We start from the raw sequence: 72,089 nt of genomic DNA, 5'->3' as shown, positions 1-72,089 counted from the left end.
TAGTTTTATATCACGATACAGTAATTGTTCTGTAAATTCAATTAAAAAGTGGTTTGAAATAACCATACCACCTTACGGCAGGGCTGCAACAGACGATTATGTTCTCGATTATAAGTTTATTAAAGTCTGCAAAATGTCAGAAAATAGTGAAAAAATGTTTGTCAAAGTCCAAGGTGATGTGTTAAAATGTCTTGCTTTGTCAGTCCAAAAACCATTCTCTTCAGTATGAAATAAAACTGCAGAAAATCTCCATATTTGAGAGGCTGAAAACTGCATTTTCTGACATTTCTGCATGAAAAATTCCTTTAACAGTTAATCGATTATCCAAACAGTTGCCGGTTATTTTGTATAGAACGTCCATACAAACAAAAACAGCTGCCTCACACGAGACCACACTTTAAAACTAATTCTCTCTGCTTTACGGTTCCTGAGAACAATCATTTTTTTACAGGTTTTAAGGTCAACAGGTGCAAACACAAAGCAGCCTGATTTGAGTGAGTTTAGCGTTGAAAACACAGGTTTGTCTTTTAGAGAATGCTACCAAAAGAAGATAAAGACTTGACCTTTCCTGCAGGATTTGCTCTTCTTTCCTTTGAAAAAGCTGACTGTCAAAATAAACGACAGCGTCCAGATGTTCTTCCTCATCGTGAGCTGCATCACAACTCTCTTCCTCCATGTCTGCAAACATCACGTTACCGTGCTGCTTCAAGTGTCACAAGAACATTTGGACTCGGTAAATGCCAAATCTATCAGACTGGTTCGTACAATGATTTGGATCCAAAGAGCATCCAGCTGATTTAAAGTCGTCTTTACGTTCTGTGTCCCAGTCTAAGTGAATACTTTAGCGGTGTACAGTTACAGTTTGATTGGACTTCATTGGGTTTAGGATGTAGCTCCATTTGGAGCGACAGAGGAATGTGGCAGATTGATGGATGGATGTTGTGATATTAGTGATTGAAATTGGCAGATACTAGCTTAAGTAAGAACACTTCATATTTCTTTTACAGAAAGACAAGATGATTGAATTTTGATTAAAATAATACAATGTAATTGATTTCTTTGTTTGCATATATTGTTAAACAGGTGGACAAAATGACCGGGGATGTGATCTGGAAGGGTCAAAAAGCATTTACCACTTCATCTTGACGTTAAACATCCAGTCGTCTTCATTTATCTGTGTGTGTGTGTGTGTGTGTGTGTGTGTGTGTGTGTGTGTGTGTGTGTGTGTGTGTGTGTGTGTGTGTGTGTGTGTGTGTGTGTGTGTGTGTGTGTGCGTGCGTGCGTGCGTGCGTGCGTGCGTGCGTGCGTGCGTGCGTGCGTGCGTGCGTGCGTGCGTGCGTGCGTGCGTGCGTGCGTGCGTGCGTGCGTGCGTGCGTGCGTGCGTGCGTGCGTGCGTGCGTGCGTGCGTGCGTGCGTGCGTGCGTGCGTGCGTGCGTGCGTGCGTGCGTGCGTGCGTGCGTGCGTGCGTGCGTGCGTGTGCGGTCAGCCTCTGTCAGGAGTCTTCTTTAAGGACGAATGGAGGATTCAATCACCTGCTCTCAGGTCATTTGTGCTCCTTGATCGAGTTCCACTGAGCATCTTACCAGACTGACACACTCTACTGGGCTGCTGGAGACACACACACACACACACACACACACACAGTCAGTCAAATAATGACCAGGACATGTAACGGATGGGTAAATTATTTTTTTTCATTATAAAAGTGCTTTTGATGGCCCCCACCCTTAGGCCATGACCTCTCTCTCCCTCTCCCTCAGACACACACTCACACTCACTCACTCACACACACACACACACACACACGTTCCCTCCATTCTATATCTGAGCATTAAGATAGGCAGCCTTCAATTAGCTGGATATGCTTTCAGATAACGACTCATCTCCATCCATAGCAGTCTGAGGGCTGATGAGTACGATAAGTAATATTTGGGAATGAGGGTGTTAAACAGACCACCCATTCAACCATGGGCCCATGCTCTGTGTGTGTGTGTGTGTGTGTGTGTGTGTGTGTGTGTGTGTGTGTGTGTGTGTGTGTGTGTGTGTGCTCACACACAAAGCTGGATTAATGGGATGGGCGAGATCTAAGAGCTGGCAGATTAAATGACTGTGAACTGATTTGATGGTTTCAATCACACACACACACACACACACATAATAGCCAGGCCTGGAGCTGACAGAAATATTCGGTGGGGGCTTATTTTGAACCTGATAATGCGACGTGCATGAGGGGACCACCATGTTTGGTGTGTGTGTGTGTGTGTGTGAGAGAGAGTTCAAATAGCAGACATGCTCACAGTATATCTGCACTCCGCAGCTTTAGAAGAGATACTTCTAAAGAGAGCTTCATTTATCTTCCCCTCCCTTATTTTCCCATGTGGTGTTATGAATGTAAGTAGGCAGACCAGGCATCGGGTGTCTCTCATCTCACAATTTTGGGCCTCCACGATTCCTCGCTCCTCGGATCCTCCCGCTTGTGACCCGGGAAATCAATCCCAGTGCTCCGTCTTGAAGGACATCCCCATTCGGAAAATGCAAAAAAAGTGGCGTGACGCATGGCTGGAATAATCTCCCACCATGGCGGGACTCTACAAATGTAACCGCTGCGTTTGTTTTGAACTTATTTTGGATGATCAAACTTTCTGTCCTTCAGCGTACGTCTCTGTACTCAATCATATGTATATAGTACATGTCACGCTTTATTTGTATAGATACATTTATAGTGCTTTACACAAATATATATATAAAACTCAAATATATTTGTGTTTTAAATAGAAAAAGTGAGATTCAATCATTCTTTTGATTTGATTTAATAATAAATATGTAAGTTGTCATAGAATACAAACAATGGACAGCTGATGCGGCTGTGGCAATGATGTCTCATTTGTTAAATGACTATTGCCTCGACTACTCGCACCTCTACGTGCGAGGGAAGGAATCGAGGAGGCCCAACATCTGTAAACGAGAGAGACGAATGGAAAGACCGCTCCCTTCGACACACTTTCAGCAACTTGTTTCACGTCGTAAAGCGGCAAAGTGCTAAAGCAATCATTATGAATAGCCTGCGTCCTTCTGGGCAAAAGAAAGAGGAAAATGAAACGTGACAATACAAAGTTGAGTTCGGAGGGAACTGTTTGAGGCGTGTGCTTAAAATGGAGCCATCCAGAGAGGGAAAGGGAGTCGGGAAAGGAGCGACGGAGGGAGGAGGAAAGAAGGAGCAGCAGGAAGTGAGGTGAGAAATGGTTGTGATGGCCCGCTGTGCCTCAGCGACTTCTGCTGTTATTAGTCTGCTCTCCTCACCCAGCCACCTCGCCTGCACCCGGGCCACCTGGCGGGTGCATGTGCCCTCATGCGTTTGTCTAATGGGTTTTAGAGCTGGCGATGAGTCCACCGTCTCACCCCTCTCCCCGCCTCCCCCCCTCTCTGGAGACTCTCCGCTTACCTGGAGAAAACAGACTCTTGCCTTGGCCTTTGCTGCAAATCGCCCCTCAAATGAGTTCTTACCGTGATCCCCCTTACGCCGCCTCGGACCGGAGCTCTCTTGAGAGAACGACTTAATGATCCCCGCTCTGACAAACGGAAGCCTAAAGGAAGGAATGGAAATGTGTGCTGCAGGGAATATTTGAAGCCCATATTGTCTATCTATCAGGTGGCCTTCCACCAGAGTGGATTGACCTCCGCAATTTATTAGCTGCGCCGCTGACATCCATCACACGTCAGCCCTCAGGGACACGCACGCAGTAATAATGTCACCGCAGCCCCATATTAAGGCCATCGGACTGTTTGCCCGCTGCTGTGGCTGTTTTATTAAATGACTGGGCGGGGCTTCGGCTTCTTCTGTGGTTTTCTGTACAACATTCTGTCTCCTACTGGGACTATAGAGAGGCAAAACACGCCCCTTCCGACAAATGTCACTGAGATGATGTTGCAAACGTACTCTGGTACGGAACAACATTACAGAGGGAGTGACACGACGACGCCCTCACGCTCGAGATACCAAATATAGTACGAGTGTTGCAGCTCGATCTCACGAGCCGGACTGCGTTATAGCACTTTAGTCCAAACTCATTCACGCTCACACTGATGGTAACAAGCTACCATGCAAGGCACTGGTCTCACTATTGGGAGCCATTGAGGTTCAGCGTCTTGCTCAAGGACACTTCAACTTGTTTGAGGGGTCTGAACCGCCAACCCTGTGATGTACCTGCTGAGCCACACACACACACACACACACACACATTCTATATACTGTATATATATATGAGTCATTTACATAATGGTGACTTGTTTGAAAGCCTAAAAGCCATTACTTTAATAGATAGATGAACCCAGCGATGTTCCAGACTCCACGTCTGGAGCGAGGTGTGGCTGTAAGTGATGGTGTGTGTGTGTGTGTGTGTGTGTGTGTGTGTGTGTGTGTGTGTGTGTTTGCAGCCATCCTGCAGTGTGTTATGACTGGGCCAGGGGAGTCCTCAGAGGTATCGCTGTAAATTAAGACAGCAGCAGAGATGGGAGGGATGGAGGAGAGGAGGAACACTTCCAGGTGTTGCAGAGCGTTTAATCACTCACCTGTGAGACTAATGAGATGAGCCGGCGGACCACACACACACACACACACACACACACCTATATAGTCTCACACGTGCATGCACAGACACTCGTAGACTGGTGGGACTAATTACCCAAACTCCGCCACGGTGAACACAGCACGGCTGGTGAAAGCTCCAACACACGTACAAATACGCGACAGCTTGCCGCTGCCTCCCCAACTCATTACACCGCTCCTCTCCTCTCCTCTTCCCGTCCTGTCGCCGAGGAGGAGGGAAGGGAGACGCAAAAACTAATAAAATATAAGGAGAGCAGAGTGGTAGCTAGTGGGTCAGGAGGCAGCTCTCCTCCATGCAGGCTGTGGCTGCAGGCAGCGCTACAGGTAACAAAGCCATCAGTCACATACACATACGCACCTGTTAGCGTACAGATGGCGAGCCCTTGGGAGGGAGGCAGGCGGCGCGATGAAGAAAGATGAGCCGTCGGACAGAGCAGAGGAGACAAAAGGAGAGGGGAGGAAGGAGATTTTTCATGGGTAGATTGTTAAAAGGAGATGGAGGAAAGTGTGTGTGTGGGGGGGGGGGGCTGCACCTGTTTGTGTAACGCCACGGTAACGAGGGAGTAGGGCTGAGGGAAAGATGGAGGAAGAGAGGGAGGGATTTCCTCACCTGTGTCCTCTGCCTGAAGCACACAGAGTAATCTAGTGAGTCTCTCTAACTTCTCTGTATATCATTATACACACACACACACACACCTGCATCTTTTTTATCCCCCTTTTTTCTTCTTTTTATCTTTTTGTTCAACCTCGCATAATAAATAATCCTGTTCATTACCTGTGCCCTCATCAAAGACTCACATTCTCTGTTCTCCAGTAGATTATAAATGTGTCCTATAATCATAGAATAAAAGCTTTTAGGTTGTCTGTGTGTGTGTCTCTCTGTGTGTGTGTGTGTCTCTCTGTGTGTGTGTCTGTGTGTGTGTGTGTCTGTGTCTCTGTGTGTGTGTCTGTGTCTCTGTGTGTGTGTGTGTGTGTCTCTCTGTGTGTGTGTGTGTGTCTGTGTGTGTGTGTGTGTGTCTCTCTGTGTGTGTGTGTGTCTGTGTGTGTGTGTCTCTGTGTGTGTGTGTGTGTCTGTGTGTGTGTGTCTCTCTGTGTGTGTGTGTGTGTATGTCTGTGTGTGTCTCTGTGTGTCTGTGTGTCTCTCTGTGTGTGTGCGTCTCTGTGTGTGTGTGTCTGTCTGTGTGTGTGTGTGTCTGTCGCTGTGTGTGTGTGTGTGTGTCTCTCTGTGTGTGTCTCTGTGTGTGTGGGTGTGTGTATGTCTGTGTGTGTGTGTGTGCGTCTCTGTGTGTCGCTGTGTGTGTGTGTGTCTGTCGCTGTGTCTGTGTGTGTGTCTCTCTGTGTGTGTCTCTGTGTGTGTGGGTGGGTGTATGTCTGTGTGTGTGTGTGTGCGTCTCTGTGTGTGTGTGTGTCGCTGTGTGTGTGTGTGTCTGTGTGTGTGTGTGTCAACGTGTGTGTGTGTGTGACTGTGTCTGTGTGTGTGTGTGTGTGACTGTGTCTGTGTGTGTGTGTGTGTGTGTGTGTGTCTCTGTGTGTGTGTGTGTGTGTGTGTCTGTGTGTCTCTGTGTGTGTGTGTGTGTGTGTGTGTGCCCCCAGCTACATATCTTAATCTCCCGTCTATTAGCATATTCAGAGTTCTCCTTTAGCTGGCGGAGGCATCTGATAGGCTAATTTCACGGCCCCGCTGGCCTTCATCTTCCTCGGGGGAAGTGAAGAGGAAGATGTGTCTTGGGAATACGATGAGACGAGAAAAGAAGTGCTCCTTTTTTTTGCTCTCACTGTCTCTCTCTCATCTGAATTCTGAATGAGCTAAAGGTGTCGTCTGGAAAATCTAAAGCTTAATTGTGCAAACGTCCTAGTTTTAGATTGAGCTTTTATTTGTGTGATATTAGCTCCTACGTTGGCCAGTTGGTCGACACTATACTTTAGTGATTTTTAATTGGTGAGCGGGTATAAATTTAACAAAAAGATATTTTAGATATTCTTCACAGCAACGCGGTCTAATGGTTTTGTATAGATGAGCCCTTTCAGAGTGCTTGTTGCAGTATAAGATGCATTTCTAATAGCTCGTGTTGTAGTTTACATTTCATTTCAACAAACCAAAGGGATCCTTGAGCGGTTACAGTTCTCTGACATCAATTTTCCTGCTCTTCAGTAATTCTTGTTGTTGCAGGAACTGAACATGACATTTTATGAGACCAGATGTCTCCCATGTTTTACCTCGTAATGTCAGCGAGACCTGGAAACAAAGGGCCGATTTATAGCACCGACGCTGTGTGTTTCTTGAGACAGGAGTACTTCTCCTTGATGTATCCGCTTGAATGTAATCCCGTCTATCTCACGGAGGAAGTTCTTAAAGCCTTGTGTCTTACTCCTGAGGAGCTCAGAGGTCATGTCGAACAAGGAGCATCCGATGGCCTTTAACATTAAACCACACACATGCATTGAGCTTCTGTGTGTTTAGAAGTTGGCAGTGTTGTGTGTACTGTGTGTGTTTGAGAGGAGGAGGAGGAGGAGGAGGAGGAGGAGGAGGACTGGAGCATCAGATTGCCTATTCCAGTCACACACACAGTCTTTCACTCCTCAGCCTGTGACAGCACATTTCCTTCCCTCTTCATGCTGGTTGCCTCTGCTCTACCAGCTCCCTTTCCCCTCCTCCTCCTCCTCCTCCTCCTCCTCCTCCTCCTCCTCCTCCTCCTCCTCCTCCTCCTTTCTCTCAAATTCAAATTAGCTTTATTGGCATGAAGGGATTTCTATATAACAAAACCTACCGCATGGTAATAACAGTGACATTCTTGTTGTTCTTTGTCTCTTTTTAATCCCAGCGGCCTCGTTCACTTTTACCACAACTATCTCTCTCTCTCTCTTCCTCTGTCACTGTCCTCCTTTTTGCGCCCCCCCCCCCCGGCCCTCTCTGCTCTGGTGTATGTATTGGTATCATTAGCAGCTGCTGCACTATGATGGATGGCACTGAGAGGCTGGGCCCTGACGGGGTGGGACTCTGCTTTAGCACACCATCATTACCTGCAACACACACACACACACACACACACACACACACACACACAAGCATGGATGTATCACACCAATGCCGTGTGTGTGTACCTGCACTGAAGTGCATTTACAACAAATGCATGGCTGGAACAAATGACGTCATTCAGATGGCTGCTTAGTTACAGATGGAAAAATGACATCCCTCCTTTTTCTCTCTCTCTCTCTCTCTCCCTCCCTCCCTCCAAGAGGTTCCTTCAAATTGTATTCGCGGAACTACTTTTTAAGGAACTAAAAGGTTCCTGCAGCCCATTGTCTGTGTTTCCGTCTGGGTCTGAAGACCTGTAAAGATTCGTCAAATGAATCCGATGAGACTGTCTGTAAGAAGTGGGCACATTGGTTTGTGGACTTTGGTTTTGAAGCTTCGAGCTTCGGCATTTTGTCGCCGTCTGTTTTGAGGTGAACGGAAGTTATCACATTTTGACTGCAGAGGAGTGACGTAGAGACGCCGTATACAGCTCTGGTAAAGACCTGTCAATCACAGTAGCCCCGCCCTAAAGCATCCCCTGCTTTATGGTCTGTTTGACTCTAAATGGACCATAAGTTACTAAATGAACATCATGCTGTATTGAAGACTTGAAACTAGAGATTGAGACCATAAACTCATGTTTACAATGTTTACTGAGGTAATAAATCAAGAGAGAAGTAGAGTCATTTTCTCATATACAACCAGAGGAGTCGCCCCCTGCTGGACATTAGAGAGAATGCAGCTTTAAAACACTTCAGCATTGGCTTCACTAGTCAGAACTGGAGGTTGCTTGTGGTCACAATCTGCAGCCTGCCCTTCAGTGTGTCCGCCCGTTTCATACAACACACACACACACAGAACTGGAAAAAAGATAAATCTTACATTTGATCAAACTGTGCCGACGTTTGCTGCTGAAGTATTTATAATGCACATTGTGATGCATGAAATGCAGAGGAGGCAAATGTAACTAAGAGCGTCTGTCTCAGTAAATCATCTGCTGAGTGTTTGATGTTTATCAAAGACGCTCTATAACAACGGGGACGCATTACAACTCCGTCAATGGTTCCAGAAGGTACGCACTTCCTGTCTGCTAAGTGGTCGTGGTCGTGGCGTGTTCCACCTCCACAGCTATCAGCCATATTTAGCATTGCTAAAATGAGTTAGCTACGGTGTTCGGTCGCCAGATCTCATGAGAATGTGTTGCTGAGACAGAGAAAGGTCTCCAACAGCGTTCATTTTCTCCTGATTTGTGTGTTTGAAAAATGACACTTCACCGTCAGAATGTTCAAAAGATATGTGGCTCATGAAAAATGGGTCCAATATTTACTTCGGCGGGTATGGAGCGGAAGAATCGGTCATGATCTCCGTTCGCTTCTCGCTTCTTCTCGAGATAATAGACTCAGGAATGAGGCTGGTCTCCTAAAGGGGCGGGGCAGAGGTGAAACAGGAAACGGACTCTCAGCGTCTCCTTTCTGAACCGTTTCTGTGATTCTTTATTTCTGCTGTGAAACCATCAGAGGATAACTTTATTTCTCTCATTCAGAGTTCTGTCTCTCTCTCTTCTACCTCTCAGCTCGCTCGTGCATCTTTTTTTGAAAGCGACAGCAAAAGCCTCACTTTACTTTTAATGTTATCCATCAAAGATAAAACGGTCCTAAATTAATACTAGAGTACTTCATTGTTTTATGAATGTAGTGGTGCACGACTTGTGACAGCAGTGACATTCATCCCCGCAAACCACAATCTTAAAAGTCCCCGTGCTCTCAGAAAGTACCACCTTCCCGACTGTTTGTGGGGTAAATGTCCCCAGAACTTCATTACGAACCCTGGTCCCTGCGGTCGAAACGCAATGAGTTCCTCGAAAGGTTGAAGAGAGCCTTCTCTCTCACTCTCCCTCTTTCTCTTTCAAACACACACACACACACACACACACACACGCTCAGAAACACACACAGCCTTTTTCTGAGTTTTAAGAGGTTTGTATTGACTCGGAGCCCCACAGGGAAGTGAATGCCAATAGCCTCTCTACTCTCTGTGAGAGTTCAGACACACCAGCAGTCCAATAGACCATAGGGTGCTAAAAGGGTCTATTTCAAGAGCTGGCACAAAGTTTCACCTCCAGGAACTTTCACAGACTCCATATGCAGCATGGGAGATTTTCTCACATTGCCAGGGTGTCTGTGTGTGTGTGTTTGCGTCTGTGTGTGTGTGTGTGTGTGTGTGTGTGTGTGTGTGTGTGTGTGTGGCTGAAAATGTTTGCGCAGTGTTCAAAGAGTTTGAAATTCAGAAATGAAAATTATGCAAATTGTGTCCTGAGTCTGACAATCCCGTGGTGATTCACACAGTGTGTCGATGACATCAGAGGGTGCAGTCTTTAGTGTGTGTGTGTGTGTGTGTGTGTGCGTGTCTGCGCGTGTCTGTCTTTGTGAGAAAAAGACTGATGGACACAAGTGGTACAACAAATGGATATAAAGTTCACTGTTAAATATCCAGCTTACTGTGCCACACACTGGTGGTGTGTGTGTGTGTGTGTGTGTGTGTGTGTGTGTGTGTGTGTGTGTGTGTGTGTGTGTGTGTGTGTGTGTGTGTGTGTGTGTGTGTGTGTGTGTGTGTGTGTTCGGGGGCGGATCATGTTGTCAGAGTCCATAAGAAACAACACGGCCTTATTAAACACGGACACTCAGTAAAGATTGATTTCTTTTGGCCGTCCGTGTTTTTAACTGGAGGGTTATGCGACTGTGACAGTGTGCGTGGGCGATTAGACACACGGCCAGGAGGCAGGAGCTGTGACTGACTGATGGTCGCTAGTGGCAGGAGGCTGTGCCGCCGGGGTGGGGGGGGTAGATGTACTCGTACCCTCTCGGGGATTTCTCCCAATGGTTGAAGGAGGGCAGATTTAACCGAGACATTCCCTCTGCGGTCTGACGGGGCTCAGAGGACCGAGGTGGGGAATCTGTTCCTCCCCCTGCAGCGCAGACAGACAGGCAGAGAGACAGGCAGAGAGACAGACAGGCAGGCAGGCAGGCAGGCAGGCAGGCAGGCAGACAGACAGACAGACAGACGGACGGACGGACGGACGGACGGACGGACGGACGGACGGACGGACGGACGGACGGACGGACGGACGGACGGACGGACGGACGGACGGACGGAGTGTGAAGCCATCGATGAAACTCACCCGTTGGCTTCTCCAGATGTGTGTCTTGGTACAAGTCGCTGGCGGCGAGCTGCTCTGCCAGGGCACGCCAGCGGCTCGCAAGTGAAGAAGTTTGGGGGCTGCTGTTGTTGAAGGATTAGCCTAAAGCTTCCTTAGCTTCTCTTAGTCACTGCCTCCTCCGCTCCTCTGCCATCCAGTCCTTCCTCCTCTCTCTCTATAACTTGTCTTTCTTTTCCTACTTTAAATCAAGTGCAGAGTCTGAGCTCTTTCACTCTCAGAAGAACTTCCTTATTGGGACATGAATATACGTTATTATTGAGCTGATGGTTGAGAGAATAATGATGTTTTGTTGAGTCTGAACAGCAATGGATGTACTGACACCTCTCCTGATGTCTATTCCAGATCCAATACCACTGATCTGTTTCTCTCTTTTTGATGGAACATGAAGCCAGACTGTTGTGGCGCTAAAAGTCCAGGCCCAACTGACTGAACTAATGTAACTGATAGGGAAACACTGACTATTTAAGATCACATTGACAAAGACACTGTATTGAATGTGGATCAGTCACATCATGTCTGATACCAGATCCACCAAAAGGTCGGTACGGTTACAGTCTACGGCTCCAGCCTATCGGATCCCTGAATCCCCTCAATGGTGCAGCACAGTGGTGCAGTAAGTGTGACTGTGATGCCTCACAGTTCAAGTTTGAATCCACAGGAACAGTGTTGATCCTTTATTTCACTGTCTTCTTCTTGTGGTGGTTCATTTTAACGCTGAGATCTGTAGCTTCAGCTTCTATCATTATCTTTTTCACTGCTGACTCAGTCCGACATCCCGAATATACCCTTCAAACACACATTGTCGACCCGTCTGTCCGCTTCTCTCCAAAATAGATTGTTCATTTTCCAGGGAATTAGATGGATTTATTCAGGGAGTGCAGTTAGTGACAGGGTGACTTCACGGTAGCCGTGACAGCTTAACGGCGTAGCAGCAGGGGGCGGGGCTTAGCAAAGGGTCAGTTGAGTCTGATTATCATGCGATGTGTGTCCCCTCGTGTGCTTTGGGTTTTCTTCTGAAAGTCAAAAGACATGCAAGTCAACAAGAACACTGGCGCCCTGTTCAAGGTGCACAGGATAAGCGGGGATAGATGATGGACGGATTACAGTTCCAATGTCCCATATGTTTTGCAAACGTGTGTGTAAACATCTGCATTGGCTCCTGGATTATGAAGCGTGTATCCTGCATGTTCTTTATTGCTGTTTATTGTCTGTGACATGATTTGTGTCAGTAGAAAATGAGTCATTTTCTCTGTTTCCTCTTCATCCATCTAACTGTCTCTGTGTGTCTGACTGCATCAGAGGCGCAGTTTGAAAAGCCTGTAGAACGTGTGTGTGTCTGTGTGTGTGTGTGTGTGTGTGTGTTTACGTGCAACAGCATCGTGCGACACCATGATTAAGTGTTTTGAATAATTGATGATTGCATCCCTAATTAAGTCTGTCTCCTGCGTCGGCTCTATTTTTACGCACCAGTATCCTCCTCACTTCTCTTCCACTCCACAGATGGAGCGGATCCATCCCTCCACTTTAGGCCCAGCTGGGGGGGGGGGGGGGGGTCCAGCGGGGATCTAAATCATGTTGAGTGGGCATTTTTAACGGGCTGCAGCTCAGTGGTGATGGTTTGGTTTTCCAGAGCAAATAGCGACCTCTCGCTTTAGAGCTGCTGGGGACACGCTGGTTGCAACCAGCCAAAACCGTAAATGTCAAATACGTTGTTGTGAAGCTGTGAGGGCGAGCATGGCTGCTTTCTCAACTATAATTAAAAAACCTCCAATCCTCTCCTTTATTGTCAACCCCAGTAGACTTAAGTCACTCACTGCTGATGCATCAAATTAAATAAGTAAAGACGCCGTGAAAATAAATAAAAATGGTGTTTATTTGTAACTGAAGCACAGACTGTATCTAAGAAGTGGACGGAGTCGTCGTGACGTCACCCATTGGTTTGTGGACTGATGGTTTAAAGCCTCGAGTTTGGCATTTTGGCCGTTGCCATCTTGGTTTTGGACTGTCACCGTGTTGTTTTTTTTGCAACCAGAAGTGACTCAAGAGGGTGGAGCTAACGCTTGACAAGACATTTGTTAGGTGACCAAAATGTTACAATGAACTGAAAACACAGTGAAACACAGTACTCTGCTTTATGGTCTGTTTTACTCTAAATGGGACTATCCATCCAATTATCTGTAAGCGCTTATCCTGTTCAGGGTCGTGAGGGGGCTGGAGCCAAGGAGGCAGACTACACCCTGGACAGTTTGTGAGGCCATAACAGGGCTGACATGTAGAGACAGACAACCACTCCCAGCTACGGGCAATTTAGAGTCATCAATAAGCTGCATGTCTTTAGACTGTGGGAGGAAGCCGGAGAACCCGGAGAAAACCCACGCTGACACAGGGAGAACATGCAAAACTCCACACAGAAGGGCCGTATACCCGGGGCCCCTCTTCCTGTGAGAAAACAGTGCTAGCCACCACACCACCGTGCAGCTGAATGGACCATAATGTACTAAATGAACATCATGCTGTATTGAAGAAGACTTGAAACTAGAGATTGAGACCATAAACTCATGTTTACAATGTTTACTGAGGTAATAAATCAACAGAGAAGTAGAGTCATTTTCTCATAGACTTCTATACAACCAGAGGAGTCGCCCCCTGCTGGACACTAGAGAGAATGCAGGTTCAAGGCACTAGTCAGACCCGGAGGTTGCCGCCTGGTCTGAAGGGTCAGGGTAAAGCGTGCTCAGAGGGTCTGGTGTGTGTGTTTGTGCTGTACTACTTGCTCCACTTCCACATGTTGCTGAGATTGAGGAACGAGGAATAACTTGCAGCCGGATGTGTGAAGACGTTCTGACACTGATGCATCTCTGGAGACTAACAGCAGAACGGCTGCAGCAGGGCTGAATAAAAGCATGAATTGCTAAATTGTCGGTCGCACCCTAAATTCAATGCCGGGAGTTCAGCAAATTTGTTTCCCGTGTGCTAACGGGGAAGACGAGGATAATCCAGACTGATGTAGCGGAATAGCGGGAGTGAGTGGGATTGAAGGAAACAACGAGGAGATCAGACAGACGGAAAGGTGGAATCAGAGTGTGGGTTTGTTAATACAGGCACATCCACAGTCTGTCAGTCAGCAAAGCCACCGCTTCCACTCTGCATGAAGAAACAAGACAGCCTCATACACATTGTTGAGCACAACCAATTTACATTTGAGCACATTAACAAGGCAGAGGAAACACACACACACACACACACACACACACAGGGAGGAGGAGGAGGAGGTGCAGGGAGAACGAGGTTCGTTTTCATCTATTTCCCCTTAAAACATGAGAAAGGAGGAATTCCCCAAAGAGAGCGCAGCGCTTTGATATCTACAGCCCCGTGTCTGTAAATAGGTTAGGAGAAGACGAGGCGCGCGCTACGGTGTGTGTGCGTGCGTGCAAGTTTTCTTGTGTTTTTTAATTTGCGATCTGCACATGCATGCGAATCTGTCATCTTGCGGGGTTATCCTATTTCTGGCAGGAGACGGTGGGGGGGAAAGTGGTTTTGTGTGTGTGTGTGTGTGTTTACCTTTCTCCCGATGAGGCTCTCTGCTGAAAGGTTTCCTGCTAGTCATCCAGCGAGGCAGGCAGCCATGCGGAGTTACCTGGAGCAGCTCGGAGCCCCGTGTCTCCGCGCTCCCCCTCCTGCAGGGGGCTGCTGTGCTGTGCTGGTGGCCTGGCTGACTGCCTGCTGAACGAGCTGCACTGCTTGTTCTTGTGGGCCTCCAGGCCCGCTGCAATGGCTGGTGCTTCATCCGCTAGACAGCTGCAGTAACGTTGCTTTTATGCGGTACAGATGTAACCACTGTTGAAGGGACTGCTTTGTTATTTCTTGCTTCAACCTCAAGAGGGATTGTCTGAAATCTAGCGCTGCTAATGTGATGTTGTGGGGGGGGGGGGGGGGGGGGGGGTGTAATGGCTGTTTAGATCAGTGTCACAAAGGCCCCTGTTACCCCAGGCCCAGAATAATCACGCTGTAGCTGCACTGTGGTGATGTGAGCTGTGATCATGCAGCATCTGGACAGCGGCCTCTCAGCAGGCGACCGCTGCAGTGACCAGTGATGTCGTGCCAAACAGTGAGGGTCTCCACACTCAATGCAACGTGTGGCGGTGCAACGCGTCATAGATCACAGATCAGCACACACACACAAAGGAGCAAATATAACTTTCAGAGATCCCTGATCACGTTTTTGCTGCTGATACCAATTTCCGATCATTGATGATCCATATTGGCAGATACAGATCGTTTTGTTGATAACACAGATGGTCGACAAGCATCCAGACTATTTCTTTTTGCCACCGTCCCAAACATCATTTCAACCGCTCTGAAGTCTGTGAACCATCAGCAATTCTAAATGTTATCTTTTACTGACGTAGAAGAATGACGATTAATTATCTGTCGATCAACTAATCGATGGTAATAACGTGTCAAATCTTCGGCAAAACATGTTAGAGTTCATGATAAACAGATGACTGATTAATCAGAATAATTAGATAAATGAAATGTGTCTCCAGCTGTCGCTTCACTGTCACTACTGTAATGTGATCCACCAGATGTTTATCAAGTTAACGTGAACCGACTGTGTCGGCTTTGAAGAGAGCTGTCTGACAGCAAGGTGAAGACATTCTGAATATAGCTTCACTTAAACTGAGAGACATTCTGTTAGAGTCTAACATACGTCCACAGCAGAACATCACTTTGCTCCCGTGCTGGTTCTCCTGTCTGTTTCTATCAACTCATCTACTGTAGTAGAACCCTGACTGGAGGAGAACCTACAGAACATCCTGTCTATCCCTTTAACATCGTCCTGCCCTCGTAGATCTTACTGTGACTGTAAAGTGAAGTGCTGAAGTATCCGGGTGTGACAGTGAACTTTAACCCACAGCTCAGGTCTTTTCTTTCTTTGTCATATTACCTCTCTCTCTCTCTCTCTCTCTCTCTCTCTTTCTCTCGCTCTCTCTCTCGCTCTATTTACTCATTGGTTAAAGTTGATCTTTCACCCTTCCTGCCGTTCTTTTCTGTTACGCTCCGTTTCATTCTCCACCGTCCTTCGTCTCTTCTTAAGTTGACTACTGCAGTCGGGTGATTTTTTACATACGACAGATCATAAAACTGGTAGGTCTCAATATTTCATTTAGTAAACTACTGTTTTTTTCACAGAGAGAATGTGCTTTGATTGACGGTTATTATTTTGCTCTCTGGTTCGCTGACATTTCAATGTGCATTTAACCATCTCGGTGCCTGAAGCGAATGAGTGTCTGATTGTGTCTGATAGTTAATGTAGTCCAAAGAAAGGTTGTTCATCTACCGTTCAGACATCTGAACCATGACGCTCTGTAATACGGATAACCTTTCCAATATACCCTAAGTCCTGGTTATTCATCGACCAGCACACAGCTCGCAGGAGGAACTGATAACGTGTCGGGATGCAAAGGTGGCCTTGGTGAGGGAGGGGTGTGGGAGGGAGGGGGGGGGGGGGGGGGGGGCAGAAGACGGACAGAGCACAGGTAGAGTCGAGGTGGCCTCTGTGATTATTCATTATTGAGATGGCAGGAGAGCTGAATGAGTGGAGTCGCTAATCTAACTCTGAGCCTGATGGACAGAACACAATTACCCAGAGAGTGGGAGGTGTGGGAGAGAGAGAGGGGGGGGGGTTCTCTTTCTCTCTTTCTTCCTTTCTTTTTTCGCCTGGCAGACTTTACTGTAGCTGCAGATGATTTCTGGGCATTAAGCTGCTGTTGGCAGCATCCTGTTTATCCAGTCACACACACATCTACACACGCACACACACACACGCACACACACACACACACAGAGCCAGATCGCCCGTTGGCAGCGCCCCATTTACAGACGTCCAATTTACCACTCGCTCCCCTTTTCTCCTCCAGTCTGGTGTTGCTTCAGATTTGAGCCTAAACGCAGACGCGCTGAGACGCGCAGAGCCGCGCTCGCGTTTCGCTTCGCTGCTACTTTTAGCTTGCGCGCCGCTTCCAGGTCCAACCGCCAGTCTGGCGTTCACGAAGGCCTTTGATGGCGCTGCTCTTTCTTTCATCTCGTCTATATATATGTGTGTGTGTGTGTGTGTGTGTGTGTGTGTTTGTGTGTGCGAGGCGGGAATTTGTACAGCTGAAGATAGACACGGACTGTTTTGGGTTTTTTTTGGAAGGAATGAGCTTGTTCTGCCCTTCGGGGACTGTAGCTCAGATGTAGAGCTCTTCCCCCCCCGACACTCCGAGGACACGACCATATGTCTGGAGCCTTCGCAGAGATCTGGAGAGCAGTGCTGCTGCACATTGTTCATCTTCAGCCTCTTCAGTCTCTTTCCTCGCTCGTTCTCACCAGAAGACCGGCAGCTGTTTTGTCCTCGAGGTTTCTTTAGCAGATTAAGTTGTTTTTTTATGTTTCTTTCACGCTGAATCTTTGGCGAACGCAAGATTCAAAGTGGTGCTTTTGTGCGATTCTTTGAGGAGACATCGGTTAGTCGACAAAATCGCAGGTGTTAGTTGACTAAAGCGTGGTTTATACTCGCCGTAGTGAAGCCGGTGCTAAGTGCGCGCGGCGGAAAATGGCGTAATCCCGGCCTGACCTTCATGGGCGAAGAGGTCGCGGCACTCGGTCGTGCACCTCTGATTTTTTGTAACAAGGCACGTGTGCGCTGATAAAAGCACTATTTACATCGTGAGTATATAGTTTACCTACCACATCAGATTGTTTACAGGATATTCAACCTTAGTTTCTTTATAATGCATTTAATACTTGCAATAAATTAGACCATGAATAAGAGATGAGTTTACAGTTCATTACAATCCCTCCTCGGCTGGTTTACGGTTACACTCGTTGTCTTCTTGCTTCTTCGGAGCTCATTTTGTTTTTTTGTCTGCGCGTCGAGTTTTTTTGTCTGCGCGTCGAGTATAAACACTTTTGAACGTACTCGTAGCAGCCCTACCGCTCTGTGTTGCCAACTCCTCAGTAAGGAAAGTAGCTATTGGCTGTCCTAAAAGTCGCTAGAAGTCGCTAAATGACGTCATCGCCTAATTTGCATAATTGTAATGAGCGCTGTAGGAGAGATGCGGGAACAGCGGCGGCTTTGCGCATGCGCGATTCATTTGCAGTCTGGACACGGAGAGTGCGGGTCTCCTCTTTCTGCAGCTGGACTGCTGCGCGAGGGGCTACTGTGAGACTAACCGCCTTTGAGTGTTTTGAGGCGGCGGAGGAGCTCACGGCAGCTCCCGCGTGCCGAACGGTACGTGCTTTCACGTCAGAGTCAAAACACCAGAAAAGTCTCCAACAACACCAGAAGAAGTAGCTAGATTTGTCGCTCGTAGCTTTTGACAAAAAAAGTCGCCATGAGGGTTTGGAAAGTCGCCAGATTTAGTGAGAAAGTCGCCAAGTTGGCAACACTGGTACCGCTCTGCGTGCACTGGTTGGATGAGTTGGACTTCTTCCACTCAGTGAGTCCAGCTCTCATTGGAGCAGCTCAGCACACAGAACAGGTGTGAAGAGGTACAAATTAAACACCAAAGTGTGGTTTACGTTTTGTGCTACCGTGTTGGGCAACATGGTCAACGTTGTGACTTGTCAATTTATCGAGAAAATGATCGAGATTATTTGTTAATAGTAAATATAATCGTTAGCTGCTGCTCTAATTGAATCTTGAGTTTTGTAGTTGTAGAATAAAAGCTGTTATTTTCTGGGTAAAGACAGTCTGAAGGGGGGGGGGGCTTCTAGACTTGTTCTTCTCGCGGATTACCGGCAGGCCTTTCTTAAACTGGAGCTCCAGATGCTCCCTGAAAGACTTCTGAGCTAGAAGGAGAACTCAGAGAACACAAAGCCAACGAGAGGACGGACATGTTGAGCTGAAGCCTCTCTAACGCCGTCCCTTCTGTCTGATTCTACTTTTCTCTTCCCTTTCACCCCTCCCTCATTATCGTACTCACTCACTCTGTGTTTCCCCTCACCCCTCACTTTCCTCCCACTCTGTTCATTTCTCTTCCCTCTAACGCCTCTCTCTCTCTCTCTCTCTCTCTCTCTCTCTCTCTCTCTCTCTCCCCCCCCCCTCTCTCTCTCCATCCATTTGGCGGAACAGTGCTGCTGATAATGCCTGTAATTGGAGTGACTCACACTTTCCCAGTGTGTTTGGACCAGATAAAGAATATTGTCAGCATTTTGCCGACATGGCCTCCGCTGGCAGAATTAAATGGACTCTGTTCTGTTCCATCCGCGGCAAATTAAAAGCCTCTCAATTCATCTGTTCTCGCCCGAGGCTCACGGGGGCCTCCTATTCACACGGAAACACCGTGAAGGAGAAGGGGGGGGGGGGGAGATCTCCCCTCTTCCTCCAAGAAGCGCTAGTCTTTTTCATTTTGTTCGAGTCGGCCCTCTGTCAGATGGAGATGGAGAGGGCAAGAGAGGTCAAGGCTGGTAGTCTGAGAGGTGAAGAGCGAGTCCGATTCATTATTCAGCGTGTCAACCTGCAGCTGTCTCCTGCTGTCTCTGTGCTTCAGCGTCTCTGTGGAAGAAAGGTACTTGTCTGCGTTTGTGTATGCATGGAAATGGGCGTGTTTTCATGCGTTCACACGACAGGGTCAGAGTGCGGATCTGGAGTGTTTTTGGGAGTACTTATAGCAGTCGCTGCCAGTCAACACTCCAGAAGGGAGCAGCGGCGAAGGAGGCACCGAATGCTGGGAGAGAGTAGTGTCATTAGTTTGGGTCGTCTTTGCTGTCGGTTATAACAACATGAGAACAACAAACAGCTGATCAGACCCAGGACCCAGTAACTTTTGTCAACATCCATCACAGTTTAGACCACATTTTGATCTACTGTGCTCACTGGTGTTGTGTGAGCAGAGATCTCCTGTGAAATGAGGGATCATAACCGACATTTCAGTTGGACTCAAGTTTTGTTTTTTACCTCCGAGTGTTTTTTTGATGATCTGGCTAAAGCGTGCTTCTTCCCCAGCATTGTCGTAGCTACTTCAGTGACAGGAATGATGACCAGGACTGTCATTATCCAGATCATCCAAACTCATTTGGAATAAAACTTTTGTCAATATGAACGTTGACCGTGCTTTTAAAGCTGCTTGAATATGTATGGCATGTTTGCAGAAGGAAGTGTTTTGAAGAGGTGGGATTGTTTGTTAAGCGGCGTCCTTGCAGAGGCTCGTGATTGACGGGCAGCGGGACGTGTAGAGCAGCTCTCTCCAGTCTGTTACCATGGGCACCATCTACTCAAAGGACCCCGATCAGAAAGCAGCTCATTCTCACGCCTTCTGAGAACTCTGCCGGGAGTAAACACCACCGCAGCCCAAGCCAAACCTTTTCTTTCTGCCTCTCTCTCTCTCTCTCTCTCTCCAGCTCTCTGTGGGTGTGTGTGGGATGTCGTGTCAGGGCTGAAGCCCCTCCCTCTCCCATGAGCCCGTGTGCCCACGCACACACCTGGCGCCTCCACGCACACGCCCGGCGCCCACGCACGCACAGCCGGCACTGACGCTGTGAACCGGGACCCCTCAGGAGCCCAGCGGAGCCAAGCGGAGCGGAGGCGAGCCCAGTTGGAGCCTGAGGATGTCAACAGAGACAGAGCTACAGCCAGCGGTCCGGCCCAGCAGCGTCAGACGGGACTCCAAGAGGAAAGGTAGGAACACTGTAAACTATTAATACTGCAAATACAAATTATTGTGGTGCGATCATGGATAGAGTCAGCGGGTTTGGACTTTGAAGCCTGGATTACAAACAGTTTGGTTCGTCAGATGCATGATGCAACATTTATGATGCTTTAATGACGGTGTTAGTCGGTCTGTCTGCTCGGGACAAGCCCGCGTTGCTGCAATAAAAAGGATTAAAGTGAGATGAACCTTTGTCTCGTTAGATAAAATAGATATAATAACTTTCAGTGGAAAAAAGGTGATAAATCGCAATACATCGCAATATTCATACCAAGCTGTTTGCGTGACTAATGAATATTCCACTAACATTCTGGTTTACATGCAGCCGTTCACACATACAGACTGTCCACCTCCCTACTCTCCTATTTTGAGTGTAATTCATTTGCCAAAACAAAAACAAACTATAACAAAGTTAAAGATATATTGGATATCGCGGTGACATCATTATCGTGAATTCTTTTGGCCTCGATAATCGTGTAGTGAAAGTCTGACACCATGACCGCCCTGTTCCTGTTCCTGGTGTTTGAATGTAGACCTGTTTCTCTTTCCGACCTGAAGTGTGGGCTTTTCTTTTCGGGCATTCATCTCTCCCTCAGCCTCGCAAACGGTTGGCTGGTTGGTTTGAGTTCAACGCACAGAGCGGTCGTTAACAGTAGTCCGTGTGTGTCAAACTGCAATAAAACCCACAGTGTGAATGTGCTGTATACCTGTCCAAAGAATGCTCCTTAATCCTGAATATACATGAGACACATGTATAATATCCCACATATCTAAAGGCCTTTACAGTCCAGGAGCATTGTTTTGGTGCAATTAATTGCAAGTTTTTGAACTGTTGTTTTTTTGTCATGAATACTTTAAAAACGCAGAACACAAAAAATATGCGGCGAAAAAGCGCTTTTTTCCGGAACAAGGTTGAGCTTTTTGAGCTTTTGCACCTCAAATAAAGGCATCGACCGATCAATCAAGTTGATCAATCAAGACCGCAGACCAGATCTACTCGTTCTTACCTTCCACAATAAAAGCCCGAGACACGTAATAGTCACAGGCGATTTTGTGCCGTTAATTAGTAACGGCCCCCGGTGTGTAAAGACCCTTAATCGTAGAGCGGTGCATTCGGAATGAGGCCTAATTTCAAGGATCATTTATTGTCATTATGCAACACAGAGATGCACAACTTTCACAGAATTCAGTTGCAACACAACAAACACACGATAAACGAAAGACAAAGAGTAGTACATTCCTGTACTAGGAGTGATAGTGTATTATTAGTGTGCATGTAAAGGGGTTCAGTGTTACCCTTTAAGTCGTGTGAAAGGAATCCCTTTACTTCTACTTCTCTACTTACTTTTAGATCAGAATAATCAGGAGTATATTACAAACACACAGAACCTTGTACGGCCCTCAGTGCTGGTTAAATATTAGACACGCTGGTAAACACACACACACGTTTGTCAGCTACGTTTCTTTCCTCTTTATTAATGATGGATTTGGGTTAGACAGCAGGATGCAGGGCGGCTGTTGTTCATAGCTAATTAACAGGTGCGGTGCGTATCACGGTACAGTAGGTTGCCACCAAACAGGTGCAGGGATGCCGTGTGGTTGGTGTGGTTCCAGGTGTGAAAAGCTCCAGAGGCGGGTAGCTAGCAGGTGTACGAGAGCAGGCCCGGGTTGGTCCCAGAGCAGAGGTGATGCCGGGGGGGGGGCGGCAGCAGCCATCGCCCAGCTGCTCGCTGCCAGCTGCCCGACATCGAGAGCGACGCCCGGCGTTCTCCGAATAAGCATCTGATTGATGTGGCAAAACACGCTGGACACCGCCGGGAACGACACTTTACGGATGCACGGCAGCCACGCGGAAACACGCGTGCGCTAACACCTGCAGCAGACGCCCATTGCACACGGCACGCAGCCTCTCGGCCGCCCTGCAAACAAGTACCGCCCCCCCCCCCATACACAGTGTGTGAGGGTAGCCTGAATGCCTCTCATGTCCTATTTAGAAACAGCATTGTTCTGCTGCAATGGAGATCATGTTCATCATTCAGACTGCTCTCCATATGTGGGGAGATGCCGACACACACACACTCACACACACACACACACACACACACACACACTCACTGGGACTGGGATTGAAGCCCAGAAGAGCATATGAGAGGAAAGATGAATGGTTTGCCTTCAGCATTTAGACTTGAGGGTTTTTTAGCTTCTCCTCTCTGCCTCCGTCTCCGTCTCCGTCTCTTTCCTCTGTCTCTCTCACTCACACACACACCTACACACACCTTATCTTCCTCCATTTATGGGGTTCAAACACGGGGAAACTTGCTGAAAATAGGCGATAGACACCTTTTCTTCTGGTGTGCACAAATACACCCGTGGCCAAAAGTTTTGAGAATGACACAAATATTAATTTTCACAAAGTCTGCTGCCTCAGTTTTTATGATGGCAATTTGCATATACTGCATATACTCATCAAGAACTTCAAGGAGAGAGGTTCAATTGTTGTGAAGAAGGCTTCAGGGCGCCCAACAAGTCCAGCAAGCGCCAGGACCGCCTCCTAAAGCTGATTCAGCTGCGGGATCGGGGCACCACCAATGCAGAGCTTGCTCGGGAATGGCAGCAGGCAGGTGTGAGTGCATCTGCACGCACAGGGAGGCGAAGACTTTTGGAGGATGGCCTGGTGTCGAGAAGGGCAGCAAAGAAGCCACTTCTCTCCAGGAACAACATCAGGGACAGACTGATATACTGCAGAAGGTGCAGGGATTGGACTGCTGAGGACCGGGGTAAAGTCATGTCCTCTGATGAATCCCCTTTACCATTGTCCGGAGAAGAAAAGGTGAGGTCACAATTTAGCCTCAGAACACAGCCATGAATAAAGAATGGCACCAAAACAACACTGCAAATATTGACTCTTTGCATAAACTTAATGTAATTGTCAATAAAAGCCTTTGACACTTGTAATTATACTCCAGTGTACCAGTAACATCGGACAAAAAGGTCTAAAAACACTGAAGCAGCAGACTTTGTGAAAATCAATATTTGTGTCATTCTGAAAACCTTTTAGCGTCGGGTGTCCACCGTAAGAAGTTGGAAACAGTAAAACTGTTACGGTGGTTACTTCTTTATGTTTTTTAGATCTTTTATTATTCAGTCTCTCTTTCAAACTCTTAAAACAGAGTTGTTGATTGTTGGAGCAGTAAAGACGAACAAAGAGAGTTGTTGATGAGTTTTATTCTCTTCCTGTAGAGTTCGTTGAAGTGGGTTGACTGTTGTCTGACTGGAGTCTGGTGGCTTTGAGGAGAGCATATTAATTGTATGTTTTGTACGATGATCAATTATGATAATTGTCAGAATTGTCTTCTGGTGCTGGAGCCGATACGCGAGTCAATTATCTGGTAATAAATGCAGACCAAAGCCAGATGTTAGCAGGTGTTCGTGTCAGTTGGGAAAAGGGCTTCATTCTGCATCTCTTCTCTTTTTTTAAAGGGTGATGTAGAATTCACTTTGCTACAAAGTGAAGTGGTGGAGCTGGGCTCACGCAGAGACCTCATCTCTGTTCTGATCTGGGTCACTCATACAGAGACACACACACACACACACACACTCGGCAGGGTGATGAAAGTCAAACGCAATCATACACCACACGCAAGCAACAAGCAGGAAATACTGTTCCTGTTACGTTCAGTACAGACACGTGTTTCTGTTTCAGTCCAGAGGAGCTTGATTTGAGTGAAAAAAGATCCACTGAGTAGCCGATCATCACGAGGGTTTGGAACGGCAGCTCGGCTGCTGTGAGAATCCCTGCAGGATGGTCCTCTAACAACCTTCCTCCTCCTCCTCCTCCTCCTCCTCCTCCTCCTCCCCACTGCTCTGACTCTTAAATGACCTTGCCCTGAATGAGTGAGACTCGGAGGAGAGACTGATCACCAGGCGAGAGAGAGAGACTAATGAGTCAATGTGAAGGAGAGCTGTTTAATCTCAGGCCTTTGTTTCACAGTTCTGTGGTGAAGAATGTAATGAAGAAGAGTCTGGGACGGCAGCGTGTCACACATTAATCACAGACTGTGTGTGTGTGTGTGTGTGTGTGTGTGTGTGTGTGTGTGTGTGTGTGTGTGTGTGTGTGTGTGTGTGTGTGTGTGTGTGTGTGTGTGTGTGTGTGTGTGTGAGACTGGGTCCATGCGTCGGTGTGTATCCGAGTGTGTGTTGTCTCACACACGCGGTTATGTTTCATCGGTGAGCTCAGGGGTCGTTCTTTTTCCTCTACCAGAAGGCTTTTTATTGAATTACCATGAGAAGATGGAGATAACCTCTGACCTTTAGCATTAACATGACATGAGGCGAATATCTGCGGCTCTCTGCTTCCTCCGACAAAAGAATTAGTCGCTCTTATTGGTCGGGCCGGGTTCTTGAAGCATAATAGTCTTTATTAATCCTCAATAAATCCAGAAAGATTACATCTGTCCACCTCTCTATCCCCGTCTCATATTCTCTCTCCGCCCGTCTGGTCTACTTGTGTAACTGCAAATCATATCGATTTCAATATTAATGTGTGACCCTTTATAGCAAAGCGATGTCTTCTCACGACCCCGGTTCATAACGCTGTGAACTGTGAGCAGGTCAACCAAACAATGTGTCAATTAACTCAGAAACCATATTTATAATGTCATTCTGAGTAGGCACACGAGTATGCAGAGATACAAAGAGGAACAAACAGTATACGTCAATAATACAAACATTAAAGTCAATAACAACCATAATAACACCAGACCAAGTAAATGAATAGACAGTGTATATATGCATCATTATATGATTATTTTTAAAATATATAAATAAGTAAATAAAATCAACAAAGACATTCATAATACAAATATTATCTCAACTTATTCAGCATTTCATAAAACCGTCTTTGAATGAGCACAAATTCAATCAATAATACACATTTATAAACCAACCTTTAACATAACCTTCTTTCAAATTAAAAAACATTTTCTTTTTGAAAAATATCTGCTTCAAAAGCCTTTTTTCACAGATATACAAATAACCGACTCATCATTCATCCAGAGAGAAGCAACAGATAAACATCGGACACCATCATCGGTGGATGTCACATTATACGCCTGTAGGCCGATATATCAGCCGTGTTGAAGTTACGCAGAGGCACACGACTCCAGCGAGACGCCCACATGTTTGTTAATTAGTACGAGCGAAACACATTTTGATATTCTTCATGATCAATAAAACATAGCGCTGACACTCTGCCAGTGCAAACACTTTTTTATGTGCATGTCAAATTAGACCAGCGGGACAATTTGACATTTGAGCCCGACGGCAGCAGACAGTTTTGTCTCCACTTTTAACTTCTACATCTCGGCGCCCACCTCGCTAATGAAGGGCGATGACCCACGGACGCCTTTCTCCGGAACCTTTGAATCACGTTTCTCACTTTCACCATGCAAGAAACATCGCGATGTTGGGATTCAACAACACATGCTTTCTTTTTTTAGTCCACCGTAGTGTCATTAATAGAATGACAGATGTCACAGCATGCTTAATGAACGCATGCTCTGCTCTCTTGTCAAAACAGTGTATGGTGTTGGAGCTGGTAGTGAGAGCTTTATTTTACACTACTACTCTATTTATCCAGTTGTATAACATTGATATGTCGTGAATAAATACTGCAGACTGTTCTGTTTTTCTACGTCTTATGATGAGGAGGTTCCACTATACTGTAAACTGTAAACAGGGCTCATCTCTGTGAAGCCGGCATTGTCATGTATGGATATTTAGGGTTGTGAAAAATAACTTCAGATTAGCCAAATGTCAGTTAGTTACCAGACAATCGCAGATCTCTGCTAGTCTGCAACCTCCGTTTCTGCAAAGTGAAGCCAAAGCTTCATGTGTTAAAGCTGCATTCTCTCTAATGTCCACCAGGGGGCGACTCCTCTGGTTGTATAGAAGTCTATGAGAAAATGACTCTACTTCTCTCTTGATTTATTACCTCAGTAAACATTGTAAACATGAGTTTCCACTTCTTATTCACAGTCTGTGATCAGTCTGTGAGTATTTCTAAATACAAAGCCGTTAACTAACCTAAAGCTCCTTAAACTTCCTGGATTTAGACGTCTGTTTATCTACATGTGTGGGGAAGCACGGAGGCGTCTTCTGTTGGAGAGACGGAAGATGCTACAGCAACTAGAATTACCGCCTCGCGGTTGTACGTCTCCGCCAACCAGTCACATTGCAGTTACATACATCCATGTCTGTCCAAAATATCATTTTATCCTTTTGGGCATTTGAGCCAGATTTCCCTAATGAGCATATGAATTCTTGAGTTATGGCCAAACACGTGTTTTGTTGACTGTTGTGCCAAATATGAAGATCTTTGCTTGAGGCGTTCCAGATATAGATTGCTTTCATGAGAATGGACCGGACAGACGGACGGACAACACGAACAAATGTGTCGCCTCCGGCCACTGTGGTCACCGGCACAGAGGCCCAATGACACCAGCGAGTCACGTTGTGGAGCCGTTTACTCGCTTGTTTCCACTCAGTTAGAACGGACAGTTGTGACTCTGATTGGTGAGCTGCTCCACACCAGCAGCCACTTTGGCAGGTAACCAACAGTCACTTATGCATTCCTAAAATCCTACGTGTAAACATAACACTTCGTGTTTTGCTGATTTATCGCTTGTTTTTGTTGTTTTTCTCTCTCAATTAGCTGTATTTTATTCATAACATCATGAAATGTTTTCCGATAAAACATTCACTGATGCTTGTCTGTCTTTTTTTCGCGATGTGACACAGAATATGATTACAAATTATGATAACTTCCGCCGCTGTCAACACACGCAGTCAGCTGTCATGACAACTCTGAAAAATCACGACTCTCCCACAACGGGGAACTGGCTGAGGATGCGTGGGAGTGTGTTCCTACACTGTAGCTGGCAGCCAGCGGCATGAAAAGAGTGGTTAAGGGTTATAGCTGTGCAGCTGTTAGCCTCTGTGTGTGTGTGTGTGTGTGTGTGTGTGTGTGTGTGTGTGTGTGTGTGTGTGTGTGTGTGTGTGTGTGTGTGTGTGTGTGTGTGTGTGTGTGTGTGTGCTCTCGTCTCTGGTGTGCGATTAGCAAACACATTATCTTCTTGGTGTGGATATTATGCACACATCCAGTCTATCTGGCACAATCACCGAAGCCATTTACTCTGATATCTTTCCCTGGGGAATCTTAGAGCACAAACAACGGTATTTTGAGTGTGTGTGTGTGTGTGTGTGTGTGTGTGTGTGTGTGTGTGTGTGTGTGCGCGCCGTCTATGAGAGGTAATCAGATCTGTTCCCTCCAATCAGACGGAGATTGAATTGAATTCGCTGTGTGCTGTTGTGGGTTGTCAGTGGAGGCCAACGGCGGATGGAAGACAACGGGCGACACTCACCAGCAGATAGTGGCACTTTCTCAAACGCGGCTTTCCCAGCACTAAAACTATATTTAGAGATAACTGCCTCCACTCGGTCTCTCTCTCTCCCATCACTTTATTTCTGGAAAAGTATAATCTCTCCATCCTGCTGTCTACTCACCCGACTGTGCTCTCATCGCACCCATCTATTTATCCATCCGCTTTTCTTTTTCTTTTGTTTCCCTTGGGAGGGAAGGTAAAGGTGGCGAGATGTGATCAATGCTCTTCCCAGCATGCCGCTCTGCAAACCCTTCTCTGTGTGCAGCGTCTCACACTGATGACACACTCTTCTGCCCACATGTTTAAGGGCTTCATCCAAGCTTTTAAACGAGATAAGATATCATTCTAATAATCCCAGAGGAAACTCTTTCTGCTGGAGTTTGATCAAAGATTACAACAGAAGAAAGACAAAAAGAAAAACAATAGAATCAAAATATGAACAGATATGAACAAAAGAGTAATACTTATTAAGTGTAAAAGAAGGTAAATAAATAAAGACGTACAGTAAAAATTCAATTATAATAGAAAAAGTAAATTACAACAACAAAAGATTAAATACAAGAAAGAATAGAATGTGTCTTATGCTAATTGGACACTAACTAAACTAAAATAGACAATATTGTGGATGATATTGAGAGTATTGTCAATGATATTGATTATTATTAAAGGTCGCCACATAGAATATGAATTCAAAATGCCTGACTCAGAAAACAAATGTATACGTATTAGTCAAAAGCTTTCCTGAGTCTTGGACTGTGTGTGTGTGTGTGTGTGTGTTTTCTGTGATCCTCTCAGTACGTTCAGCTCAGTCCTCTCCTACACACTAGTCGGTGTGGCTTCGCCCGCCGCATCACTAACTACAGTCTCCATAGCAACAGTTTGCCCCCCCCCCCCCCCCCGGCTCATAATTTGCACAAAAGGAAAGAAAGCGTCCCAATGTCACACGTGGGCTGTGACGGAGGCCGATACTCTCACCCTGCTGTGCTGGTTGAAGGACTGTGTTAGACGCTGACGGGCTGCTGTGTTCTATACCAGGTCTCTCACTAACAGAGCGCGCTGTGTGTGTGTGTGTGTGTGTGTGTGTGTGTGTGTGTGTGTGTGTGTGTGTGTGTGTGTGTACAAAGCTTATCAGTGACACATCGGTACTCTGAGTTACATTTTTTTTAAGCTCCAACCAGTTTTGAATTACATATTTTCAAAATGTATCTTGGTATTTTTTAAAAGATTTTAAAGACACACTTCCTGTGTGTGAATATGTTTATGTCTTCATACTTATATTGTCGGCCCTTCGGTGCCATGATGTGATTATCAGGCTCCCTGATTGATTGAGTGATGTCATTTTGTAGTGTCACCTGATTGGTCCAAGTCTGTCTACCGACTATTTCAGACATGCTCTCCTGATGTAAGGTAACCTGATGCACAGAAACACACTAAATATCTCTGAATACAAGTGAAGAAGGTGTGCGGGAGATTTTTTGTTCCATATTGTCGACCATATATTCCTCTGCGCTCCAGTCAACCTACTGGTGTGCAAACGTTTGAAAATCATGTCAAAGGGATTTTCAGATTTATTTTAAATAATAATGTTAATATTGAAAGGAAGTGTACACGCTCACTGATTGGTCAAACAGAGATGTTCCAGCAACTTGTGTCACACAACAAGGAAGTAGGGATGTGATTCGTCAACTAGTTGATTAAACGTCGCTTGTCGACACCAGAAACCACTTCCTCTTCCTGAAGCAGCGTCTGTGTTCAGCAGTCAATGGGTGACCAGCAGCACACCGACTGAAACTCAGCGTACTAGCTATAGCTAGCCGACTAGCACATATGCTACGGACTGAAGCTAGCGACTTAGCGTGCTATGAATCAACGCAGCAGGCTAACAGCAGCTAGCTAACAGCAGCTAGCTAACAGCAGCTAGCTCAGTGAATCAAACACGCTAAGATGTTAATGATATCAGCGTTGCTGAACCTCGACGACTCTTAGACTGCAATCACTGCTGGTGTTTCACCAAATGTTTCACCACACACCAGCTACATGAGGCACATTCCTACCAGGGCACCCGAAACACATTGATTTCAGCGGCATTGGTTATTAAAAAATGTGATCTAGCGATAACGAATGGCTTTAGGACAACGTTTATTCTTCATCATCAGATTGAGCTCAATTTTGACTGTTTTCTTTCTTACTTTTAGATTCGTTTAAGTTTAAACTTCCATTTACACCTCAAGGAAATTGGTGGTTCGAAACATCTTTCGACAACAACTTCAAGTGCTTCCATATTTTGGTAGAGATGACAGACACAAGAGAGAGAGGGATAGAGAGAATGAGAGAGAGAGAGAGGGTCTTTGTTCTGGCTCACTCGCGTCAGCATGAAAGGAGCGCCGCTGTGTTCTGAGCAGTTACCCATGTTTCCTAATGCTTTGAGAGAACGTCCTCTAGTGTCTGACAGTCACACACACACACACACACACACAGATTATGGAAACAAGTAGTTTTGACACTTTTCAGTCTTTTAGCGTTTGAACACACTAAATATGACAAAGCGTTTTCCTGTGCTTTTTCCTTCATCTGAAGACAGGAAGTGTTTTTTTCGGAAGCTCTCAACGCAGGGTTTGTTCTTCTTTTGCAGCATTATATGAATGTGTGTGTGTGTGTGTGTGTGTGTGTGTGTGTGTGTGTGTGTGTGTGTGTGTGTGTGTGTGTGTGTGTGTGTGTGTGTGTGTGTGTGTGTGTGAGCGGTGGCGGCAAAGGGACGACCGACAGTGCGGTCCATGGGGGGGGGACTGCTGCATGACAGGATTCTAGCGGCTTGTTTACACAGCCCACTCTCTGATAGCCTGTCAGAGCCCAGAACACACACAGCTGCACCCACAGACAAAACACACACACACACATATGCACGACAGACACAGTTGCGTGCACACTCGCAGGCCATGTTTCCCCTTCGTTAGTGAGACCAATTACCTCGAAATTTAAAGCCGGGGCAGGAAACAAGCTTTAGCACCAAGAGTCCTGCATAGACAGAGGGATGCTGGGTAGAGGAGACAGAGAGAGGGGGGGGGGGAGGGAGAGGGAGTTCACAGGATTGAGAGAGGCCTCATGCTAGCATGTTGGCTTCTTATTAAATGGGGAGAACATCGAAGAAGAATGAGACGGAATGAAAGGGTAGAGGAGGGGATTAAATCACCTTATTCCTGCTGTGTTCTAGATGACGTGAGATTAGATCACTTTCCTCTGGTTCAACAAGATTATGTGGACGGCAGTGGTCCAGAGTACAACTTGTTATGGTGAAAATAATGAACAAAACCCAGAACCCACTGTTGAAACACCTTTCCCGATGAGACGTTTACAGGCAGAGAGCAGGGAGTTGTTCCGCCCTCATCGTACTGTATTAAAAGCTTCAAGCATTTCCTAAAATTCCACTTCGCTGACCAGCTAAGTGAGCAATGAAATAATGAACTCGTGCGCACAAAAGCCTCCGTGGGTTTGTGGCTGGAAACAAAGATCTGTGGAGAGAAAAATAACAAGCAGTAAGTAAGTAACGAGCACAAGAGTCATGCTGCCCGCGGCCAGCTTTCGTATCGCAGACGAGAATCTGAGCGCTGGAGTTGGGGGAGAAAGTTAAAAAGTAACTCAATTTTTTAAAGCTCCACTAAAGAGGAAGAGGCCAATGTTTTTAGTGGGCCAGCGTTTCATGAACTGCTTTTATCTGCACAGCCCTGCATCATACTGAAGACTGGGTATCAGTACGGAATACCTTTAAGACATTGACCAAAATAACCCGAGTATTCAAACTGTTCCAGTCAAACGACGGCTGCATTCCATCCGTTTTGCACCCAGACCCGGAAGAAAACGACTATTTGTGTGGTTTTGCCACATTCTCATCTCAGCTCGTCACATTCTGACGCTTGATCAGTCCTTGGAGTCCAGCACTAAACTCAGGTTCAGGCATCATGTTTAGGCTTAAAGTAACCCTAAGCGGTCTCCTACTTACACGCGTCATTTCTGGCAACTTTATTGCATGAAAACTTTTGACGATCACCACCAAACTTGGCATGGCTCTTCCTCAGACTGTGACGCGTCGAAGGAGGGGTTGTTTTTGGAAATCGACCGAGGATAGGCTGAGATCCAGCCACAGACACACACATGAAATGAGAAAATCCTACAGATGACAGCCAAAACTGGCTCTGATGATGTTATGAATATGAATATGATTCCTATTATCTGTATTTGGATGTATTGAATCATATGAGTGATAAAGAAAGTGAAATATATAGTTATATAGTGTATAAAAGTACAATGTAAGAGCTGCAACAGCTGGTTCGAAAATTATGACCTCGCCTGACCCCTTTGTACTAAAACCTCTTATTATTCACTTTATTCCACTTTAACCATTTTTTAATAACTACTGATCAGTTATGCTATGACTTGGGAAAGTTTTAGGGATCAAACTGCATTATTTCAATAACCTTTTATCAATGAAAGTGCATTTTTTCCAGGCGGAGCTGAATGTTTTCAATTTCAGCTGTGTAATCTCTTATTTTTCTATATTAACCAGTAACATATACAAAATATTTACACAATTCAACACATCTCACAAGTGTTACCAGTATTCTAGCATCAAAATTATTAAAATAGACCTTGTAGTTTGGGTAGTGTACTCAAAGGAGTAGGAGTATGCAATTTTCGAGCAGGGGGCTAAAAATAGGCCTAGTAGTTAAAAGGTAGTCCTGTTCTTCTTTGACCCTTCTTTGGGTCTTTGTTGGTCTTTATGTTGCGTCATCACACTCCCTGCAGCTTTTCCTCTGAGCGTCTAGTAGTGATGTGTTTACGGTGCGTCTCATAAAGGGTGACTTGTGCGTCGGTGACAAAGCGTCTGTATTAGACGCCCTGGGGAGGAGGGCGGGCTGGGTTTCTCCTTGCAGCCAATCACCGAAAGCATTCTTTGATTCTATTTATTCATCGTAACTTCTGAATATCGGGCAGCAGCGGGTCCCACTCTTCATCTTTACAGCGTTCTTCCTCTGTGGTGCCGAAGGTCACAGCACTCACAGGAACCTGCAGCAGCTGCTTCATCTTCCTCTTCCTGTTACCCCCCCCCCCCCCCCCCCCCCCCTCTCTGTGAACCTCTGCACTGGCGTTTCCACCGTTGCCCAACACGTCACCTCTTTTTAAAATAATATTCATTTTTGAGTACATGTGTAAAATGTATACATGTAGGAATGTATATGTATTGGTATGCTGTGTGCCTACGTGTATGTAGATGCATGTATGTGTATATCTGTGTATATGTGCATGTATGCATGTATGTATAGATATGTTAAGATATACTCGCTAATAGCCAAACTATTAGTACTGTTATTATTTTTATCATGTCAGGGACTGTTCTATTGTGTTAAACATGTAAAAAATAGAAAGTTCCAAAAACAACAACACATCACCTCGATTTCAGAACGAGACTTTTGCTTTAGCGAAGCTCTCTCGATTATGTTTTCAGATCTTATAATAATAACATAATAACAACCAGAGCCTGTCGGTGGATAAAAACAAACACTTTTACATGACCATACTGCCGGTGCGGAGTTCCCCGATAAGTTTACACTGCAGCCCCGTTTAGCGGCTCTCTTAATACTGGACCACGTAAGATAATGTTGTTGTTATACACAGTGAGACACAAGAAACATGCAGTTTGAAATATATAAGTATTTTAAACTAGATAAAAAAGTACCTGTGCTCTCATACGCTATAAAAATAAGTTTTTGAAACAACTCGCATCACATGCAAGTCCAAAGTTTTCTCTGTCTTCTGTTGTAAAGTGACCTTGTCGGAGGGTGTTTCTGTGGGTGTGGGTGTGATAATGCGTCCGTCCCGGGCGGATCTTTCGGTGCTAATGTCTCTGGGCCGGTGGGGATCGCTCTGGACGCCTCATGGATGGATGAACACACGTTCACGCACAGACAGCTCGGGTCTCTGCTGTGCAGCTGTCGTCCAGGTCAGAGCAGCGGTTTGGGGGAGATGGAGCTGAGTAAAGAAGAGGAGCGTTGGGATGAGAGGAGGAAAAAGAAAGAGCACCACTATAAGGACTTAAGTCCTACTGTGCTTCGTTCAACTCCTCCTTTCATGATGAACGACTTGAGCTCAAAAACGGACAAAAAACGCACCTCAGCGCTCGTTTATTCTGATTTATTTTGAACAGTACTTCATAATCTCATTCTACACCCGACGTTTCACTCCAGCGACCGCGGCTGTGTGTTTGCAACATGCGCATACGCGTGTACACTCGGTCAAGTGTGAGCTGTCGTTTGCCAAATCAATCGGCCAGAATGAAGCACGAGCAGACGGGGAAACTTGTTGTTTTTCTTGGCACGTGCTGTTTTTTGGGTTTAAAGGAGTCGGTGTGAGTGACTGCTTCATCAGAACAAAGCCTCTGATAGGTAAAGAAATCACAGAAACAACTCACACACACACATTCGGCAGCCGGGTTTAGAAGCAGGATTAATTGGAGAGTAACTGGCGGGTTCCCTCATGTGCTGTTTGAGTGTTCGTTGGGAACCGTCCCAGCTGTAGTTAAGAGCCTCTGGGTGCTTCTTCATCTGAAGCGCAGCGAAAACAAGCTACTCACTTTAACCAGCCGCTGCAAAACAATACAGGCGGGCGTGCTGAATGGAAGCTGTGGCATCGGCTTGTTTGGACTCATTTACATCAGTAGAGGAACCGTTTGAGTGAACAATCAAACAAGCAAATGAGATGGAAACAAATCGATTTCAACAACATTCCAGTTTCATAAAACTTGAGCCTTGTTTTCACAGTTGTGGCCGTCATTTCTATCAGTAATGATGACAAAGTACTAGCTAATTACTGAGATTTTGGAATGTGGCAACATCGCTGAAAAGACATTTAGTTTGGAAAGAAACACGAGCAGTCGATCACATTTTGAAACCGACGTGAAAAGTAGAATTATTATGAACTTGATTCCTCAAACTGTCCGTTGAAAACGAGCCTCACAGTTTACAGACTAAGCGTAGTTGTGCGTGCAGCAGTTTTTCACCAGTATTTCAGGTTTCACCTTTAAATAAAGTTTAGATAAACTGCTAAACCGGGTTCTCCTTATCTCCCAATTAACTTCAGTGGCAATGAAATCATAACTATCTCAAATCTCTTCTCTGTGAACCTTTACACATCCTGCACTGAATTATTATATTCTATAGTTTTTATAGCACTTTTTTTATAGTATCTATTATTCTATTCTATATTTGTGTTCTTCACTTTTGCAGCTTGTGTTTTTATTTCCTGTTTATTGTACGTATCAAACACCAGGGCACATTGTTGGGCAATAAACCTCCTTCCTCATTCTTCCTGTTAGTTCAGAGTCTGGCAGATGTACAGGAGGAAAAAGACTCCAACATGTAATCTGAATGTAAGGTTGGAGTCATGGAGACACAACGAGGAGGCGGGGCTTCTTTCAGAGGAGAGGAGGCTGAAAGGGGAGCGAGTTGAGGAGAGAGTGATGGGGGGGGGCACAAGAGAGGCAGATGGTTACAGTTGCCGGGGGCGATGCTAGGGGCTTCCCTGAGGGGTTTAGACGTACTGTACCTGCAGTCACCTGCCATGTATCACCTGTGGAAGTCAACGTGTGTGTGTGTGTGTGTGTGTGTGTGTGTGTGAGAGAGAGAGAGAGAGAGAGAGAGAGAGAGGAGAGTCAGGGGAGGTTGTGCCTGTCATAACGCTCTAATCCTGAGTGACATTTATCCGATGGAGGCCGCGCTCATTCATCCATCCATCACGTTCTATCCCTCGCTCTGCGCTTTATGTCCCCCCCCCTCCTGCTTGTTGCTTCAGACAGACAGTCAAAGCAGCCCTGCATACCAAGTACTCCGATACACAAACACGCATATACAATGTAAGGTGTTAACAGCTTTACTGAAGCTGCTGGTGTGGCCAGTGAGTGTGTGTGTGTGTGTGTGTGTGCGGAGCAGCCGTGACAGATGAAACGGAAGATTCTTTCATTAGTTGTGTTTGAAGCTCAGGGGGGTCACAGCAATAACAGACATGTATTTACAGCAGACTGAATGCTTCTTGTGCTGACACACACACTCACACACACACACACACACACACACACACACACACACACTCTCTCTCACAGGGAGGCCTTTCATGGAACATGCTTCCTAAAGGTAATAACATAACGCAGTCAGCAGGAGAAGTAACCCTGGACCCTCTGTGTGTGCTGAGTGTAGCAGCAGTAACGGTGATGGATGCAGATGGAGGGAGCCGGTCTTAAATGTCAAACTCAAATGAAAACCGCTGTTCCAGCGAGACAGAAGCAGCTGGACACATCCGGTGTTATTTAGCTCTCACACGTGTACGTACACACATAGTCTGCACCGCCCAGACTATGTGATCCTCATATGAGGACTTCAAAATGATTTTTATTTTCCCCGTGTTGAGTTTTGACCACTAGTAGCACTCTGGAGCAATGTTTTATTTGCATTATGCACGAGGATGTACACACACACACAACCATGCAGGCCGTGTGATACGGGGCCCGATACCAATGTCCCCCCTAAGGCCTAAGGTCTGTGGAATATATCCTGTGTAGTATGAACAGTAGTGGCATGTTTCATGTTGTTTACACGGAGGGAAGCGATGGCGGGGTCATCAGAGCCGCTGAGCGAGTTAATGTGTGTTCTCGCTTATGTGCACATTTCACGGGTCTGTTTCAAATTTAATGAAGGCAATATTTAAATGTCTTCTGCGTCAAACAGAAACAAATCCTCCGGTGGTTTAATCACTTACTCTCATCTCAGCCCAACTGAGACGTGACACACAACACAGAGAGCTGTTCTCTCTTACTCTCTCCGAAATAAGGACAGATGTTCTCCAGCTCCTTTGTCTCTGAAGACTTTTGAGGCAGACAGTCATGATTTACTCTAAGTAGGACTGAGTGAGTGTCTGCTCAATGATTCAGAGGAATGAGCTCATCCACACCACATTTATATGTGTGTGTGTGTGTGTGTGTGTAGGTGTTGTTTTTTTAAATCAATGGAGAACTAAGTGATGTGTTTTTTCCTCTTGTTTGCCTATTTTTCCGTCACATGGGACAAGGATGTTCAGACGGATGAATTTTCACAAACATAATCTCTGGCAGCCTTGGACTTTAAGAACTTGCTCTAACAGAGATTCACAGTGCAGCGCTACTTACGCAAGGGCCAACCCGCCATAATAATCCTGTTATTTCTCTGGTAATGAGGCCTTTTAATAAATGTCCTTAAACGCTGTCCGACCTCCAGAACCCCACGCTAATATGATTTAATTCAGAGGGTGGTAATGAAGCATTTAAAAAATGGGCATGTTTTTATGTGTGTTCATGTGTGGGTCGGCAGACAAAACAGCGTGAGGTGGGAGATCATGGGCGGATTATGAAACGGGGCCCCTGGGCACAGAAATACAAAAGGCCCCACCGCCTCTCCAGAGGAGCAAAACACACAGACTTTATAGTTGTTGTAGTTGATCATTTTGTGTTTTTGATGTTGTTATGCATCTCTCTGTGGTATATGTCTCTTTGTGGTCATTTTGTGTCTGTTCAGTCATGTTTAGTGTCACTTTGTGGTTGTTTTGTGTCTCTTTGTAGTTGTTTTGACCCTTTTCATTGTAGTTTGTGAGTGTCATTGTGGTCACTTTTGAAATAGACTCGACCCGAGTCCGAGGGAGTAATAACCGAGCCCGACGGACATTATGTTTTTTTAAAATCCGAAACCGTTTAATCTCAGAGCTCTGAGTTTGTGTTACAGAGGTGCGTTTGTAAATAGTCACTCTGAGGGCCACAGTGCACTCTGGTCAAGTAGACCAAACCCGACCCAAACATCATTTGAATCCACACTCTAGTTGATGTGTCTCTTCTATATGAGCTATATGACACGATGCTTTACCTGTGGTTAAAGGACTCATTTCTACTCTACTGCAATGCTGTGGGAACTCTGTGTGAATGAAGGAGAGTGTGAAAGAACCAAAAGAGGAGGAGTGGGACCTCTCCATCACTCCCACTATGACCTTCCAAGAGTCACGCTGTTATAGAGTACAGAACTAATGCCTCGATATATTATCTGAATATGCTGCATTATCATTACGCCTCTCCCTCTCACTATCGCTCTTGCAGTCTGTTACTCACATCGTACACACTCAGAAACACAAAGCAGACACACACACACACACACAGATGCAGGAGTGTTTCCCCTATACGACACTTGATGATGAAATATTTGCGCACTGCAGGTCAGAGATAGAGAAACGGAAATGGGAGAAAGATGGAGAGAGCGCGACACAAAGAGAAAGTCTCTCTCCCTCTGCTCTGCATTGTGTGTGAAGAGCAGCGCTGTAGTCACTTCAGCAGATAACACACAGACTCTTCCTGGACAAGAGCAAGGTCAACACACGCACGCCATGGTGACACGAATGCTTGCGCACAATGCCGACAATCTCGGACACAATAGAGGGCGAGAAGGGAGGGAGGGGGGGAGGGAGCGGGGAGATAAGAGCAAAATGTCACACCGTTATCCTGCAGGAGAAATAGCCAGAGAGGAGAGCGGTCGCAGTTTAAACTCTAATCCCGCTGAATTTCCATTAATTGATGCGTCTTTGTGTATTGACCGGTGCCATACACTCAGGAACATGTTGCTAGCATCCGTAGCTTTGACCTGCACTGTGGTTGTTGTTGTTGTTGTTTTGTAAGATTACTGCTGAAGTCTTGTGGTCTACTTGATTGATGATCCCGCGGTAATAGCTCTGGTCTGAGGTAGACGGAGGTCCTTGACTGGAAGATGTACCGTGGACTGATGAGTGTGTGTGTGTGTGTTTGTGTGTGTCAGCAGGGCAGGATCGCAGCGAGGCGGCTCTCATCAGGCGTTTTAAGGGCGATGGCGTCCGCTACAAGGCCAAGCTCATCGGCCTGGACGAGGTCACCGCCGCCCGTGGAGACAGACTCTGCCAGGACTCGATGATGAAGCTCAAGGTAAGAAGAGTCTCTCTCTCCCTCCGTCTACTTTCTCTCTGTTGATGCCGTCTTAAATAAAAAATGTACTCGCTTGCTTCTTTAATTCACTTGCTTTAAGCTCGCAGCTAACATGCATCTTAGAAACGGCATGACGTGATCGCCTACAGCCGCATTCAATTCCAAAAACCTGTCCATAAATAGTTGTTCAACATCATGCATATTCTAAAGTTTAAAGTATTTAAATATGCATGATTTGTACATCACTGCACAACTTTGTGTCGGTGCATGCATGTATATTTTTTATGCAAGCTGCCAGAGGAGAAAGGTGAAGGGAAATGAGGACGCTTTAATTTATAGGCACGATGATGATGATGAGCGCGGGAGGAAGTGAGGAAGTGAGGAGGTTAGCCATATGGATGAGAAGGGAATCGGGGTGAATGTCTCATTTACAAGGACAGGGACAATTAGAGGGAGAGGTAGACAGATGGGGCAGTTAGCAGAGGAGAGAAGGCATGTATGAGGGCAATCATTTGGATGATAGGTGAGAGGGAATAAAGATGAGGAGAAATAAGCCATTTATTTATTCTTTTATAACTAAAGTCCTAAAAAAAATCAAGCTGATTCAGAGAAATATTCTGCTACGCTACAAATGGTCAGAAAACTTTAGGCAGGACTTTGCTTCTTTCTCCACAAATGTCAGAAATAGCGGCTCATTCATTATTGTCTTTTCACACGCGGGATCCACGAGCAGCAGGAGAGGTTTGAATTGAGGAAAATTACATTTACGTTTTTGTTCATGCCGAGTGAAAACTCTCTCCAGTCGGGGCGCGGAGAGGACAGACGGCTCATTGATCAAACAGCTTCCCTCCTCCTCATCTATTCAGACAGGAAATCCATCAACTATTTTTCTCTGATCTCCCCACCTCCTCCTTTCATACTGCTCCTCCCTCTCCTCGCCCGACTCTCAATTCTCCTTTTGTTTTGTCACTTATGCAAATAGAGAAGGTAAACCACACCCTGAGACACACTTCTGGAGTTATGAATCAGTTACGTTGCATGTTGCAAGATAAGTATTTGCTGTACCTGCCTTGTCTGCTTTTCCAGTTTTTATTGATTTCCTACATTTCCCACAATGCCTCTCAACAGCCTAAGATATGACATTAAGGTTTTGCATTAAGCTGAACAGAGCAAACTTAATACTGGACATGCGATATTTGGGTATCGGTTTGTATGAAGTACTTCTCCATAGTCAGTGTATTACTACAGTAGATGGCGGTCGGCAGTTTGGAGTATCAGCACTGGAGAACTGAAGCATTTATCTCGGCTCTCTTTAACGCTACCAGACTCCTTTAATAAAAACAGTAATTTGACCTCGTAGGACACAGAGTGTCTGGTCTACTGCTGCCTCGATCGGTTAGTGTGTTTGTGTTACTGTGTGACTTTGGTGTTTCAAAGGGTTAGTTTGGATTCACCAAAGGCACACAGTAACACAAACACAGTAACAGATGGAGGCAGCAGGAGAGCAGCAGCTCCTGTGTCCTGAGAGGTAGAATCAGTGTTTGAGTGAATGGAGTCTGGTGTGTTTGTAGAGATCATAGATAACAGCTTGAGTTCCCCTCAGAAAGGTCTGTCTGACAGCAAGGTGAAGAGGTGAAGACATTCTGAATATAGCTTCACTTCAACTGAGAGACATTCTGTTAGAGTCTAACATACGTCCACAGCAGAACATCACTTTGCTCCCGTGCTGGTTCTCCTGTCTGTTTCTATGAACTCATCTACTGTAGTAGAACCCTGACTGTGGAGGAGAACCTCATACAAACTGGATTTAAGGATCGTTTATTGTCATTATGCACCACAGGGTTGCACAATGAAATGCAGTTGTGGCCCATTTACTGCACAAGAAAAACAAACAAGACAAGAACAGTAGTGCATTCCTGTGGTGCATTTTTGGACCTTGGATCAGGAGGAATGCAAGCAAAACAATTCTCTGGGCAATATGGCCGACATCAGGGAAACACTGTCCATCCACTTTGACTGTGTTTGAGCACCAAGCGTCATCAATGTAAACGGAGTCCGATCCCCTGGATGAGTGTATTCTGTCCGCTGCCATGAGTACTCTGATAGTATTTAATAATCCGTGACCACGAACTGACAAGTCAAAGAAACACACAAGAAAAAGGTCTTAATGAGAGAGAAGAGACTCCCGTTCCCTCGCGATGCTGCTTCTGTTTGTTTCATGTCTGTGTGTCTCTCTGTTCTCAGGGTATCGCTGCAGCAGCGCGCTCCAAAGGAGACCACAAGCTGAAGGTGTTCCTGACCGTTTCCTTTGGAGGCATCAAGATCTATGATGAGAAGTCAGGGGTAAGCTCAGAAGCAAATACGTGTGTGTGTGTGTGTGTGTGTGTGTGTGTGTGTGTGTGTGTGTGTGTGTGTGTGTGTGTGTGTGTGTGTGTGTGTGTGTGTGTTTTCTTCTGTTAATGAGGCAGCTCCATGACGGGGGGAGGGGGCCCTGGGGAAATCAGAAGGCCCTAATTGAAACCCTGAGAACAAGGCCTCTGTAGATGAGAGAACATGGCTGTCCCATTGTCTGCCTCTCTGAAACACTGGTTCTAGATTACGCTCCAGGATTATACGTTTTCCTGTTTACATGGCTGCTTTTCTGGTTGACCTGCTGGATCTGTTCACCTTCTTCTTGTCTTTTTATTTATATTTTTTTCTTACTGTCTGTCGAGATCATAGGATCACCAAAGGGGTCGTTGTTGCACATGTTGCGTTTTTTGTCGGTGGTTGCAATAAGAATTCAGGTTGTATAGAAGTCTATGAGAAAATGACTCTACTTCTCTCTTGATTTATTCCCTCAGTAAACATTGTAAACATGAGTTTATGGTCTCAATCTCTAGTTCCAAGTCTTCTTCAATTGACACTGACCCTAAATGACCTAAATACCCCTAAAAAAAGCAGCATATTTTGTTTTTGTTTCGCTGATTTGTAGACATATTGACGTCTCGTAGACTTCAGGACTTCAGGTTGTGGATAGAGGAGACTTCAGGTTGTGGATAGAGGAGACTTCAGGTTGTGGATAGAGGAGACTTCAGGACTTCAGGTTGTGGATAGAGGAGACTTCAGGTTGTGGATAGAGGAGACTTCAGGACTTCAGGTTGTAGATAGAGGAGACTTCAGGTTGTGGATAGAGGAGACTTCAGGACTTCAGGTTGTAGATAGAGAAGACTTCAGGACTTCAGGTTGTAGAGAGGAGACTTCAGGTTGTGGATAGAGGAGACTTCAGGTTGTAGATAGAGGAGACTTCAGGACTTCAGGTTGTGGATAGAGGAGACTTCAGGTTGTGGATAGAGGAGACTTCAGGACTTCAGGTTGTAGATAGAGGAGACTTCAGGACTTCAGGTTGTAGATAGAGGAGACTTCAGGACTTCAGGTTGTAGATAGAGGAGACTTCAGGTTGTAGATAGAGGAGACTTCAGGACTTCAGGTTGTAGATAGAGGAGACTTCAGGACTTCAGGTTGTAGATAGAGGAGACTTCAGGACTTCAGGTTGTAGATAGAGGAGACTTCAGGACTTCAGGTTGTGGATAGAGGAGACTTCAGGTTGTAGATAGAGGAGACTTCAGGACTTCAGGTTGTAGATAGAGGAGACTTGAGGTTGTAGATAGAGGAGACTTGAGGTTGTAGATAGAGGAGACTTCAGGTTGTAGATAGAGGAGACTTCAGGACTTCAGGTTGTAGATAGAGGAGACTTGAGGTTGTAGATAGAGGAGACTTCAGGTTGTGGATAGAGGAGACTTCAGGTTGTAGATAGAGGAGACTTCAGGACTTCAGGTTGTAGATAGAGGAGACTTCAGGACTTCAGGTTGTAGATAGAGGAGACGTTATGGACGGATAAACAGTGACTCCAGCTGTTAAAGACTAGCAGAGCGAGTTTGCATGCAGCTCAAGGTAAAGTGGCCGTTAGAGCGCAAAGTGATTTCTTTCTCAAGGATCCTCTGACAGAAATTGTTCAGGTTCGATTCCCCAACTGACCACACCTGTCACAGTGTCCTTGAGCAACAAACAGAACGCCTACATTTCCCAGGATGCTCAGCACCGGGATTGGAGGACAGCCTCAATAAAAAGGGCCATTTTGCCGTTAAATTGTGTTAATATTAGAACATGTCCATTAAATCCCAGGAAAACATGACGCAGCGTGAGGATGAGGATGAGGTCGTGGGTTTGAGATACAGACGCAGGATTTGGGGATTTAGCCAAAAGGTGAGGGGACTAGAGCTCCACGATAAATAGATTTTATATCAATTAATTCAAATTCATGCTTTAGGAAGATGTTTAATAACGAAAGTCAATTTTAACTTCAACTCGGGTGATCACGGTACAGATTTGCCACCGCTCAAGTTCCCTTCAGACACAGGTAAAATATCAACACGGCAAGCAATAAAAATCGACTTTATCAACCGTAAGACGGCAGCAACATCTGCTCTTGAGCGTGTGTTGTGTAAATCCGCAGTGTGAGCCGTCTGTGTCTCTGTGCTCTGCCTGTGGATCTGGTTGTTAATGCAGTCTGGTCTCCACACACAATATGATGCTTTAGCATCTGAGATTTACACCTCGACAGGAGCTGCATGTCACTTACGTGTGTGTGTGTGTGTGTGTGTGTGTGTGTGTGTGTGTGTGTGTGCCCAGCAGTAGTTCAAAAGTGCAGGGTACTAGACAGACAGGACACGGTAGCCAGTGGCCTCCCACATGGCAACCATATTGCATGATCCCTCAGCAGTCCAATCCCTCTTCTTTATAGCCCTCATTTCTCTTCGTCTCATTCCCCTTCCTGATGCTCCAAAACCCCTCTGCACTGAAAGATAGAGAGAGAGAGAGAGGTAGAGAGTGAAGAGGAGAAGAAACAAGAGAAAGACAAGGTGAGAGGACACGAGGAATTGAAAAAGACAGATAGTAGGGAGGATGGGAGGGAGGAGGATAAGACAGAAAGGGAGTTCGAGGAGTAGGTAGAGAATCAGGGAGCATATGTCAAAGTAATGCTCTCTGCAGGGAGACTTTGTCCTCTGTCTCCGCACATTAATATTAACCGTGCAGATATGCTATCCTTACAATCAGTCCTTCAACCACTTCTAATGGCAAGGGGAAGGAGGGAGAGAGGGGGGAGAGAGGGAGAGACTCTGCTGAGGTTCAGGGATCTTGACAGACTCGTTCCCCTCCCGGGCATCAGTCAGCCGGATGGGCGGATGGATGTACGGACGAGCGAATGAATGGATGGATGGCCTCTCTTTCTCTCTCGGAGGAGGGAAGGTCGTGCAGGATGGAGGGAGCTGGTGCTTGAGATGGAGGAGAAGAAGAGGAGAGACATTAATCTAGCAGAGGGAAGACCGGCATGTCTCTCTCTCTCATAGAGACACCACGTTTTAAAGTCTCGTCAGGGTCGCTGCACCGCGTCAGGTGAAGAACTCACGAGCCCGCCGACCTGCTGCTCTCTCACAGAATGAAATCATAAATTAGTCCACTTCAGCCGGCAGAGAGGACTCTGGGAAGAAGGACACAAGTAGAAAAAGAAACTAGCCCGGAGCAAAGTATTCATACGGATGGTAGACAGAGATGCAGTTACTTTGGGTCCCGTCAGATATATTGAAGCTTTATGTCGACTAACAAAGACCATCACACTTACAGTGTTAATATGAAGGAGGGACCAGAGGATGTTAAGGGGGTTTGAGGTAGGAGGGTCAAGCTCGAGGGGAGGAACCGTGGGTTGAATAGAAATGAACGGGTGTAGACTGGGAGGCGTCATGGTGGGTGGTGAAACAATTCCGATCCGTCTCCTACACCCTCTTCGCGTCAACTTTCCACTTTGTTTGTGTGTTTGCCTGCAGGGTCCGCCGTATTAGGTCCCGTCCCAGATTAATAAACGGGGACTGGTAGAGGGTTATTAAACCTTCATCAACGCTGACGTCACTGATAACGCCGTCTTGTGTGGAACATGGAACACGCTGCGTACAAACTAGCGTAAACTGCTCAAACTAAAATAGACATTTAATACAAGTCTCATGGATGTTAACAGCTTACATTGTATATGATCAAATATTCCCTGGGTTGTGTATTTACACAAGCAGCTCATAAACATTTAGTTAAAAATCAAGAACATATTTATATATAAAAATATTATATAATATATATATAAAAAGAAGCGAGGCAGTTTAATTTTTCTCCGTAGGCTCGGGGTTGCAGCTTCTGAAAGGTGCTGCTAGGCTTCAAAGAGGAGAAGGCCTCACATCATGTCAAACCATGTGGACACAACACATGCGCAGTAACATCTGCTCTGCACTGAACATGGGAATGATTCGTTTTACTGTGGCGTCAGCAGAGGAGGTGTCAATAGTACTCGTTTATGGGTGAGAATTACAATTTAGCATTTATTGAAAAGATCTTTAATAAAATACTGTGAACAAATGTTTCCTATTTGGAAACGCTATGGACCAAGGCTGCCTCCTCTTAGTGGATTTTTATGTTTTCTTCATGATGAATGACTTCTTTCCAAGAAACGTGTGAGCACATCTGGTGAACACAAGATCTAAAGTGATGCTGTTTTGTGATTCCTCGTGGAGAGACTCAGTTTTACTGATCTGTCAATTAAATCAACTAATTGACACCAACACAAAATCACATGAGTGTTAGTTGACGAAGAATTTCATTGTTCAAGGACAATCATCCTTGTGTTACCTTCCAACATCACAGCTCCAGTTACGCTGCGCATGTGTCCTACCCCACAGCTCGGTCAAAGACCGCGTCCCAGCCTTCATTTAACAGCCTTGGGGGTGAGAGCAAGTTCTCAAGGAAGCAGAGAGGAAGACAAGGAAACAGGAAATGGTTGAGTAGGGGACTTTTGTTTGTGTCCGCAGTCCTTTTAGTCACTTTCCCAGCCAACTCCGTGTCAAACTGTTGATTATTTATAGGCACAATGTAGTTTATGTGCATGTGTATTTGTTTCAGTGACTGACAGCTAACTGCTAATCTACTTCCTGTCCTGGCTGGATGCTGGACAGCCTCTGCAGGTCCTCTCATGATGGTCTCCCCTCCAGGAGGGAGAGAGAGAGAGACGGTATCCTGCTGCTTCTCCTCCTCCCTCCCCACTCCCAGTGTAACAGGGAATATCTTGGTTCAGTGGCCAGTTACTGCTGAAGGGCATGCTGCCCAAAGTCCCTCAGAGACACCGACACAGAGAGAGAGAGAGAGAGAGAGAGAGAGAGAGAGAGAGAGAGAGACACTAATCGTTCTTATCAGCATCGCCGGAGAGAAAAGAAGACACAGTCAGTATCGGTGTTTTTTTCATACACCCACCTGTTTTTGCAAACAATCCACTTCCCCAGAGAATACATCTGTTTCAGCAACTTTGAGCGGCGTCTGATAGTCGATGCCGCCAGACATGTGGGCTCCAGCAAGCGGCCCACCCTCCTGGGATTTAATCTCACCGCTCGGTCCAAACTCTACCACGAAAGCATCAAGAGGGTTTGTTTGCAACGAAAACAGCAGTCGTCTCATTGGAGATCGAAGGAGAATAATGACATTTGTTGTGCCAATAACAACTCGGCACGACTGGTGTTTACAATATAAAGTTTGAGTTCCAGTTGATTTAGTAGAACACATTGTTCCTCTTATCACTAACACTAGACAGGAGCGTTGCTTGAGTGCTGCTGTGGAAGTCCAGGAGTCCCAATATTTTCCCGTTCTATCAAATTGATTTAAAATTATATTTTTGTTATGTGTTAGTCTGCAGAAATCTCATTGTGGCTGGGCATGAAATCAGTTGTTCCTAGTCCGTCCGAGACCAAACACCGGCTACTAAATCGGTTCTGAAACACAAATGTTGACCAGAAATGGCCATTGCACACTAAACCTCCCCGAGTGCACTAGCGTTTAATCATGCAGGCCTTATGCATCATCATCATCGGAGAGGAAGACGAACATTAGCAGCACGGCCTGGCACGGCGGCCGCACACACAGCTGACAGACGCACAGCATCATTAATCAGGCGTCTGGATGGAGCCACACCAACATGTCCAGTCACGTTCAAAATGACACTTATGACATAGACTGGCACGGCGGCCACATAAACCACACACACACACACACACACACACACACACACACACACACACACATACAGATGGCAGATGCAGCAACATCAGCATAAAATCCATTTGTAGCCTGCACCCAATAAACAATAATATTGGAATAAGTCACTACAGTCCAAAATGTTAAAGTATCTTACTTTAGATGATTACAGCAGGAGGCGGCGAGGTTTAGTGTTAAACTTGATTTTATTTTCGTCTCTTTCTTTTTGTCGTATGATGCCCTGATGACAGTTTGTTATCCGACTGACTTGTTATTGGTCGGGTGTCGATGGACAACCTATGTGTCGTTATTAGTTGCCAACTGCTGAGGAGAAACTGGCGCAGGTGTAGGTCTTGGTTGAGAAAGATGGATGACCTGAATTCTCTCTACACCGTCTTTGTGTGATAAACTCAAGCAAACTGCTGTGTTTCGCCATATTTCTTTTTAAATCTTAAATTCCATTAAAAGCAGCTAGAAGAGTTGGTCCTCTTCTGTTCCTATGACCGTGTTATCTGCTGACTTTCAGCCGAATACATCCGTGTGCTCGTAGTAACTTGTGTAAATGGTTGGCTCAGATGATAAAGACGGGGAAGTATTTATTTAAAATTAATAAAGGAAAATTCAAGGCTTTCTGGTCGTGTTTGCAACAACTGCAACCGTGACGCATTCGTCTGAGAGTCACCAAGTGACACGGTCACTTGGTGAAGCGAACCACCGGCTGTACACTAAGTGAAAGAGGAGATGCGGCTCGCAATCTGGCATTTACACAATGCCCTGCCACTGAAACAAATCTGACCTATCCGGTAGCCTGAACATTCTTTTCATTCTGTTGGTGGTGGTCTGATAGTTAGCTCAGCTTCATGACCTCCATTCACAGCATGATTCCGCCTTCTGATTGGGTGCAGCTACACGGCTGGTGTGCACATAACGTGTGGAAGAAGTAAAGAAAAAAACAACAAAAGGCAAAAGCCCAGTTTGCCATATTGGTATTAACTTTTAAGTACATTGGCTGCCAGTAAGGAAATAAAAGTGCAACGTTCAGTTTCATCATTGGTGTTACAGGGATATCATGTAGAGTACACTGGAACATTACTTTTCAGAGGAATTAATGCTGCTTTTTCAATCATAAAAATATTGAATATTGTTTTAAGTAGTCAAGTAGAGGTCTGGGTAAACTACTGCTAGTACAACAGGTCCCTTTCAAGATCCATGTGGAACATTTTCACCTGACAAACCAGGTACTGACTGTAAGTACATGTAAATTGTTTCTGCTCTCTAAGATGTACTCGCCACCAAGACGGAGCGCAGCAATTGAATTTATGCAGCCGTCTCATTCTCTGCTCTCTTTGAATCAGAGTCCCTCTTTGTCACCTCACCACCCACCCCGAGATAATTCAATAACCTCTGCAAATGAGCTCTGTGTGTGTGTGTGTGTGTGTGTGTGTGTGTGTGTGTGTGTGTGTGTGTGTGTGTGTGTGTGTGTGTGTGTGTGTGTGTGTGTGTGTGTGTGTGTGTGTGTGTGTGTGTGTGTGTGTTTGTGTGTGCCCTAGTAGTCATTTTCAGGTCAATCAGAGGTGATAATAATAATCATTATCTAATTATTAAATTTAGAAGACATGACTCATACAATGATTATCTATTTCTACTGGGTCTCTCATTGTGTGTGTGCGTGTGTGTGTGTGTGTGTGTGTGTGTGTTGCTTGTGTGTGAGTGCCAGTGCCCCAATGTTAAATTGGTGTCACTCCGTTCTGCCGTGTCTTGGCTCTGGAATAGCTTCAGAGAGAGCAGATGTGTGTGTTTAGCCTCTGATGTACGGCGCTGCAGCCCCTCGCATGCACTCAAGGGCCACCGGGGTCATTATGTCGACTGTGTGTCGCTGTTTCCCAGCATGCAGCTGGCGTAGACAATCACAACAAAGCAGACATTTAGTGCGACTTTACAGAGCGGGCCATTGCACGTTGTGTGAGTTGTGTATGTTGTGCGAGCGAGGGCACAGATGAAGTGATCAAGTCGACAGCTTGCCGAGCTGTGATTGTCACTGATCCCCCCCCCCTGTCCTCAGGAAAAACAGTGCCATCTGCCACGGGCAATGCCAGCTTGGCACTCTCCCCTCCCAGGCTAAACTAGAGAGGGCAGGGGAGCTCGGAACAGCTTAATATCGGATACAAGGTCTCCGTGTGAGAGTGTCTGTGTGAGCGCTTGGGGGGGTAGCATGCAGGTTCTTTTTCTGCTTCCCACGAGTTTTGAATCTAAAAGCGTAGAAGTGAATTCTTCTGTTGTATTTTGTCTTTTGATAGCTGTTCACCTGAAACTCACTCTTAAAGTTCACTCAGTCGTGCTGATTGACGGGGCTCAGCGTGTTGACATGCAGCTGCACCAGAAACAGCAGGCTGCAGATTCTACAGATTACTTTAGTTCTGATAGGAAGTCATTTCAAATCGCCTCGATATCGGCGTAGAAAAAAACCATATTGTCGATCCTCCCTTAAATCAGCATGAGCCTACTTTACATGGCACCAAAGAGAAGCAAACAGAACAAGTCACGACAATGAAATATTAAAAGCATCAAACTTAACAAAGCCAAATACTTCTGATATCCCTATTTATTTATTTTTAAGCAGTATTCTAGTATTGGGGCCACTGTTGGAGAAAAAAACTCTCATTTCATGAATAAAATCAACATATTGAGAAGAAAGTTGCATGTTATTTGCATAAATTCTAGAAAAACAAAGTAATAATATCACAAGAATAAAGTTTAAACCTTTCAACGTGTCTGTGTGTGGTGTATTAAACATTCTCTGTCATGCCTCCCTTCAGGTCCTCCAACACCACCATGCGGTCCACGAGATCTCCTACATCGCCAAGGACATCACGGACCACCGAGCCTTCGGCTACGTCTGCGGGAAGGAAGGGAACCACCGCTTCGTGGCGATCAAGACCGCCCAGTCGGTCAGTGTCTCGTGTGTCCATGTTGTACCGTGCGCCCGCAGCGTGTAGGTTAATGTGTGATTCATCGGGGTCTTCTCTCAATTGCACGGACCTCTTGTCATTTAGACGAGGACCCTTGAACACCAGCTCATCAAAGAAACAGTTTACTCTGGTGCCCTTGGTTGTGTGTGTGTGTGGCGATGATTTCAGGTTGCAGCTACACCCTCTTCTTGATACTGAGTACCTCTCTTGGACCTGGTATGATTGTTGTGGTGTTGTTGTGTCTACGTGCCTGGCTTGTTTCGTCTGGATCCAGCTGGCTCGCTCTGGAGCCATATTGATTTCCCGTATGAGTCGATGAGGGTTTGAGTGTGTGTCACCAGCTCTAATGGCATATCCATCCTCCCAGGGCCGTGGACCGTGGCTCTTTGACCTCGACAGATACACACAGTGTCACACACACACACACACACACACACACACGGCGCTGTACTCAACATTTACACCAACCAGACTCAAAAAACAAAAAGGTGTTGCTTACCAAATGCTACCCTGGCGAACGGCGTAGCGCGAGCTCTCATCGGTCACCTCGGCTGTCATGTACCTGGCGAGCGCCTGAGGAAAGGTCAGCGCTCTACTTCACTCACGTTTTTCTGGCATTTGAACCCGCCGTCACTCGCTCTCACACCGCCGGTCGTGGAGCCGACAACGAGAGGAGGCGCGGAGCTTATGGCCGAGGCTGTAATTGGGAAGTAACCGCTTTGATGTGAATTAACAAAGCGTCTCTGTCGTCACGAAGACGGAGGACTCGAGGTTCCCGAAAAAAGGCCAATTTAGGAGTGCATTGAAAAGTAATTGGCTTAATGCTCGGCTCAAAGTCTCAGCACGAGAAGGACGTGTTTTATTCTAGCGGAGATGGAAGCACATTAATTGTGTCGGAAAGGCTTTCGGAGACTCTGTTAGCTCATCACAGTCTTTGTTGTAACTTTTTTAGAGAAGTTACTGTTGTAACTGGGGCTGGGCGATATGGAGAAAATCACATATTACAATATCTTTGACCAAATAGCTCATTATGGATATTGCTACGATATTGTCGGGTTCAACAAACGTGCTTTTACAAAATATTTACACCATAAGATTTTGATAAATAACCGTCAGTAATGTTGATATAACGACTTAGTGAGTGAAGGCAAATAATAATAAAAACTATACCGTCTGGTGAGTTAAAGAAATGACATCACTTTACTGTAATGCAGCCTTTCTGGTGTTTCCAGCTTAGTTTAGTGACAAAACATTTTCAAACTATCCAAAATGTCAGCGGTGTCAATCAAAGGTGTCTGAGCCCAGAGTCACCGAGCAAAATGCTTTTCATTTTTATTTCTATAGCCCAACGTCAGAAATCACAGATTTGCCTCAGAGGGCTTTACAATCTGTAGCACACACCACGTCCTCTGTCCTCTGTCCTCTGTCCTCTGTCCTCTGTCCTCGGACCCGGGAAGGAAAAACTCCCCAAAAAAAAGCTTTAATGGGGCAAAAAACAACCTTTGATTTGTGTCTAAATCCTGTTTTTGTACCAAGAAATACATTCTTAATAAGTTCAGCGGCAGGAGATCCCGGAGAAAGAAACCAAGAGCAGGCTTTCATTTGGGTGAATCTGTTATTAATATTCAGACGGATCTCAACCAAAACTCCCGATCATTGCAGATTTTTAATAGAACCGTGTATCTGCAGTAAAAGTCTTCATCTCTACTTTTTTTTTTTTTGTTAGAATCACTCGCCGCTGTTGCCGCAGGCGATGAATCACTCATCTGATTCAGGAGTGCTGCACTGAGGTTATCTCATCTCCACGGTCCATTATGGACGCTCCTCCTCCAGCCACCTCACAGCTCTCTGCATTCTCCCCAAAATTCACCTTCCGCTCGTCTCGGCTTCTCTTACCAGGAAGTTTTGACGGAGAAGAGGCGAAAAAAAAGGAACTCGAAACAGATGGCGGGGAAAAATAAAGAGCATGTGTCGTCAAATGCAAAGAGGATCTGAATCTGACAGAGTGACAATATGTTTCAGTGTCGGCTCAGCGGGAGCCACCGTTTACCCCCAGAGTGTCTGTCGTGAACGTCTCGCAGGAACAAAACTAAAATAGAACCGTCTCATCCGAGGCAGCCGTCAGTCTGGTGACTCCGGCTGCACTCCGCATCGCCCCAGTCAATAATTGATTAGGTCTGAAACACCGTCGTACTGCAGGACTCTTTGCAGTGACAGTAGTTCTAAGATGTGAGTCGTCTTGACTCGTTTATCGTCTGTACTTTTGCTCCCCTGACAAGAGAAGAGACTAAGAGACGGTATCTGCTGTTGTCACTGTGTGAACAAGGCCGAGAGGAGGACGGTATGTAGCGATGCCTCAATCTGGTTTCCAGATAACAAACAAATCAGGGTCCACATGAAGATGTTAATGTAGATTAATCAAGATCTTGCAATAAGAACTACTGCAATATTTAGCTCCCAGGAGTATTAGTGTATTAGTGTAAGTGTTGTGGAGATGTCCGGGCCTGTTCGGGTTAGGGTTTAAAAGGTACTCAGAGACACTTTACATGGTCAAAACAGAAACAATAGAAGTAATTACAATAAGAAGAAAATAGATGACATCATAACAGTAAGGAACAACACGGAAATGAAAAACATACATAACTGACTTTACCGGTTAAAGGCAGATTTAAATAGATGAGTTTTAAGTCATTAGATATATCTTCTTGATGTGATGTAAATGTGAATAAGCTTCTGGCTAACTCTGGGGCAGCTATAGACGCGCTGCTCCGTCCCCGTCAAACACGTGAATACATAAATCACAGGCAGCTCTACTGATTTAGAGATTCATAGTCTGGAACTTCAACCTTCTGGTTTTAGTCGCTTTCACTTCTTGCAAGAATTTGTCAGCGTTTAACTAATCAGCAAACAATCAGTCACTGAAGACACTGTTGCCTTTAATGAAAAGATTTTAGACAAACTAATTGCAGAAGTGGCAAAATTGTCCGATCCAGTTTGCTGCCATTTTGTTTTTCGTGCTCGTGGACTAATGGACTCATCCATAATCGGCTGTCGGCAAACCAATCAGGTATCTATGACTCATCCTGCCGAAGCCGACCTCAAGAAGCACTGAATTAGAAAAAAAGCTTAATGGCCTGATCTGTTGGGGCACATTGCCACAGATGGGAAGATGAGATATGATCAACTTTGAGTAATAGTTGGAGCAGATTGAAAGGCAAAGACACTAAAACGCTGCACAGCATTTTACAACTCTGAGAAACGATCATGGCGACGATAACTTTGTCCGTCGTCTTGACAATTTCAAGGCAAAAAGAAGATATGAACCACTCGCATTACAAAGTCAATGACCAGACATGTGCACGTGTTTGCGTGTGAAACACCAACGCAGAAGTTGATCCGGTCTAAACTTTGTCGGGAACGCTGAGAAAATAATGTTTTTAGTTGCAATGTTGGTCTGAGCATGACCTCAATCTCCTGTCATGAGGAGGTGCAGGTTCCGTCGCCATTTAACTAGAATAAGAAGGCATGGTTGCAGTTCTGATCAGTCCTTAGGAGTGTGTGTGTGTGTGTGTGAGTGTGTGTGTGAGTGTGTGTGATTGTGTCCGTGGGTGTATAACGTGTCCTTATCTTCCCAGGCTGAGCCTGTGATCCTGGACCTGCGGGACTTGTTCCAGCTCATCTATGAGATAAAGCAGCGAGAGGAGATGGAGAAGAAGGCCCAGAAGGACAAGCAGTGTGAGCAGGCGGTCTACCAGGTACGCCAACCGACGCACGGTTTGACCTTTTCTTTTAAAGCCAGTGACGGCCGTGGTTGTCCGTCCGTCTGTCCGCCCCATTCTCGCGAACGTGATATCACAGGAACCACTGGAGGGAATTTCTTCAGATTTGGCCCAAACGTCCACACGGACCCGAGGTTCGAACTGATTATAATGGGGGTCAAAGGTCATTGTCACCTCACAAAACAAAATTCGTACCCATTACTCAAGAATACATATTCTAATTATGTCAATTTCACACAAATGTCTTAAGAGGATAAAATGGCGTCAGTGCTCCGTACTGCGAACAAAATGGTTTTGCGAGTCAAAATTTCACGTCGTCGCATTCATCCAAGTGCTCGATGATGAGCGGTGACATCGGCCACGGTGTATTCCATCCCCACATCCAAACTTTTGAAAGTCATCTTGAGGATCGACCATCGACCCGTGAATCTTCCCTACGCTGTCGTCGCAGCCCAATGCACGCGGGACGCCATCTGTGCACATGGAGCAGATATGCTCCCTCCAGAGGACGCTCGTGTCTTATCACCGTTCCCATGTTTCACGAGTGAAGCCGTCTGTAGCTGATTATTTTATGAAGCAAAATGAGGAGAGAGGGGGAGGAGGCTCCTGGAGAGACGACGAGAGCTCTCGACTCAGACGCCCACAGAAAGTTGGTCAACCAGCGGAAACGTTAGTCCTGAGCCCTGGATGAATGAGGACTGCTAACTCGACTGCTTATAGTTATTTAACCTTATTTGAATCATCTGCCATAAGTATGACGAGCTTCATCTGAGAGACTCTTGACTGACAAGTTAACTAAGACTTGAAAAAGACAAACATCAAAGCAAGTGAGTGACATGCAGAGCAGCAGCTTTCAGGTTTCATCAGTGGCACCATCTGCCCGCTCACCGTCCTCTGTTCTGTCCTCTCTGCATCACCTGTTTCATTTCTCTTTATCTCCGTGTCTGTCTCTCTCTCCCTCTGATTATTGCCAAATGATTTTCTTTCTGGATGCTGGGAAGCTGCCACGTCTTGCTGTGCTTTCCACCTCCTCTCTCTGCTCCACCGGCTTAACTTCCTCCCCCTCTTCTGCCTCCTCTCTCCCTCCTCCCTGTGTGATCTCTCTCCCTCTATACCGCCTGCCCGCCGCTCTTCTGCAGACAATACTGGAGGAGGATCTGGAGGACCCGGTCTACCAGGTAACTTCCTAAACCAATCAGCATTGCATTCTAGTCGGCTTGCTCCTCCTCTCTGTGTGTGCACTGTTGGGGAGACGTCTGGTTACAGTGTGCGGTACAGATGTTTGTGTGATGTCGACAACAGTAGGAGACGCCCTCCGATGTGTGCGGTCGTGGGTGTTGTGTGTCTGCGTGCATGTCTGCCAGTCGAAAGATGTATTATACTTTTCTGCTTCGGGAATCTTTGCTGCTTAAATTCTCCTCCTTGTGTCACCCGGATCTATTCTTCTTCTGCTTTTTATTTTTTAATAAATAATATTGACGATGCTGTTTGACTAATCACCTCTCCAATTTCACCACTTTTCTCTCAACTTCCTTTATCTTCCAATTTTCTCTCCCGCTTCTTCTTCTTCTTCTTCTCCCCTCCTCCCTCCGCTGCTGACGTTGTAGTACATTGTGTTTGAGGCGGGACACGAGCCCATCCGCGACCAATCAGAAGAGAGCATTTATCAGGTACTCACAAGCTCGTCTTGTCTGCTTGAGGTTCTTTTTTTATCACGTCATCTTGTACTCAGCTGTGGTCAAGCCACCACCAATAACAACAAGGAGCTCTTTAAAGTGTTCAAACAAAAGGAGATTTCAGAAAATACAATTTTGTACTCTTTCACAATAAAAGGTCGTGCCTGATCTATATTTCCCACACATGCTCTCAAAGAGACAAATGTAGTGGAACATTTGTATTTTTCAAACTTAGTTACAACGCTGCAGGTCTTGCTCTATCTCTCTCTCTCACACATCCAATTTACGTCACAACTGAACACTTACAAATCAAAGTTTTACTAGTTTTGCTCGCTAATCGCTCCAATAAGAGCTTTGCTTGTTGGCAGTAGTAGAATTATAAATGCAGAATTTAGTGAAGACAAAAATGCTAGTAAAGACAACAAGGTCGATGTTGAACGCTAAGCGTGAACGTAGCAAAGGAAAGGCGTTTCAAAATGGAAACGTAGTAGTGTGGATGTAGCCTTGATCTTCCATTTGCTTGCCACCAGCTACATCACTATATATATATATATATAATTTTATGAGCACAATATATATATATATATATATATATATATATATATATTGTGCTCATAAAATTAAATGCTGCCTTTTTTCACTCATAAAATGTACATACAGGAAATAAAAGACTAAGAACAGAGGCGAACAACGCTCTCCAGAGGGCCCCGACAGCTAAAGCTGGCTGCCCCAGAGAGAGGAGCCTTTCTTTGGGTGCTCTCCTCAGAGGACGTGGGTAGACCTCCGAGGGATGAAGAGGGGGAGGGTTCGGTGCCGCGTGGAGGGGATGTGGAGGTTATTCCTGGTTACCCCTCCTCTTTTGTCTCTCCTCCCCTCCCTCTTTTCCCGAGGAGATGAAAGAAAGGCAGGCGATCGGGGGGGGGGGGGGGGCGGTGAGAAAGATTAATCACCAGCCTCTCGTTTGATCTTTAAATATAATGGATTGAAAATAGACAGGGAGTGCTGGCGCGTGAACTAACATACACACACACACACAAACAAACAAAGCGCACACACACGTCAGGCGTAAGAAGCGTGAGCCTCAGCCAGCCTGCAGCCACAGAGGAACTAATGTATGAATAAAGATGGCAGCTTCTGGAAATAAACATGTGAAAGCAGGAGAAAGGCTGGTGCTGGATTGATACCCACACTCTTTATCAGTGCTGGCTTTCATTGTCTGATTGCTGCACATCTACCTGGGGAAGATGAAAACTTTATTTTAAACACCGTGTCACTGTAGGAGAAACAAAGACCCAGGATTCAAACATACCCGTGCCCTTTGAGTCTTCTCATTGCACACACGCTGTCAAATGTATCCGCCTGCGTGACACGGAGATATTACATGTCTCCATGTGTGTGACAATCTGAGTTATTACATGTCTGTGGCTGTGATAAGCAGCCTTATCCATTCTTTATTAGAGAGAGAGAGAGACAGAGAGGCCGTCACCGCAGGCCGATAGTCGACTGATTAGCCTCGTAGATGAGTTCTCACTCTGCAGATTTTAATTCTGATTATCCCCACACACACACACACACACACTGCTAGTGATTGATTTGACTCCGGAGGAGCCAGGTTTCAGGGTTTTTGTCCCAGCATGTGACGTGTGATGTGCGAAGTTTCACTGTGTGATTAAACCAGAGGTAACGGGCTCTCTTGGCCGACTGTGTAGGTTCCCACCAGTCAGCAGAAGGAAGGGGTCTATGACGTCCCAAAGCGACACCCAGTGAGTGACCCGCGTGTTTGCTCCACGTCCGTCCCCCCTCCCCCCCCCCCCCCTCTCTCTCTTCCGGTGCATCGTGAAGCTCTGATTTTGCAGTGACTCTTCATGTCTTTAATGTTTCCCCTGAGAGGTTTTGCTGGGACCCAGTGCTCTTGTGCTGCTGTTCTGCTTGTGCTGTAGCTGTGGTGGCTGGTGCCCTTCTCCCCGTGCTCCGTGGTGCCTGCTCCCGTATGGTTATAACCCGGGGACGCTGTGTCTGTGTGTGTGTGAATGCATGCCTGGCTTGGTGTTTTTTTTGCCCGGTGGTGAATCCAGCGGCAAAACCTGCATGACCTTCTCCCTGATTGTGCTCAACACGTTCTGCCTCCGTCATCTTTCCCTGTGACGGACACGGATTATGTGTCTGACTTTAAAATGTGCATGGCCTCATATTTTTCAATCTATACATCAGGATGGTCATGCATTTAAGCAAAGTGTTTGCAGTATACATCTATATCGCTGTTTGTGCAGGTGTGTGCGGTACTCGTGTGCGTGTGTGTGTGTGTGAGTGAGAGAGCTCCCCTCACACTGCCACTGGTTATAATGAAAGATGACCTTGACCAGGCTGCACTATAACTCAGCTGCTCTTTTATCTGCCTATAAAGATGCTTCTTATGTTGTTGCCTGATTTAATCTGCTAAAATCTTCACACTCCCCATAACCAGGCTGCTGTCCTGTGTGTGTGCGTGTGTGTGTGTGTGTGTGTGTGTGCGTGTGTGTGTGTGTGTGTGTGTGTGTGTGTGTGTGTGTGTGTGTGTGTGTGTGTGTGTGTGTGTGCGTGCGTGTGCATGTGTGCGTGTGCGAACACTTCATCCCATGTTGCTGGTCTGTAGATCAGTATTCCCTCAGCCCATCCAGAGCCCACCGGCTCCATTATTAATCCTTAAACCTGCTAAAACTGGCAGTCGCAATCCCACTCCATGATTTTCTTTTTTCTGGTGGAGTTGGAATCAGTCTGGCAGTTTTCTGGCTGCATATTATCCCCGGCTTTGGTAAGAAGCTTACAGGCACCGTAGTATTTCTGTTCCCTCCTCACCTGGCCCACAACACATGCTGCTATTTGGATTGCCTTTGTGTTGGCGGGTGTCTGAACGTGAGCAAATCCAATATTTCTCTCTTGTTGTGCAACCAATTGGACGAGTCGTCCATTCTGGTTTGAACGAAGCGAATTGGAGTCTCTCAGAGGGAGTAACTACAACCCAGGATCATAGAAGTACGAATGGATCACAAATTTAAGAATGCGTTTTGTGGCTTGTGTTGTGATTTGAAGATACTGTAATTTGGTTGTAAGGTGAATATTCAGACTCACAGAGGGAAGAAAGAAGACTGCTGCTGTGCTTCTCTCTCTACGGGTTGAGTCTTTCAAGCATGTGGCACCACAGTAAGTGATGTCACAGCACGTCTCTCACATCAGAAGCCAAAATTCACATCATATTGTATATGAGCAGCCTCGAGGAGACATTTCTGAGAGCTACAATATCTCACATTTAGTGGAAAGAACTGCAGAAGTGTCACAAAGGATGCAAACATGGCAGCGAAGCCGCTGTAAGATGTGATTGAAATACATTAACACCAACACAAGGTAATTGCAAAGGAGCTATACAGCCTCCAAAGGGGGTTAGTTTAACTTATTACCAAATGAAAATAACATTATTATATTATTGTTCATATGGAGACTGCAGGGCTTGCATTTTTGCATTTTTTGTAGTATTTAGTGAAGCGTATCTGCATCGAAACAAAGATAACCCAATGTATACGTGTTTGGATCGTATTAACCTTATTGACTTGATTGATTGATCACAGTAGTCTGTATCACTACAGGCAGACTCCCCTCACTTTATACAGTCGGCAGGGAATTACAATCAGTTAATCAACGACGAACACTGTTGTTTCCTCCCATGGAGCCGACATGTACAGTATGTTACTGCAGCAGATGTCTGCTGTCAGTCCGTCTGGAGAAGGCGGTTAGCGAGCTGCTGACGGACGAGCGGAGACGTTTACGGATTTGACGGCAGAACGCTGTTTTCTACTTCTTCTTATTCAGCAGACACGGCGTGAACGCAGCGGTAGAAGCTGTTGTGACTTCACTGAGACGGGATTGACCAGAGGCAGCAGCATTTATCTGACCGTTGTTGTTTATGGTGGACTTGATGTTCATCTTATTGGCAGCAGAGGTGCGTTGTATTCTCAGGAGAAGGATTAACAGTGCTACTCTACGTCTGGGAGGAAATGATGGCGCTGGCTGCAGAAACACGACCTCTGTCGTTTACTCTGTCACCTTCTTAAACGATGACAAATCAATAAAACACACACACGAGGCCGTTTCAATCCACTGAGACTCTGACCCCCTAAGAACTGAGAGAGTGTTGAATCAACAGAAGCCCACATGTGGAGGTCAGCAGCACGTTACCTCAACACATCAACTGTCCAAACATTAGGTTAGTATGATACATGATATTTATTGGCCGAGCTTCCTGGTTTAAATAAAGGTTGCATTAAAATAGGCTGAGTTGAACCAACAAAGACTCATTTATGAACCCGGTTAAATCTGGTTTTAACTTTAAATCATGTTGCGCCAAACTTTAAACAAGCTTACAATTAAGAACATTTAAACCTCTCAGTAAACGTCAGTTTAGTTTTTTACTTAAATTCTGTTGCACCAAAACCTTAAACTCCAATTTATACCGTGATCCATTATTAACTTTAAACTTACACTTCAAAAAAGTAAACGGACAAACTCAACTCTGATTGATTTTTATGATGCTGCTGCTGCTGAATTTCTCTGAAGTGTCCTTTATTTGCTTCATGTCCATGTGTGAAAGAGTGACCGAGAAAATGATTCAAAGGCCGTGAAAAACGTCCACAGCCTGGTTGTGATTTGTTCCGAGTAGTGTGTGTGTGTGTGTGTGTGTGTGTGTGTGTGCGTGCGTGTGTGTGTGTGCGTGTGTGTGTGTGTGTGTGTGTGTGTGCGTGTGTGCGTGTGTGTGTGTGTGTTCGATCAGTCAGACGGCGGGGGGGTCAGCGAGGTGGCGTTAATTAAAGGGGCTGCGATAATTGTATGCAGAACACATGTGCACAGGTAATTACGGTTTCCCCCGAGACGGCTAATTGATAGGTGGCGGCCGTACTGATAAAGATAAAGGGCTGGGCGAAGAGATGGAGAGGGTGTATAATGGGCACAGAGGGATAATTGGCAGGGCAATGGCCGGCGAGAGAGTGGAGAAAGAGAAGCAGAGGAATGAGCAGCAGACTGGAGCTCTAAGCAAAGAATAACAGGAGATTTGTTTCAAACAAACTGTCAGGTGCATTTAAACGTCCCAAAAGGATTGGCTTCATTTCATCAGTTGGGTTTTAAAGGAACCATAATGAGTTCGGGGGTTGAAAAATGGACAATATTTCCAGAACTGATTAGTATTTGGGCAAGCTGTTCCCGTTCTTCAGCCTCGGCTAATGACGACCATACTTCATGCTTTCATCCAAAGAAAAGAAAACATTCAGCAATATTGTACGTCGTGCACCAACTGCTCTCGCTTTGCCAGACCAATCTGCACGTTGTGTGTCGGTGCCAGGCGTCATCATTCAGGGTGCAAAATACATGCAGATACCAGCAGTATGGCTCTTATATGTGTTTTAGCAGAGGATTAAGCTGTTGGCTGCACAGACGCAGTTGGAGTTGGCTTTGTTTTAATGGGATTTGTTTCAGATTATTAAGACTTTTAGATTGTAATTCACTTCAACGGAGAGCAAACTCTGCAGGAAGGAAGCAGGTTTTTTCCCATCTATAATGTAACATCCTCCCTTCAGTTTGCTCTCTCATAACAGCATGTTAGTTAATCCAGGTGCTCTTGCCGTGCCTGTCTGTCTCACACTGTGGTTGCTGACACCGGGGAGCAGCTTTACAGAAACACAAAAGGGGCTTTAAAGCCCAGCTCAGCGCTGTAGTGTAGACTAAAGGTAGGGATGATCTTTAAACCTGTTCAAATCTTCACTTGGGCTCGAAGTCTGGCAAGGGGAGCGTTGTTCTGTGCTCTGAATGTGTGTGTGTGTGTGTGTGTGTTTCGTGACACCTGCAGACCATCATCCTCCCCCCCCCCCCCCCCCTCATTTCACCTCTCTCCCCTCTGTCTCACCCTCTCTCTGAGTGTACGAAAAACAACTAATATGTTTGTGTGTGAGCACATTTTCATCCCACCTGCCATCTAACACTGGGGTTGTGATTGCAGAACGGACATCAAAGCCCCCCCCACCACCACCATCATCCTCATCATCATTCTCACGATCAGCCCCTCCAACAACAACAGCAGCAGCCGGCAGTGGCAGATCTGATAGACTTAGGCCTGGAAATTGTGACTCAGGTAAGGAGCTCGTGTCTTCTTTGACCCGGTTTGATATATAAGACCAAACACCGGACCGGTATACCGAGTTTTACAACTAAGTGTTGCACTGGACTCGGCAGCCTCGCCCAAGAGGGACATAATGACACTGAAAGAGAAAGGCCGTGAATAAGAGTGTAGCGACTAAGCGGTAATGCACCTCTAAGCTGGTTTGCCAACCGCCAATAAACACTACAGAAGAAGAAGATGGAGGGAAGCGGCACCATGTTACACGCATAGACTGTGTATATAAGAAGCGGACGTAGTCGTCGTGACGTCGCCCATTGATTTGTTTGATGCGGTTTTGAAGCCTCAAATTCAGCGTTTTGGCCGTCGCCATCTTGGCTTTTTGCAACCAGTGAACAAAAGTTACTATATTTAGACTGAGGAAGAGTGACGTAGAGACGCCATATGGTAGCAACAGTGACCTGTCAATCACCAGGTAGCCCCGCCCTAAAGCATCCCCTGCTTTATGGTCTGTTTAACTCTAAATGGACCATAATTTACAAAATGAACATCATGGTGTATTGAAGAAGACTTGAAACTAGAGATTGAGACCATAAACTCATGTTTACAATGTTTACTGAGGTAATAAATCAAGAGAGAAGTAGAGTCATTTTCTCATAGACTTCTATACAACCAGAGGAGTCGCCCCCTGGTGGACACTAGAGAGAATGCAGGTCAGCAACGCCATCGGCTCAGGTTGATGATGTAGGCAACGTTTTAATTTGCTAGAATGTGTCATAATAACAAATGCCGGTTCAGCGGGTTTGCATTAAATCAAAGTGGTTCAAACTTGATCAAAACAGAAATCAACCCAACTCTAGTTGCGACAAAAGCAAAGAAGAGTCCTCAGTTATTTGTGAGCAACATACTGTTACCCATCAGCCCTGATGACCAGCTTCTTCAGGCATATCCTCCGATGATTTACTCTCCCTCGCCCTCGTCTTTACCGCACCGCACCGTCTCTAGCCGTTGGGTCAGCCCGGCTCTTGACCCCCGTCATGCATGAATAAAACATGCGACCCTGCTGTTGCGTAGCAGCCAGGTTGAGGCAGAAAGTAAAGCGGCGTGCCGTATGTATGGGTGCATCCGGGCGTTCATATCTGCATGTGTACTTGTGCGAAAGAGATAGAGAAAAAAAAACCTCTCCGGCAGCAACCGAGCGCGGGTCCTCTCAGGGCAGAGTGGACGTAAAGGTCAGAGCGTCTGTCAGAGAACTGGTGGAGGTCGGCGGGGTGAGCAGACAGCGGCGGTCATCTCGCCGGCAGACACGGTGCACACACGCACGCAGAGTCGAGCCGCTCACGGTACATTAATAAAGCATTCAAAACACTGATAATCACAGCAGCCTGACCCCACCGCCTCACACGGGAGGAATATTGAGTGCTGGAAGTGGACGGAAAGTCTATAAACGTCCAAGTTCCTGGACTGTTTGACTGTGGTTTCTGTTTGAAGAACATTAGCAAAGGCTCCGTGGTATCGACTCAGAGCAACAGCCACAGGAATGTATTGTGTTTTATGTCCAGGAGAGTGTTTTTTAATCCCGTGGACTTCCTGTTATCAGTCCATGTTGCATATCTTGGATACATCTAGTATGGTCTTAGTATGGCTCAGCAACAATAGTACACATTATATTCTCCTCCTAACGTACCCATGACTGTAAAAAACACCGTGCTCTCAGATCCATTTTCTGATAGATGCAGGAAGAACTTTGTGACCTACCAGGGGGAAGATATTCTAAGAACATTCATTATCTCAAAAGAAATTATCCGCCTCCATGATTTATGCAAATCTCTGACCATGTATTCAAGGCTTAACTTCCTTTACGGCTATAAATAGAGTTTTACTTCACTCGCCACCGGGCCTAAAGATATTATTAATGACGGAGAAAAAAAAAAGGGGAGATACTAAAGAGGAGGATCATCGGGAGACTGTGAAAGGAAACAGAAGAAATTCAGATCAAATAGAAACGTCTGCTGTCTTTGATAGTGATTCCCTCTGAGGCAAACCACACATCCTCCGTACGGCAGGGGGACCGTAATGACACGGGGGGGGGGGGGGTCTGCTTTTATACCAGCCGATAGAAAGGAGAAGATGACAAAGACTGTGTGTTTTTCAGTGGAAGATTGTGATAACTCTTGGTAGGTATGTCATCATAATCACTCATTTCATCTCATTATCCCATCTCTCCATCGTTACCTTCTTCTTTTTCTTCTGTGTTGCTGCCACAGTGTTCAGGTAGGTACCACATGTACCAACATACCAAGCTAGTGTCGTGTCGCATGCGTTGTGTGCTGCATGTTGCACTGGAATGCAAACCGACCCAGATAATATATAAATATATATACATATATATATATAACATTATTGTTGTTGTACCTGACTGGTAGTTTCTCTTGTTCTCAGAATATCAACCAGTTCGAGATTTTTGGAGACATGTCCACACCTCCTGACATCACCTCTCCATCGGTGAGTAGCTGTCCTGCACACGAGGGATGGGTCATGATTTTATAATATTTGAATAGTTTCTGCGACTATTGTTTTGTCTTCAAAAGAATATATTTTACCGTCACAAGCGCTGGGAGACGGAGAAGTCTGCCTTTCAGGGTTTTCTGACAGATTTAGGCAACAAACCTACTTGGTTAGATTTAGTACAAGATTATGGTTTAGGTTGAAATAAACTCTGGCAGAACTGTAGGCAAACTTCTACCGTGTGCCGCGGCGGAGCCTCGTCAAACACACTTCATTCAAACTCGACAGAAACCAAATGAAGCTGACTGCTGTCTGCTTTTCCTGATGAAAATGACGAACCAAAATAGAAAACATTTGCTAAAACCTAACGCTCCTAATGAGTTCTACTCCTGTTCTTCTTCTGTGGTTTCTCCACATTCTCTCTTATCGAATAGTTATTCTGCTCCAAAAGCCCAACTCTCCTACATGCACAGTTTGTGTTCTACATCTTAGAAAATCCAAACTGTATTGCCGATGATGATGATGATGATGATGTGTGTTTCTTCCTGAATCCACAACCTGCACAGACCCCCGCCTCTCCAGCCAACATTCTCGACCCCTCGCTGGGCCTGCAGCCTCCCACGGAACTGTATGCTCCCTTCAATCCTGCGTCTGTGCCCTCAGGTAGGACCTTGTTCATTTTGAAGCTTAAATACACCCGCTGCTACAAGCGTAGGGGGAAGAAACGCAGCGGGAGAGAGTGAGAGAAGAGAGAGAGAGAGAGAGGGCGTCGAGAAAGGAGATGAAGGGGGAGTTGGAGGTAGAGGAGACAGACGAGGAGAAGGAGGGAGGGTTTGAAATAAATAGAGGGAGACGGAATAGGATTGAAATGTAGATGAGGGGGGAAAGAGAAGAAACGGTGGTGTTGGTTGTGTGTTGAATATAAAATGCATCATTAGCTTGCGGCCTCAGATGCTGCTGATTTACCTGTGGCTGAGGCAACTGTGGTGGTCAGAGGGAAGTAATGAAACACGCTGAGATGATGGCAGTGAAGGCTCCTTGGTATGCACAGTGAATTAGACGTCGGTGTGTACTGGATCTCCTGCTTTACTCCCCTCCTCACCTCTCGTCTCCCCGGCTCTCTGCATGCGTCAGCGTGGGGAGGGCGGCCGGGGTTAAATGTCAACTTCCTCCACCGTAGGTAACGACAGGAGAGCAGAGACGGGAGACGAGCTCCTGCGTGATAGAAAGAGCTCCTGCTGATGAGTTTCAGTGATTTTAATGAGCGCGTGTCGGGCTTTTCATAATGACTCTCCCTCATTCTGGAGGTAATTATAATAGTTCACCGTGACCATCAGGAGACACCGCATTAGCTGCAGGCAGAAGTAGGGCAGCACTCTCTGGGTTTGTGTGGATAATATGCATATGCACGGTGGGTATTTGAATCACTTTCTTCTCTAAGATTTTATGAAATACTAACATTTTCTATATGTTTCTGAACCCCAAAGCTGCCGGCCTTGGTTGACAAGCACGTTTTCTTTAAACAATTGCCCAAAGTACACCATTTATCCAAGCCAGAAGCTGTAAAAAACATAAATATTGTCACATTTTTACCTTTCCGACGGTCCTTAAACACATCATGTACGATGAGCGCTTCCGGCAGAAAAAGCAACCGTAACAAAGCTTTAAATTGTGATATTATATCAAAAACATTTAACTCTACACGTCTCATTTAAAATCTCACCCTGAATGAACCTTTAATTTTAACCAGATCCTGTAAAAAACATTACATTCTGCGCTTCTCTGGACTGCGACTGGACTGCAGGCTGCTGAACACGGAACAGAGAGGACAGGACAGATCTTAAGTAGATGTTGTAAAAATGTTGTAAAGATTTAAATAGAGCCTTCATTTTCTTTTCAACATTGGTAACACTTGTGGCAACTTGGAGAAATGTTTAATATACAGATTCCATTGTTTTTCTATTTTCTAAAATAAATTATCAAGAAAATTCAAATTGTTTTCTTCTTTATGATGATTTATGGCGTTGTAACTGTGTTGTACTGCACAAAAGACATTTCTTTCATTTCAGCTTTTAGCCATGATTGTTATGCTGATGATGCTGTTTCCATAGAGGTGCAGGACTTCTATATCGCAGTTAAGAACAAGGCCACTGAGAGAAAAATGAGCTGCTTTGGGTTCAGAGGTTAACCTGAAACTGTTTACTCTCCACCAGGTTATGTGACGATGGGAGCCGTACCCCCCGGCCACTGGTCCCAGCAGGCGTTCGCCGCCCAGACGCCGCTGGCCTTCGGGGTCCAGTCTCCTCTTGGTCCGGGCGGCCAGCCTCTCATCTGGGGCCAGGCCAACATCTTCCCCGCCACGCAGCAGCAGTGGGCAGCCATGGCAGCCGGAGCCTTCCCCCCCACAGCCTACCTCCCCGCCCAACCCGTGGGGTTGCCCGCCATGTTCCAGGCCCTCGCCCCCGTCACGGCGATGACTCCGGGCAGCGAGAGCCACCCAGGCGCGTCGGCCGCCTCCCCCTCGGCGTCGTCGAGTCCGCAGCACGGGGAGAGGGCGAGGAAGATGGGCAAGGAGATGTTCAAGGTGGGGAGAGGTGTGATGAGACGTTTGGTCATGATGCAAGAGCAATATACCTGAAAGAGGGATGATTAAGAGTAACAGAGTGCAGGAATGAGTCCTAAAACCCAGAAATGAGTCAGCATGTTTGCACTTCCCTCGTTTTATAGTCAGTGGGTTGTGTTGTTAGAAGTCTGAGATAAAGTCTGTGGTTAACACAAGCTTGAGAGATTTTAATGTTTTGTTCTACAACATAAAATGTGTCAGTCTCTTGTATTTAAAGGTTTTACGTATCTTAAAGAAGGCAGTGTCTAAATGAGATGAGGGAACCGGAGCGATGCTAACTTCTGGGTTGGTCTGCAGAAACACGTCGTCCCTGCAGCTCTATAAGTCTGATGGGAACAAATACAACACCACTTTTTGTAAACTCATCCGGGTTGTTGTTTATGTGTCTCTATTTGTTCCTATTTTGTGGCTTTCGGTACGTCCTGTCTTAATCATTTCATTACTGTTGACAATAAAGAATATTGTAAATAGATCGGCGACAGGGAACGAGGGGAGAGAGATGGGGAGCAATATAGGTCCCCGACCGGTCATGAACTAGAGACATTAACAGAATGATCCCAGTCACTTCCACACAGTGAGGCACACAGCTTATGATTTAAACACTGATAAAGCCCAGATATCGGTTTTTGGGGGGAAAAGTCAAATCGGTCACTGCCCAGTTTTTACTGGCGAGCCTTCCTCACCAACTTCTGCCTCTTCTTCAGGATTTCCAGCTGGCAAAGCCTCCGGCCATGCCGGCGAAGAAGGGCGAGCAGCCCGGCTTATCGGGAACCTCCGAGGCATTCAGCAGTTACTTCAGCCGCGTGGGCACCGCCCAGGACACGGACGACTGTGACGACTTTGACATCTCTCAGATGAACCTGACACCGGTGACCTCCACGACGCCGTCCACCAACTCACGTGAGAGCTCCGTCCATTCACGTTGGCCTGCGCCCTTCTTTTGTCCGTCGCTCTCTGCGCTCTTTTTTGTCTGACTTGGCTTGTCTCCCCCCCCCCCCCCCCCACACACACCTTTTGCAGCTCCCACCCCGGCTCCTAGGCAGAGCTCCCCCTCCAAGTCCTCAGCCTCCCACGTCAGTGACCCCCCCACCGACGCCACAGACCCGCCCACAGACGACTCGTTCGGGGAGGCAGAAGGCAGCCCGATCCGCAGTGGAGAGGAAGACACTGTAAGTGTGTGTGTGTGTGTGTGTGTGTGTGTGTGAGGACGGTAGAAGAGGAGTAAGTCAAGTGTGTGTGTGCCTTTAATAACTCACTCCTTATGCTGCTATAACCTGCGCGGCGTGTTGAGATCTGCTGATAAATAGCCTTTGTAGCGGTGTTGGCGGGCCAGGTAATCACTCTGGCTGATTAGGGGGCCGATGCTGTTGTGTGTCCCTTAGTGTGTGTGTGTGTGTGTGTGTGTGTGTGTGTGTGTGTGTGTGTGTGTGTGTGTGTGTGTGTGTGTGTGTGTGTGTGAATGAATGTGCACATGAAGTGTGTGTTTCTGCGTGCCTGCATAAGTATGTGGTTTCGGCGTGTGCGTGGTCAACACCGCGTTAAATTAGCTGGCGCGATTGTCAGAGACATCGTTAAGCTGTTATTAATACGAGCCAGGAAGCGTCCATACATCACTTCTACACGGACAGACGGGGGGAGGAAGAACGCCCCGACTCTTCTTCCTAGGGGGGATTCATATTTATTTTAAGGAGCAGCACCTTGATCCAAGAGAGGGAAATGAAGGGAAGATGAGAGGATAAAGAGGTTTTTAGGGAGGGCGGAGAAACTCTCTCTGCCTTCGACCAAAGTGTAGGAGGAGTGACCTTCCAGGAAACAAGCAGTTCTTTCCTCGACATGTTTTTCTCTTTCTCTCTTTTTGTGTTTCTTTCTTTCGCTCCCCCGCTCTCCAGCCGTGAAACATTAGTTTTATGCCCCCAATCCAGCTATTATTGAAAAAAAAAAAAAAAAAGAAATGTCTGAAAATGTCACCAGGCTCTGAATGACACACAGTTGCTTTTCACAACCAAGAGAACATGTTCATCGGTGACGGCGGCTGAGCGAAAAGGTTACAAAAGAAAGACGGGAAAGATGGAGCAAAGGCAGAAAAACAGCCTCCCACTCTCTGCAAGGTGTGAAGAGCAGAAGTGGTTTTAACAAAAAAACAAGAAGAAGATAAATCAATAGAATGAAGGCTTTTATGATATACAACTCTGAGTGTGCGTGTGTGTGTGTGTGGGTTTCTCTTTTCAAAGTGTCCTTATTCCTCCTTCAGAGTATTGACACCTTTTACTTCCTGTTTACGTCCTCTCTTGTAGTCTCCACTGAGTCCTTCTTTCAGATGTATTCTTCTTCTGTCCCTTTTTTCCCCCTTCTCTTATTCTCCCCTCCATCAACTCCTCCTCCCACACTTTTCTCTTCCTTTCCTCCCCCCTTTCTCTTCCCCTCTCTAGGCGTGTGGTTCTGGGTCGCCCTGCCCCAGCGAGACAGCAGAGCCCAGCCCAGACCAGGCCAATCCAGAGGCTGGGAGCTAGATAGCAGCAGGGCAGGGTAGGTATCGATGCCTCTCCTCCTGCCCCCACCAACTCCTCCTACTGCACCCCCCTGCCCTTATCTGTTCTTCTGGTTGACTGTTGTACCTCCCACTTACATTAATCAAGCTGATCGCTCTCCGTGTGCTGCATCTTTTCTTTTTTTTCATCTTTTCCTCCACTATTGTTTTTGTCTGAGGGGTGAAAGTAGACCGGTACAGTCCGGTACCACTAAGAGACTGTCAAAACCCACATTCAACGACCCGTCGCGATCACATTTCAGGAGGTTCTGTTTTCAGCGGGAGGCAACCTCCGGTTCTGCAGAGTGACGCCGATGAGGAAGTGTCTTAAGCCTGCATTCTCTCTAGTGTCCACCAGGGGGCGACTCCTCTGGTTGTATAGAAGTCTATGAGAAAATGACTCTACTTCTCTCTTGATTTATTACCTCAGTAAACATTGTAAACATGAGTTTATGGTCTCAATCTCTAGTTTCAAGTCTTCTTCAATACAGCATGATGTTCATTTAGTACATTATGGTCCATTTAGAGTCAAACAGACCATAAAGCAGGGAATGCTTTAGGGCGGGGCTACACGGTGATTGGCAGGTCTCTACCAGAGACGTATACGCCGTCTCTACGTCACTCCTCCGGAATAATTGGAAAAATGAGTTCCCAAATGGAAAAATTCAAGTGAACAACAGCTACCGTGTTGTTAAAGCAATAAAATACAGAATGACACATCTTCTCTGTGGCGTCCAAGTTGTTTCTACATTACGACTTAAAAGTCATAAACACACCAAAGTCAGAACGGGTTTTTCATCTGTGCTTGCTGCATTTCCAGAACTGTTAAATTCGCCTGCTGCTGCAGCTGATTGTCTGATATCAAGTGCAGTCTGTCGCACAAAATAGTAAAATACGTCGTGATGTTTCGTGAAGATCAGTTTTATTCCAACAACACAGACAGCAGGTCAAACAAACTGCCACATCTGTAACTCCGCTGGCAGAAACGGCTCAACTGCCATCAACCAATTTAGAGGCAATTTTCTTCTAATTCAAAAAGAAAACAAGTTGTTATGATTTTGAAAGTTTCCTCACTTTTCTGTGGCACTTAAACCATTTAAATGAATAACTTTGCTGAACATGGTGTCAAGTGTTTCTTGTTTATCACGCGATAACAAAAGGAAGCGACTACTTTCACCCCTCGTTCCTCCTTCACCTGATGTCTCGCATGCTCAAAGGAAGGCATGAGTGGTTTTGGTTTGTCGTGTGTGATTGTGCATGTGTTGTGGGTTTTTTTTGTGTGTGTGTGTGTTGGTTATTTGTGCCGTAGCCTCACCTGGAGTTTTGTAAGCATGTGGCATCAGTTCTTTTGAAACGGTGTGTGACGAGCTCATCGTGTGTGGTTCTTTGTGGTCCTCATCGTGTCCCGTCTGTGTGACGCGTGTCCTGCACACATCCCCACTCAGAGAGCCAATAGCGTGTGACAGCCAATCAGAAACTGTGCACTTCAGTGAACAGGACGTCACCTGGGATTTGCCGACGTGGTGTGTGTGCAATATGCTGATCTTGGATGTTTAGCTCGATGTAAGAAGATGATGTCACTCTGTATGCTTTATGTGAAGTGCTGCGTGATGTCACGTAGCTCCTGACAATGTGTGGAGAGAGACCAGCAGCTGCTATGGAAACTCAGGGAGCTGATGACGTGTGTGTTCTTTAACACTTCATCCGACAGGAAGACTTTCACAGGACTTGTGGAGGCTGGACTTTTCTTTTAGAGACATGTGAGCATGCGGTTTGTCTACTCAAGGAGACAATGGGACACACGCCACAGAGGGGAGCTGAGGTCCAACGGATCTCAAAATGCACAGTTAGGATCGCAGCTCGGTTTTGAGCCACAGATCGGATCAGCAGAAAGAAAAAGATTTAAGATTGCCGATCGTCGATTTTTCCTTATTGGCAGATACAAATCATGTTTGTTGTTGTGTTGTTTACTTATAGCAGCTAGTAAACAAGGCTTCATTCTGTTCGTCCCGAAAAAATCAATTCAACCGCCCTGAAATCAGTGTAAACAGTTAAAAACTCTAAATGTCATCCTTTAACTTTGCTATAGTGGTCATCTGCATAAAGACACACAATTAAAGTGACATTAGTTTTAATGATATATTATAAACTACTTCGAGCGAGTGTTGAGAAGTGAATAGTTCATAGTTCCCTCTCTAATATCTATTTTATATTTCTGTAAAAACATTTACCTCAAACAACTGTTTCTCACCAAAAACCTAATTTTTCAAGATGACATTTGAACACATCACAATTAACTTATAACTCTACTGAGGGGAGCTTGAACGCATCGTGATGTAACTGAATGGAAGCTCCGTTCGTTAGCTGTTAGCTCCCATGCTGCTAACTTTAGTAGCTAGCGGTCGATTAACAATCGTCAGTAAAACTTTATTAAAGTCTAACTAGAAGGGAGACATTGCGTCCCCACCTGGTGTCCTCTCAGCTCCCGAGTGTGGCTCCTTAATGATGGCTGCTGGAGAAATGTAATGGTTTTGTTTTCATCAGCTAATACCGCCGCGCCAAGATTAATGACTGCCCCGGCGTAATTGGCATTAATTAAAGAAACCCAAGAGTCCTTCCCCACTTCAGGAGAGGAGGAGGACGAGGAGGAGAGGTGGCTGAGCATCCTCCCCCCCCCCCCCCCCCCCCCTCCTCACACTCAGACGGGCTGAAGGCTGCGGGGCAGCAGGTGGGCCTTAAGTGGGAGGACGGATTGTAGAGTCGGGGGGGTTTGGC

At 45.9% G+C, this 72,089-nt stretch overlaps 1 protein-coding gene across 1 annotated transcript; it reads left to right on the top strand.

Moving 5' to 3' along the window:
• Positions 1–20,433: 20,433 nt before the first annotated feature.
• On the top strand, positions 20,434–69,305 carry dab1a (DAB adaptor protein 1a). The gene is made up of 15 exons (XM_076088535.1): positions 20,434–20,503; positions 38,851–38,990; positions 41,235–41,333; positions 49,910–50,041; positions 53,698–53,817; positions 54,981–55,019; positions 55,449–55,511; positions 57,227–57,280; positions 61,540–61,671; positions 64,099–64,161; positions 64,731–64,827; positions 66,378–66,748; positions 67,492–67,687; positions 67,808–67,956; positions 69,217–69,305. Exons 1-15 carry the CDS (start codon positions 20,434–20,436, stop codon positions 69,295–69,297), a joined length of 1,806 nt encoding a protein of 601 aa, XP_075944650.1. The 3' UTR covers positions 69,298–69,305.
• Positions 69,306–72,089: the final 2,784 nt, after the last annotated feature.

Source organism: Anarhichas minor, unplaced genomic scaffold (genome assembly GCF_050575085.1).
Source record: "Anarhichas minor isolate MPS153535 unplaced genomic scaffold, ASM5057508v1 ptg000010l, whole genome shotgun sequence".
Lineage (NCBI taxonomy): Eukaryota > Metazoa > Chordata > Actinopteri > Perciformes > Anarhichadidae > Anarhichas > Anarhichas minor.
The sequence above is the reverse complement of the archived record's forward strand: the minus strand, read 5'-3'. Positions and strand labels throughout refer to the sequence as shown.

Coding starts and splice junctions, on each gene's coding strand:
- dab1a (XM_076088535.1), top strand. CDS start 20,434: ATGTCAACAGAGACAGAGCTACAGCCAGCGGTCCGGCCCAGCAGCGTC. Junction 20,504..38,850: donor ACGGGACTCCAAGAGGAAAG/GTAGGAACACTG, acceptor GTGTGTCAGCAG/GGCAGGATCGCAGCGAGGCG. Junction 55,020..55,448: donor TGGAGGACCCGGTCTACCAG/GTAACTTCCTAA, acceptor CTGACGTTGTAG/TACATTGTGTTTGAGGCGGG.